The sequence below is a fragment of the Phyllopteryx taeniolatus genome, chromosome 14 (assembly GCF_024500385.1).
Source record: "Phyllopteryx taeniolatus isolate TA_2022b chromosome 14, UOR_Ptae_1.2, whole genome shotgun sequence".
Lineage (NCBI taxonomy): Eukaryota > Metazoa > Chordata > Actinopteri > Syngnathiformes > Syngnathidae > Phyllopteryx > Phyllopteryx taeniolatus.
Genome location: NC_084515.1, coordinates 256387 through 328475, shown reverse-complemented (window position 1 = coordinate 328475; position 72089 = coordinate 256387). Strand labels below are relative to the sequence as shown.

The 72089-nt window shown below is 42.6% G+C and overlaps 2 protein-coding genes across 10 annotated transcripts; both read left to right on the top strand.

Moving 5' to 3' along the window:
• The first annotated feature begins 35392 nt into the window (after positions 1 to 35392).
• On the top strand, positions 35393 to 46564 carry LOC133488918 (gastrula zinc finger protein XlCGF17.1-like). Of its 7 annotated transcripts, none has more exons than XM_061797446.1 (3): positions 35393 to 35556; positions 42427 to 42479; positions 43888 to 46564. In XM_061797446.1, exons 1-3 carry the CDS (start codon positions 35526 to 35528, stop codon positions 45172 to 45174), a joined length of 1371 nt encoding a protein of 456 aa, XP_061653430.1. In that variant the 5' UTR covers positions 35393 to 35525; the 3' UTR covers positions 45175 to 46564. The 7 variants fall into 7 exon arrangements, with proteins under 7 accessions (XP_061653430.1, XP_061653435.1, XP_061653432.1 ...); XM_061797448.1 differs by having other exon boundaries at positions 35466 to 35556; positions 42427 to 42675; XM_061797445.1 differs by lacking the exon at positions 35393 to 35556 and adding an exon at positions 36337 to 40175.
• Positions 46565 to 47997: 1433 nt separating this feature from the next.
• Positions 47998 to 70827, top strand: LOC133489123 (uncharacterized). Of its 3 annotated transcripts, XM_061797893.1 has the most exons (18): positions 48284 to 48420; positions 54379 to 54508; positions 54973 to 55076; positions 55358 to 55435; positions 58969 to 59581; positions 65685 to 65786; positions 66247 to 66327; positions 66445 to 66492; positions 66603 to 66746; positions 66826 to 67162; positions 67250 to 67535; positions 67714 to 67947; positions 68061 to 68146; positions 68277 to 68381; positions 68482 to 68672; positions 69780 to 69944; positions 70136 to 70246; positions 70340 to 70827. In XM_061797893.1, the coding sequence occupies exons 3-18, from the start codon at positions 55049 to 55051 to the stop codon at positions 70410 to 70412; spliced, it is 2682 nt and encodes an 893-aa protein (XP_061653877.1). In that variant the 5' UTR covers positions 48284 to 48420; positions 54379 to 54508; positions 54973 to 55048; the 3' UTR covers positions 70413 to 70827. The 3 variants fall into 3 exon arrangements, with proteins under 3 accessions (XP_061653875.1, XP_061653876.1, XP_061653877.1); XM_061797892.1 differs by lacking the exon at positions 54379 to 54508 and having other exon boundaries at positions 47999 to 48420; XM_061797891.1 differs by lacking the exons at positions 54379 to 54508; positions 54973 to 55076; positions 55358 to 55435 and having other exon boundaries at positions 47998 to 48420.
• The last annotated feature ends 1262 nt before the right edge of the window (positions 70828 to 72089 follow it).

Genomic DNA, 72089 nt, shown 5'->3' with positions numbered 1-72089 from the left:
GACCTAGGGTGGTGTAGTGTCCCCTAGATCTGGACTGGTGTTGCGAGAACTCATAATTTTTTTTTTTATGAATTTTTGAAATCCGTGTTCATGACAGTGAATATATACCAATTTCAGGAGACTTGTATTTTGAAATGCCACATCAGATTTGGATGGGTCCTCTTTCTTTGGAAACCTGGGGAGGTTTAGTGTCCCTCAGACCTGGAATGGTGTTGCGATAACGCATAGATTTTTTTAAATTCAAAACATTCAAACAGATTTAACAGACAAATGTGACCAGAAAGGTAAATATGTATGTATATAAACACATCAACATTAAACAGTCAAATCATATAGACGGTACACAGTCTTTTGTTGTCATGGAAACCTACAGACTCTCAGCTACAATAAATGTTCAGACCAATCTTCTATGTTGCTGAAAAAGAAAACTATTTTATAATTGACTGTTTTTGTGAAATATTGTAATATATATGAATAAGAACAGTTTAGTATGTATGAGCGGTTAAAGAGTTAATTTTGATGGAAAAAAAAAATCATATTTAATGATAAAAGAATCTGTTTTTTTTTTAAAGACTTCAGATATACTCCATCAAATGGCGATGGCAGCAAGTAGTAGCATCCTGGGATTGTCTCCTATATGTATGAGGGGGAAAGGTTTCGGGATACAAAAGGGATTATTTCAAATCATTTCTTAAAACAAGTGGCATTCAGGGTAAATTTACTTTGAAATGCCACACCAGATTTGGATGGGACCTCTTTTGGTGAAGACCTGGGGTGTTCTAGTGTCCCCCAGAACTCGACTGGCGTCGCGATACCCTCATAGATTTTTTTGAATACATTTTTTAAATCAGTGGTAATGACAGTGTAATATGCAGAGTTGAGGGGACTTTTATTTTGAAATGCAACATCAGATTTGGATGGGACCTCTTTTTTTGGAGACCTGGGGTGGTGTATGTCCCCCAGATCTGGACTAGTGTTGCGATACCTCATAGATTTTTTTTTTAAATGAATTTTTTAAATCAGTGGTAATGACAGTGTAATATGCAGAGTTGAGGGGACTTTTATTTTGAAATGCCACATCAGATTTGGATGGGACCTCTTTTGTTGGAGACCTGGCGTGGTGTAGTGTCCCCCAGATCTGGACTGGTGTTGCGATACTTCATAGATTTTTTTCCCAGATTTTTTCAATCAGGGGTAATGACAGCAAAATATAAAACGACTGGTGACCGACTGGTTAGAGCGCCTCACAGTTCTGAGGATCGGGGTTCAATCCCCGGCCCCGCCTGTGTGGAGTTTGCATGTTCTCCCCGTGCTTGCGTGGGTTTTCTCCCGGCACTCCTCCCACATCCCAAAAACATGCGTGGTAGGTTGATTGAAGACTCTAAATTTCCCGTGGATGTGAATGTGAGTACGAATGGTTGTTTGTTTCTATGTGCCCCGTGATTGGCTGTCAACCAGTTCAGGGTGTACCCCGATGATAGCTGGGATAGGCTCCAGCACGCCCGCGACCCTAGTGAGGAGAAGTGGCTCAGAAAATGGATGGATGGATGGATGGATCTTTGTCAAACATCTTTTAGTGGAGTCTTGACGGGCTGTCACACAGATCTGGACTGGTCTTGCAATACCAGTGGGATTATTTTGGGGTGGCTGTGGCTCAGTAGGTAGAGGAGGTCATCCAGTGACTGAAGGGTAACTGGTTTGAGTCCCGGCTTCGACTGTCCGCATGTCTAAGTGTCCTTGGGCAACACACTGAACGCTAATTTGCTCCCAGTGGCCTTGGCAGCGCCTTGTATGGCAGCAGTCGCCCATTGGTGTATGAATGTGAATGTGAGGCTTTGTAAAGCGCTTTGGGCACTGTGATGGAGTAGGTAAAGTGCTATATAAGTACAGTCCATTTATTTTTTATAATTTTTTTGAAAAAAATATATATACTTGCAGTCATGTATGCAGATATAAAATCAACTTTTTTTTTTTAATGCATCTCAAGAATCGAATAAACTTTGCTAGTTGGATTCCTGGTTGCGTTATAACCGAAGCATTGACGTCCCTATTATTTGGTGGGATTTTATTTTGAAGGTGGCTTTCGCCGCTCGTTGGCGATTTATTACTGTAATGCTTCGTATGAACAAAATTAGGGGCAGCTGGCTTGGCCGCAGTCATAGTTCTGTGTACGATAAGGTACCGGACGGACTGAAGCCTCTCCACAGTTCGTTCATCACTACTTTAAAGGACTAAAACGTCATTCAATTAATCCGTCGCGGTGCATGTTGGAGCTAGTTTAGTTCAACTCGCGACGAGCCACGTTTGTTCGCAACACGTTGCCAAGAAGACATCAAGTGCGAACGTGTTGGGATTATCGAGTGAAAATGTGTGCAAGAACGACGGTCGAGTACGTGGGGAAACTTTGTGCAACGACAGAGCAGAAGCAGCGACATCGTCAACTGCTGACAGCGGTCAAGCCATCCTCCACTCGTAAAGTAGCAGTCAAGCCAGCCGCCCCTAATTTTGTTCATACTAGCCATTACGGTAATAGGTCGGCAACTGGCGGCGAAAGCCACCTTCAAAATAAAAGCCTCCCAATAATACGGACGTCAGTACTCTTCGGTTAAGGAATGCAACCAGACAAGTTAATTTGAATCTTGAGATACATAATTTTTTTTTACTTTATTTGATATTTTAGGAAAAATTAATGGTAATGGACTGCACTTATATAGCGCTTTATCTACATCATCATAGTGCCCAAAGCGCTTTACAAATCCTCCCATTCACACACACATTCATAAACCAATGGGCGACTGCTGCCATGCAAGTCACTGCCAGGCCCACTGGGAGCAAATTAGGGTTCAGTGTCTTGCCCAAGGACACTTCGACATGCGGACGGACAGTCGTAGCAGGGATTCGAACCTGTTCTACCTACTGAGCCAAAGGCACCCCAACGTAATCCCATTGGTATCGCAAGACAAGTCCAGATCTGTGTGACAGACCACCAAGGACTCCACGAAAAGCGGTTTGATGAAGATCTGATATTGTATTTCAAAATAAAAATCTTTGAAAACTGCATATTTTGCTGTCATTACCCCTGACTGAAAAAATCAGTTAAATCTTTTTAATGAGATATCGCAACACTGGTTCAGTTCTGGGGGACACTACACCTCCCCAGGTCTCAAACAAAAGAGGTCCCATCCAAATCTGATGTGGCATTTCAAAATAAAAGTCCCCTGAAATTGATATATTTCACTGTCATGAACATGGATTTCAAAAATTCATTTAAAAAAATGTGTGAGTTATTGCAACACCTGTCCAGTTCTGGGGGACACTACACCTCTCCAGGTCTCCAACAATAGAGGTCCCATCCAAATCTGATGTGGCATTTCAAAATAAAAGTCTCTTGAAATTGGTATATTTCACTGTCATGATCATGGATTTCAAAAATGTATGAAAAAAAAATCTGTGAGTTATTGCAACACCTGTCCAGTTCTGGGGGACACTACACCACACCAGTGGTGTTTTAGGTGTCTTGAACCTGACACTGACTTTACTAACCAAAGTGAAGGGAAAAAGTATTGTTTGGTCATCGTTGATGCATTCTCTAAATGGATAGAGCTGTTCCCCACAAAAGATCCCGACGCACTAACAGTAGTGAAGGCGTTATGTAAAGACATTATACCGCATGGCCCTTGACATGATTGTTACTGCTGTTACTTTGTTATTGCTTTTCGGATGCTGTATTATTCCATGTACGAGGACACTGTGTGTCAAGATGGTCACGGGAGTGGTGGGAAAGAATATGATCCAGCCGGAATCACAGATGTTGATGACCTCCGAAGGAGCTCCTACTCCTGAAGTTCTGCTCACACAAGACGACGTCGTGTCCAGATGGATGAATTATTGATGAAGAATATACAGTGTCTTTTCTCATAGCATGTTACGGGACTTGTCTTTTTCCCTCCTCAAATCAATATATGGGGAGGTTTTTGGCCTGTCTCAAGAGTAGTACTGCCCTATGAAGAATGCTTAGCTCATGACTACATTGTTTATATATCCTCTTATAGCATTCCACATAGAGTAGTACTGCTTAGGGTATGTTACATAGTTCCACTATGTAAACAGGGGAATTGTTGGATTGTTCTATTTGTACTCATGAAGCTATGTTCCTTTCTTTAACAATTAAGTTTCATTTCCAAAACATCCAAGGCCAGAGGGGTGCCCACATTTTAGGATGACTCCCTTTTCTTCTTTATAGCACCCAAGGTAGATTACTGAAGAATGATGTTCTTAGGATGACTCCCTTTTCTGATAACACCCAAGGCCAGAGGTACCTTCTGCTAAACATATATCAAAACCTTCTCCCAGGCAGATCCAACTTACATAGATGCAATTGGAATTCCAAGAGGGGTACCTGATGAATACAAATTAGTAGATCAAGTAGCATCAGGGTTTGAATCTACAAACTGTTGGTGGTGTACAACCAATAAAAACGTAGACCGAATAAACTACATCCACGACAATGTACAGCGTTTGGGAAATTGGACACAGGACGGTTTTGAGGCCGTACATGAGCAATTGGCAGCCACATCTTTAATGTCATTTCAGAACAGAATTGCACTAGATATGTTGCTTGCGGAGAGAGGAGATGTGTGTGCCATGTTTGGAGAACTGTGCTGTACGCACCGCAGCAGATGGCAGCCTGACCAGGGCCATTGATGGCCTGCGCACCCTCAACCGCAAGATGAAAGAGCATTCTGGCGTGGACACATCCATGTGGGACGAATGGATGAAAGCGTTTGGCAAGTATAAGATGTTGGTCTCATCAATTTTAATATCAATAGCAGTATTTGCTGCAATACTGACATTGTGTGGATGTTGCTGTATTCCATGTTTGCGAACACTTCTGAATAGATTCATCACCACCGCAATCCAACCTATCGAAAGTAGCGAGCTACGAAGCAAGTGAGAGTAATTTGAGCACAAACCTGCTCTGTGTAGCACAACTCGAGGCTGCATGAAAACAGCGTCCGTCAGTTACTGCGGTCAAGTCAGCCTCCACTCGTAAGATTTCAGACTTACAAGAAGAAACGGACGAGAGTGTACTTAGTTACAATCTCCAACCCGTTCTAAGTTCACTCTGCCGGACCCTCTCTTTTTATTCCCTTAGGGCAGTTCCCTTGTTACATATGAGTTACAACGTCAAAAAGGTGCGGGCATACATGCTTGTTGCAACTCATGTGATCAGCACATAACACTCTTTGTTGTGGTTGAGACAGTAGAAGAATTATATACTTCTTATCAAGACACAGGAAAACTCCTCGGCTCAAGTTTTGTCCTTGCACCTGCAAGGACATGACTCATGCTGTGGGAGAAAGCTTTGCACGCAGTGATAAAACATTTTTCTAATCAGAAGTAAGCAGAAAAGCACAACACATGATAACTTATTTACATTTTTCCATCACTGTGCTTTGTCTGGTCCCTCACCTAGGACCTGTTTGCATAAAGCCCCAGACAAATTAGCTCCTAGGATCATTGGGACACACAAACCCCTCCACCACGATAAGGGGACAGCTCAAGGAGGGGCCAAATCTGATGTGGCATTTCAAAATAAAAGTCTCCTGAAATATTCATATTTCACTGTCACTGATTTAAAACATCCATCCATCCATCCATTTTCTGAGCCGCTTCTCCTCACTAGGGTCGCAGGCATGCTGGAGCCTATCCCAGCTATCATCGGGCAGGAGGCGGGGTACACCCTGAACTGGTTGCCAGCCAATCGCAGGGCACATACAAACAAACAACCATCCGCACTCACATTCACACCGACGGGCAATTTAGAGTCTTCAATTAACCTACCACGCATATTTTTGGGATGTGGGAGGAAACCGGAGTGCCCAGAGAAAACCGGGAAGAACATGCAAACTCCACACAGGCGGGGCCGGGGATTGAACCCTGCTCCTCAGAACTGTGAGGCAGACGCTCCAACCAGTCGTGTACCGTGCTGCCTGATTTGAAACATTCATTAAAAAAAATCTATGTCAATACTACTTCTTTTAAGAAATAACTAGAAATAATCCTGTTCGTATCGCAACACCTTTTACCCTTCATACATGTAGGAGACAATCACAGGATGCTACTACATTACTGCCATCACCATTTGATGTAATATATCTGCAATCTGTAAAAAACCCAGATTGTTTTATCATTAAATATGATTTTTTTGGGTATCAACATTAACGCTTTAACCACTGAAGTAATTTCTCATCCAGGTCTGACACTGGAAGGAAGACATGCATGGATCCATCCATTTCAACAGCACTTATCCTGTTGAGTCGCGGGGTGTTGGAGCCTACCCCTACTGAGTTCGGGCAAAAGACAGAAAAAACCCTGAGCTGGTCGGCAGTCAGTCGCAGGGCACATACACTGTAGAGACCATCACTGAGTGGGAACCAAACCCATGCTGGCTGCATTGAAGTCAGGCAAATGAACCACGACACCATCAGTAACTGGAAGGAAAACAGTATATTTTAAATAGTTACAAGACAGTTTTCTGTTTTATTTTTTTTAAATCTTGATCAAACCTATTTTAGTGGAGACCTGGTGTGGTGTAGTGTCCCCCAGAACTGGACTGGTGTTGTGATAACTCATCGATTTTTTTTTCATACATTTTTGAAATCCATGATCATGACAGTGAAATATACCAATTTCAAGAGACTTTTATTTTGAAATGCCACATCAGATTTGGATGGGACCTCTATTGTTGGAGACCTGGAGAGGTGTAGTGTCCCCCAGAACTGGACAGGTGTTGCAATAACTCACAGATTTTTTTAAATGAATTTTTGAAATCCGTGTTCATGACAGTGAAATATATCAATTTCAGGGGACTTTTATTTTGAAATGCCACATCAGATTTGGATGGGACCTCTTTTGTTTGAGACCTGGGGAGGTGTAGTGTCCCCCAGAACTGAACCAGTGTTGCGATATCTCATTAAAAAGATTTAACTGATTTTTTCAGTCAGGGGTAATGACAGCAAAATATGTAGTTTTCAAAGATTTTTATTTTGAAATACAATATAAGATCTTCATCAAACCTCTTTTCGTGGAGTCCTTGGTGGTCTGTCACACAGATCTGGACTTGTCTTGCGATACCAATGGGATTATGTTGGGGTGGCTTTGGCTCAGTAGGTAGAACAGGTTCGAATCCCTGCTACGACTGTCCGTCCGCATGTCGAAGTGTCCTTGGGCAAGACACTGAACCCTAATTTGCTCCCAGTGGACCTGGCAGTGACTTGCATGGCAGCAGTCGCCCATTGGTTTATGAATGTGTGTGTGAATGTGAGGCTTTGTAAAGCGCTTTGGGAACTATGATGATGTAGATAAAGCGCTATATAAGTGCAGTCCATTACCATTAATATTTCCAAAGATATCAAATAAAGTAAATTTTTTTAATGCATCTCAAGATTCAAATTAACTTGTCTGGTTGCATTCCTTAACCGAAGAGTACTGACGTCCGTGTTATTGGGAGGCTTTTATTTTGAAGGTGGCTTTCGCCGCCAGTTGCCAACCTATTACCGTAATGCCTAGTATGAACAAAATTAGGGGCGGCAGGCTTGACTGCTACTTTACGAGTGGAGGCTGGCTTGACCTCAGTCACGGACTGACGCTGTTTTCATGCAGCCTCGAGTTGTGCTACACAGAGCAGGTTTGTGCTCAAATTACTCTCACTTGCTTCGTAGCTCGCTACTTTCGATTGTTAAAAATATTCCCGACTTTATATTTTGTGGAATCTTAATAACTATGTGTTCCAATCATAGGTGGGTAGAGTAGTCAAATCTTGTACTCAAGTCAAGAGTGCTGATACTTCAGAGTAATATGACTTAAGTCAAAATAAAAAGTAGTCCTCCAAATAATTACTTGGGTAAGAGTAAGAAAGTACTCAGTGAAAAAAATACTCAAGTACTGAGTAACTAGTGAGTAACTTCTAAATCAGCGCATTAACGACAAATAAAATAAAAGTAATTACAATATGAATGTGCAAATTCAGATATTGCTCAACAAATAAAATCTTTATAAAATCAAATCTTTGTAAAATAACAAATGACGGCAAATTCAGCTCCAAGACATGGTCTTATATTATATTGTTTCTACTTGTTAAACAGCACAATAATGTAGGCTCATCAGGCAGATTACAAAAACAGGAACAATGCTGCAGTGGATTTAAAAAAAAAAAACACCCCTATTCAAATGCCAGGTTTTTTGTGTTTTTAAATAATTTTGACCAAGATAACATCCATCCATCCATTTTCTGAGCCGCTTCTCCTCACTAGGGTCGCGGGCGTGCTGGAGCCTATCCCAGGTATCATCGGGCAGGAGGCAGGGTACACCCTGAACTGGTTGCCAGCCAATCGCAGGGCACATACAGACAAACAACCATTCACACTCACATTGCACCTACGGGCAATTTAGAGTCTCCAATTAATGCATGTTTTTTTTGGGATGTGGGAGGAAACCGGAGTGCCCGAAGAAAGCCCACGCAGGCACGGGGAGAACATGCAAACGCCACACAGGTGGGGCCGGGGATTGAACCACGGTCCCCAGAACTGTGAGGCTGACGCTCTAACCAGTCGTCCACCGTGCCGCCCCAAGATAACATTTAAAAAATAATCATTCTACCATTGATGTGACCTAGAATTTGTACCATTTAACTGATTTATTTGTGTATTGTCAGGTTCAAACAACCTAGAACATTTAATAAACAATAAACAAGGAAGGAAGACGAGATGGTTCTTTTCCTCGCGAGGAGAACGGACAGAGTTGTTCGCAGTTACAATCTCCTACCGCTCTGAGCACACTCTGCCGATCCCTCTCTTTTTATTTCCTTAGGGCGGTTTCCAGTTACACAGCTGTTGCTGCTATAAAGTTGGGGGAGCACATAGCAGCAACGTGTAAACCATCTTCACAGACAACTTCAACTTATATGATACAAACAAGGTTATATTGCTGAATAAATGCTTTCCAATACTATAAGAGTAAATATGGGATAACTATCCATCCATCCAGTTTCTGAGCCGCTTCTCCTCACTAGGGTCGCGGGCGTGCTGGAGCCTATCCCAGCTGTCATCGGGCAGGAGGCGGGGTACACCCTGAACTGGTTGCCAGCCAATCGCAGGGCACATCGAAACAAACAACCATTCGAACTCACAGTCATGCCTACGGGCAATTTAGAGTCTCCAATTAATGCATGTTTTTGGGATGTGGGAGGAAACCGGAGTGCCCGGAGAAAACCCACGCAGGCACGGGGAGAACATGCAAACTCCACACAGGGGGGGACGGGGATTGAACCCCGCACCTCAGAACTGTGAGGCTGACGCTCTAACCAGTCGGCCACCGTGCTTGGGATAACTAATGTACATTTATTCTAACATATATCTTTTTGAGAGGGGAGGTGAAAAAAAACTGAAATAAACTTTAATGTGACTTGGACTTGGCAATTAACTCGCTGCCTGTCTTAACAGGTCTTTTACCTGGTTAAATAAAGTTTAAATAAAATAAATCTGGTTGCACAAGGTTGAACTCCCTCTTACATTCCTCGCAGTTTGAACTTCTTATGAAAATGATTAAAGAGAAGGAACCAGTTGGCACAACACCCGATACCACCACGGTACCAACATTTCACTGTGAAGCAGTCACTATGCAGCCACCTGCCACCTCCGCTGCTGTCTGCCCACAGCTCTCTCGACCGGAGAGGTTCTCTGGAGATTCTGGGAACATTAAGCTGTTCATCACGCAGTGCGAACTCCACTTTGAGCTGCAGGCAGCTGCCTTCCCCACCGAGCGGGCAAAAATCGCTTTCGTCATTTCCCACCTGACTGGTCATGCGGAGGCTTGGGCTACTGCCGAATGGAGCCGCAATTCCGCTGCGTGTCATTCATGGGCTTTTTTCGTAAAGACTATGGAGCAAATTTTTCAATTTTCCACACCAGATCGTGAGGCAGCTCGCTCCCTTGTCACCTTACAACAAGGCAAGCGCAGGGTGTCAGATTACGTGATTGAGTTTCGCATTCTAGCAGCTGAGAGTCAGTGGAATAATCGGGCGCCACTCGATGCCTTTTTTCAAGGACTATTCCCCGCCGTCAAGGATCATTTAGTCCCGCTAGACCTGCCGACCGACTTGGACACTCTCATCGCTCTCGCCGTAAAAATCGACAAGAGGCTTTTGGATCGCGAGCTGGATGGAGATCGGCGGAGGGCTGCGTCACCGCGCACTTGGAGGACGAGCCTCGGTGACCAGCCAAACCAAGGCAGATCCCCTGTTTCCGGTATCAACCCACTGGCTAGCGTCCCCACGGATGAACCCATGCAACTGGGCAGGTTCCGTCTCTCCCCTGAGGAACGTCAACGCCGGCTGAGGGAGGGGCGGTGCTTCTACTGCGGTCAGTTGGGTCAATCCGTGAGCAACTGTCACGTCAAAGTTGCCGGTGCCGGTAGCAAGGGCACGGGAGAGGTGAGTCTGAATTTCATTAAGGAAGACCCTACACGGGTTCTTCCTAAAGTGACACGATGCTCTCCTGATCAACAAATTCATACCTGTATTAATTGACTCTGCTTCTGATGCAAACTTACTTAACTCCCTCCTCGTTAGACGTATGCACCTTAGAACCTTTCAAATAAAACTCCACCGCAACACCTATGCTGCAGACGGCAGTTAAGATCACTCACCGCACCCAAACACTCACATTGACATTTCCTGATTCTTACTTGGAACGCATTAGTTTTTGACGCCATGAATCATGACCTTATTTTAGGGAACCCATGGTTGAAATTACATAACCCCTACATTGACTGGTCCTCTGGGCAGGTTATGTCACGGGGCAGCAATTGCGCCCGGAACTGTTTCAATCCGCCATGTGATGTTCTGGGCTATGTTTCTAAGGACAATCCACAGACCCCATCTGGGGATCCTGATTTATCTCAAGTGCCCACCTGTTACCAGGATATTAAAGATGTTTTTTCCAAGTCCAAGGCCAAATCCCTTCTACCCCACAGACCTTATGACTGTGCTGTTGACTTACTGCCTGGAACCACACCCCCACGAGGGAGGTTGTTCTCTCTTTCAGGGCCGGAACACAAGGCCATGAAGGAGTACGTGGAAGAATCACTGGCAGCCGGGATCATTCGCCCATCTCCATCCCCTGCGGGAGCAGGATTTTTCTTTGTGGACAAAAAGGACAAGACCCTGCGACCCTGTATCGTTTACCGGGGTCTCAACGAGATAACTGTAAAAAACAGGTACCCTCTTCCTCTCATCTCCACCGCCTTTGAATTCCTGGAGGGAGCCAAGATTTTCACCAAACTGGACTTAAGAAATGCGTATCATCTAGTCAGGATAAGGGAGGGGGATGAATGGAAAACAGCATTCAACACAGCAACGGAACATTATGAGTATTTGGTAATGCCTTTTGGACTTACTAACGCTCCAGCTGTTTTCCAAAACCTTGTCAATGATGTCCTGCGTGACATGTTGAATGTTTATGTTTTTGTCTATTTGGACGACATTTTGATATTCTCCCCGGATGAGGAGACTCACATTATTCATGTCCACTCTGTATTGCAGCGGTTACTGCAGAATTAACTATATGTCAAGGCTGAAAAATGTGAGTTCCACAAGGCGTCCGTTTCTTTTCTGGGTTTCGTCCTGGCTCAAGGTGAAGTCAAAATGGACCCTTGCAAAGTCAATGCCGTTATTAATTGGCCTACTCCCACGTCATGCAAAGATGTACAAAGGTTCTTAGGGTTCGCAAACTTCTACAGAAAATTCATCAGAAATTCAGTTCTATAGCCTCTCCTTTGCATGATCTTACCTTGCCACACAGACCTTTTGTATGGAACCTGCTTTGTCAGGCAGCTTTTCAGAAACTTAAATCGAGCTTTACCTCCGCTCCCATCCTTACTTTGCCAGATCTCAAACAGGAGTTTGTGGTAGAAGTCGATGCGTCTGATGCCGGAATAGGAGCAGTGCTCTCTCAGGAATCCTCCTCCCGCCTGGTTTGTGGATGGGGGCCCTGTCTTCTCTGTGAAGCGGCTGTTGTCGTCTCGTCGGAGGGGGAGGTGGTTTCAATATCTGGTGGACTGGGAGGGCTACGGGCCTGAGGAATGTTCATGGGTGCCGTCTGCGTTTATCATGGATGACTCGCTCATTCGGGACTTCCACGTTGCGCATGGGTGTGTGTTCCGGTTTTTGTCTTCCCCCTGTTTCACACACACCTGCTCCTGAGAGCATCTTCACCACCTGTGCCTTGTTCACCCTAATTATCCCTTGCATTTAACCTCGTGTCTCATTCTCTCTCGTCGCCAGTTCGTTGTACCTTGTCGTTGCGTTCCAGCATTCCTTGTTTCCACGTCACAGACTCGCAGTAAGATTAGACCCTGTTCCGATTATCAACTTCGCCTTTTTGCCTCATGTTTTGGATACTGTTGCCGCTTTTGGATTGCCTGCCTGTGTACCGACCTATGCCCGTATATTAAACCTCTCTTTTTTGAAACTGTCCATTTGTTTTGGAGTTGTGCATTTTTGGGTCCTATCCTCTGTTCCGTTCATGACAGAAGAAGCTTTTTGCGGATTAAGTCTGTGTGTGTGTCTGTCTGTGTGTGTGTGTGAGAGAGAGAGAGAAATAAAGAACAAGATACACGTTTTACATTTCGTTGTAATAATAAAATAGTGCTAATGTTGCCGTATGCACAGCCAAAACAGCAAAAAAAAACCTGTATCATCAAGGTGTTTTCTCAAGTTAGAGGTGGGCTGAAATATCCTGGTTTGGGCAGTGATGTTAAAGCTGTTGTTTTTCGTAGTTTGTAATGTAAAGACGAGTCGGGCGCGGCTGACAGGACTCACTTTGATTGGCCCCTGAAGCCCAATAGAGGACTTTGTGTGTGGACATGTAACTTTCTTGTGTGATTGGTGAACTTGAGTCAAACAACACTGTGGTAATCGCAGTCAATTGAAGCAACGGCGCCTGATCTGGAAGTCGAAAATAAAAGTGCACGCAATTATTGATAAATGAAAATAGTGAGGGGCATGAAGATTATTGTAGCAGAGTAAAAGTATCGTTTCTTCTTAACATAAATACTCGAGTAAAAGTAGGCTTCATTAACACTACTCTGACAAGTACAATTTAGCCAAAATGTTGCTTGAATAAATGTAAATGTTGCGGAGTAAATGTACCCATCTCTGGTTTTAGTGATGGCCAAGTGGAGCCTCGTGAAGCGTTGCCTTCCATCCACTTGGATCATAAAGAGAGGTTAATTTCTTGAGCATACAAACCATCCAGTTTCTGTAGGGCTTGGCCTTATTAAGAGATGTTTGAAGTACTGGTGTTCAGTAAAAGTACTGATAGTTGTGCAAAAATAACTAAAGTACTGAAGCCACTCCCTTAATTAAAAGTAAAAAAGTCCACATTTATAAAAGTACTTAAGTAAAAAGTAAATGGACATTTTCCAGCTTAATAATAAAATACATATATGTATGTAGTAGGATTTTAGTATCTCTGCAGATGATTGGCATGCTTTCTCTGGGGGTAACAATGGACAAAACATATGTAAAAACAGGTTGGCTTAAATGAAAAGACTAGTGTTTATTTATACTCTAGAAATAAAGTTATACACGACAAAAAAAGAAGCTAGATTTGTTTTAAACGTTTACTTTCCCATTGCCAAACATTATGAAGGAGCGAAGAAGGAAAAGTAAAAAGTCACCAGAAAAATAAAGACTCAAGTACAGATTCCTGAAAAATCTATTTATGTATAGTTACGAAGTTCAAATATTTTGTTACTTCCCACCTCTTTGATATGTTCGTGGGTCTGCTGATGCCTATCCCAGCTGACTTGTGGCGAGGGGTGGGGTACACCCAGGACTGGTCGCCAGCCAATCGCTGGGCACGTATAGACAAACACCCATTCATATTTCCATTCACATCCAATGACAATTTATAGTCTTTGCTTAATCTAATTGCAAATTCTTGGATGTGGAAGGACGGTGGAGTATATGGGGAAAACCCACACAAGCACCCATGACTGTGATCCAGCTAGCATTTTAGAGTTTTGCGACATATGAATACATTAGATTCATGGCTGTGCATTTATGAGCTTAGACCAGCTGACTAGTAGTAGTACAAAGAATGTTTGTCTTATTCCAAGTTTTGGAAGTGTTCTATTTGTTCAAACTAAAATGAAGAAACCTCGAGAGAAAACAAATATTTCCTTTATCCGACTTTACCAAAACCCTCCTCTGTTTGGGTACATGACCCATTTAACTCTTATTCCTCTCTGGCCACATTTGCCACGTTTTTCACCTACTTGACTCAAAGTTTTGCCACTTACAAATCATCAGATGGTAGTTAACCGGCCATATGTCACACAGTAACTACACTGAGCAAAAGCACCTGGAAGAAATGTTATGGTTGCATACTGTTACTTGTCACCTTTGTAATAAACAAAGCCACACACAGTGTTGGGAAAGTTCATTTTCTACGCAAATTTTGTTCAGTTCATAGTTAATAAATCAAAATTTTGAACTTTCACTGTTCCAAAAAGGAACTACGTAGTTCATAGTTCTTTTTTTTCTCTATATGTTGCTGACAGGCTATTACCGTCAAAATACTGGCATTTCGTTTCCCCATTGTTGCCACCTTTTCAGTCCACACTAGTAGCCAGCTGAAGCTTTCACCCTATAATCTCAAAAACATGAGGACAAATTTGTTCCTTGAATGGTCTTTTTAAAAAAGAGGAATTAAATCAAAAACAGGACTTTTGTCCTCAATGTGCAAACAAAAACATGCAACACAGTATGACAGGAACGATGGTGAAAGGACATTGATAACTTTCTGAACAAAGAATATACTCTCCCATTTACAGAGTGTCAGTGAATGCACCTCGCGCATGTAACCATGAATGGCAGCCGCACTGAAATGGTTGCCAAATATGGCTTTGTCCCCCAACAGGCTCGTGTATAGTGTGTTCAGATGGGTTTGCTCCTGGAAGTCGCTAACAAAACCTGGCACTCTTGAATGAAAATTAACTTTTGATTGAAAACTGCTCACAGACACCAGAATGAGCGCATTCTTTACAACATTCATCAGGCAGAAATTAACTATGTTCAGTTCACGTCCGCCCAAAATATGAACTAGTTCATGAACATTCGTTCGACATCTTCTTCTTTTCCTTTCGGCTTGTCGCTTTAGGGGTCGCCACAGCGCGTCATCCTTTTCCATGTAAGCCTATCTCCTGCATCCTCCTCTCGAACACCAACTTCCCTCATGTCTTCCCTCACAACATCCATCAACCTTCTCTTTGGTCTTCCTCTAGCTCTCTTGCCTGGCAGCTCCATCCTCATCATCCTTCTACCAATATACTCACTATTTCTCCTCTTGACGTGTCCAAACCATCAAAGTCTGCTCTCTCTAACTTTGTCTCCAAAAGATCGAACCTTGCCGATCACCTGATGTGCTCATTTCTAACCTCAACATCTTCATTTCCGCCACCTCTAGCTCTGCTTCCTGTTGTCTCTTCAGTGCCACTGTATCTAATTCGTACATCATAGCTGGCCTCGCCACTGTTTTATAAACTTTGCCCTTCATCCTAGCAGAGACTCTTCTGTCACATAACACACCTGGCACCTTCCTCCACCCGTTCCAACCTGCTTGGCCCGTTTCTTCACTTCCTGACCACACTCACCATTGCTCTGGACGGTTGACCTCAAGTAAAGTCCTCCGCCCTTGCTATCTCTTCTCCCTGTAGCCTCACTCTTCCCCCACCACCCCTCTCATTCATGCACATATATTCTGTTTTACTTCGGTTAATCTTCATTCCTCTGCTTTCCAGTGCATGCCTCCATCTTTCTAACTGTTCCTCCACCTGTTCCCTGCTTTCACTGCAGATCACAATGTCATCTGCAAACATCATGGTCCACGGGGATTCCAGTCTAACCTCATCTGAACTTTCGTTCGACGGTACTCATAATTTTAAAAAACGTTGTGTAAATAAATTAGACTAACATTAATCTCACTGATTTGCGTGATGTTAATTTCAATTTATTCTCTCGGGTCCATGACACGAAGTCCATGAAGTCTTAGTCGGCGAGAAAGGTCCATGTTACAACGAGCGGAGGGTCGCCATGCATTTCACTATGAAATGCTCCCAAACTTGAGCCATTTTTGTTTTTTTTTCTCTTCTCAATTTGGCGTCACATCTTCCCACAGTGTTCCCGCTTCTTCAACCGAATACGTCCGCATTCTACTTCCCATCCATCAGTTGACGCGGGGTTAGCAAATGCTAAGGGCACCGCGGCCTCAAGGGGCGCCAGAAATCGGCCCAAAAAATTACATATAAAAAAAAATAATTTTTTGAAACTTTTTTGGGGGGGAGAATTCACCTTAAGTGTAATTATTCAAATTAAATGAGAATTAAATGAATATAAGCAATCAAATAAAAGAAGAGGAACAAGGTCAACTATGTACAATACTTGGAAATCAACTCACCTCGAGGCTCTTTCTGTCTCCCGTTTTCCCCAATGTGCAGAGCGATGCATTCAAAGCCCCTCGGAATTAACAGCGCAAAGCACAACACTTGCTCTCACAACTCCCCCAACAACAACACACAACAACAAACATACATAACAGTTTGTTACAATATTTGAGGGTAATATGAACCTGTCACTACATTCACTATTTCATGTTAAACTAAAAAGTTAAAACAACAGTGACAGCCTCATTTGTCCATCCATCCATCCATTTTCTGAGCCGCTTCTCTTCACTAGGGTCGCGGGCGTACTGGAGCCTATCCCAGCTGTCATCGGGCAGGAGGCGGGGTACGCCCTGAACTGGTTGCCAGCCAATCGCAGGGCACATACAAACAAACAACCATTCGCACTCACATTCACACCTACGGGCAATTTAGAGTCTCCAATTAATGCATGTTTTTGGGATGTGGGAGGAAACCGGAGTGCCCGGAGAAAACCCACGCAGGCACGGGGAGAACATGCAAACTCCACACAGGCGGGGCCGGGGATTGAACCCTGGTCCTCAGAACTGTGAGGCTGACGCTCTAACCAGTCGGCCACCGTGCCGCCTAGCCTCATTTGTTGTGGAGAAAATTAAAAAATGAATAAATCTAAGGCTGGAGCTTGAATTAATAGAAATTACAAATTTGCGAATTATGTTTCTCTCTTTTACTTACATTTACAATAACATTTTCTCCTTATTTTTGTAGTTTTTTCTCAAAATCCTAACTATAATTAAAATGCAGAAGCCAATGCACTTAAAGCACCTCTTTCCATGTCAGGAATGAAACTTCTTGATGAACTGTCAAATTACTGAATGCTAAAATAAAATGAGACAAAAGGAAAATGTGTCTTGTTCATTGAGTAAAAGCAAGATGAAATCTTCCGTCGCTGAATCAATTTCTTTCAAGAGGGGAAGCTGCACATATTTGTAATAACTTGGCAACTAACTTATAGCAAAAAAAGAAAAAAGATTCCAATTTAAAGAAATGCCCAATTAATATGATTACTAATATGAGTAAATACTCCCTCCTCTGCTGAGGATAAATGTATTGAAGCGACCCCAAAGAACTTGTGTTATTGTAAATATGTCAAAACAGCCAAAACTGTCCAGAATACAATAGAGTGAGAGGTCAAGTTATTGCCACTTTTGGTTTGTCCCATTAGGTGTCGCAACAGCAAGTTACTCCCATGATTTGTTTGGCAGTAACGCTACAGTAATGAAATGAAGGAAATGTTCTATTTTAAATCGTGTGGCATGCTATTTTATAAATTAAAAGCAATGCTAAAAACTATTGCTATTCAACTCTTTTGTAAGCCTCACAGTTCTAAGGACCCGGGTTCAATCCCCGGCCCCGCCTGTGTGGAGTTTGCATGTTCTCCCCGTGCCTGCGTGGGTTTTCTCCGGGTACTCCGGTTTCCTCCCACATCCCAAAAACATGCATGAATTGGAGACTTTAAATTGCCCGTAGGCATGACTGTGAGTGTGAATGGTTGTTTGTTCCTATGTGCCCTGCGATTGGCTGGCAACCAGTTCAGGGTGTACCCCGCCTCCTGCCCGATGACAGCTGGGATAGGCTCCAGCACGCCCGCGACCCTAGTGAGGAGAAGCGGCTCAGAAAATGGATGGATGGATAGTAACATCATCGCACAGCCGCCACGTCAATGCCCCACCTTTATATGGCCGCCATGTCGGCACAAGAGGAACGTCTTTTGGAATTGGATCTGACAAGAATAGAGAGTGGCTGGATCCAAGAGCAGTCGGAGGCAGATGTGAAAGGATGAATAGTTTATTGATGAAAGGTAATGGCGGTGGTCCTAGGTGGGTTTGCAGGAGGCAGGCAGTGGTGAGGACAGGCGGCTGGCTTGGCAGCAGGAATTACGTGGATCAGGAACAGGGGGGGTGGAACACACTGGAACAAGGAGACACAGGAGTCAAAAAGGGAACGAGGAATAGGGTGACTTACGGGAGGTAAAAGGGCCGTGGTACCACTGAAAGTAACTGCAATACTTGGGCGAGGATTTCCTGGAACAAGCAGGTGTCGCGTTTGCGGTTTGTCCGAAGGCGAGGAAAGCAAGGCAAGAACATGGAGGACCCAAGTGCAGGGAAGCAGGGAGGCAACGCAGTAGTGCAGAAGTATATACAAAATTATATCCATCCATCCATTTTCTGAGTCGCTTCTCCTCACTAGGGTCGCGGGCGTGCTGGAGCCTATCCCAGCTATCATCGGGCAGGAGGCGGGGTACACCCTGAACTGGTTGCCAGCCAATCGCAGGGCACATACAAACAAACAAACAAACAACCATTCGCACTCACATTCACACCTACGGGCAATTTAGAGTTGTCAATTAACCTACCATGCATGTTTTTGGGATGTGGGAGGAAACCGGAGTGCCCGGAGAAAACCCACGCAGGCACGGGGAAAACGTGCAAACTCCACACAGGCGGGGCTGGTGATTGAACCCCGGTCCTCAAAACTGTGAGGCAGACGCTCTAACCAGTCGTCCACCGTGCCGCCACAAAATTATATTTAATTCCAAAAACAAAGGAAAACATCCATCCATCCATTTTCTGAGCCGCTTCTACTCACTAGGGTCGCGGGCGTGCTGGAGCCTATCCCAGCTGTCATCGGGCAGGAGGCGGGGTACACCCTGAACTGGTTGCCAGCCAATCGCAGGGCACATAGGAACAAACAACCATTCGCACTCACAGTCATGCCTACGGGCATTTTAGAGTCTCCAATTCATGCATGTTTTTGGGATGTGGGAGGAAACCGGAGTACCCGGAGAAAACCCACGCAGGCACGGGGAGAACATGCAAACTCCACACAGGCGGGGCCGGGGATTGAACCCGGGTCCTCAGAACTGTGAGGCTAACGCTCTAACCAGTCGTCCACCGTGCCGCCCAAAGGAAAAAAAGATCATGAAAAAGTCTAAATGCTAAATTAACAAAGTCCAAAATCTAAACACAAAGTAACAAAGAAACACTTGAGTAAACCCAAAACAAGAAACAAGACATGACTGGTGAAATAACTGAGCGACAACTGGCGACTATGACATGGCACAGACAGACACAGACACCTGACAATGACATACTGTAAAGACATGTGGCGACGACAATGAACCGACAAGAACTGAAAGAAACCAGAGAACTAAATACAAACAGATTGACGAGACAACGAGGAACACCTGGACAAGACACGAGCAGCTGGAGAGAGCTGACTGGTCGTCACAAGGTAGACGAGAACAGGTGGACACAACAACCTAATTAGGAAACATAGGAAAACATGGAACAAAACTAAACACAGCCCAAACCAAAACACAGACCGTGACAGCAGGTTTATATACCGGTGGTGATAAGGCTGATTGGAGACAGGGGCTGAAAACAGAGAAGGGAGGGGAGAGAGAGAGAGAGAGAGAGAGAGAGCGAACGCAAAGCGCCTTCTCGGCTACAATAATGAAACTGCAGGCAGTATATGACAGGATATATCCATCCATTTTCCAAACCACTTATCCTCAACCAGTTATTAGGTTTAGAGGGTGAAGGAACCTTAATTTTATAATCACCTATTCCTCTCGAGGTTCCATGCGTGGAGGTTAGTGGAAGAACTACAATTATAACGTGTTAAAAGTCAACCAATTTATTCCTGACAGAGGAGTCTATAGATTTTACCGAGCTCTGGGTCAGCAGCTACGCTTATCCTACCCTGAGCAGAGACAACGCAGACTGAACAAAAGCTATCTGTTCTTGTTCTGTTCAGTTCTGCAGCTTGAGCGGAGGGTTTCATGACATCATTTATGGACCAAAGCGTTTGGAATTCAGAATTTGGGTCTCCGCGATGTCTTCAGCGGGCTCTTGTTTACAGGGATACTACGGCACGATAACAAAAGCGGTCGTGTCTACCTCGAATGTTACCGAAATCACGGATGCACATAGACCCCCATCTGCAGGCCCTTCGGACCACAGTGAGTCCGGCAGCGAGTTCAACAGCTGTGCGGCGTTCTTATGGTCCAAGAGCTCTCTGCCATGGAATCGCGCCAAAGTCACATGCTCCAACATTGCCCGTCTACCGTGACACCCTGAATACAAAAACATTCAGTACTAGGAGAGTACAACACATTGTATTTGACCTTGTTGCCAATCATTTGTCAAATGGCATTTTCTTACCATGGGTCCCATTTCTCAGGCTTCATGACTTAGTGCAAGTGCAAGTGAAATGTGTGGAAAAGATGTCGAACTCATCATAAACCACTCACTCTGCTCTGGCGTCAAGGTGGAGGCAGCTGCCACACCTTGCTTCCCTATGTAAATACCGGATAAAACAGACTGTTGTGACTGAACAGTGTCCAAAAATAGTTTCCATTTGTCACCTAAAATGCTGTTGACAAAGTCTATAGGTTCCAGAATTGGCCACTGTTGTTTAGTGGTGCTGTAGCGCAATGCAGCCAGAGAATGAGAATTGTTTCCGGGTCACGAATATACAATATGACCAGATCCAATTCGGCGGAACGGTGGACGACTGGTTAGCACATCTGCCTCACAGTTCTGAGGACCCGGTTTCAAATCTAGCCTCACCTGTGTGGAGTTCGCATGCCGTGCCTGCGTGGGTTTTCTCCAGGTACTCCAGGTTTCCTCCCCCATCCCAAAAACATGCATGAAAACTAAATTGCCTGTAGGTGTGAATGTGAGTGCGAATGGTTGTTTATATGTGCCATGCGATTGGCTGGCGACCAGTTCAAGGTGGACCCCGCCTCTCACTTAAAGATAGCTGGGTTAGGCTCCAGCACGCCCGCGACCCTAGTAAGGATAAGTGGTTTGGAAAATGGATGGATAGATCCTTTCATATACTGCCTGCAGTTCCATTATTGTAGCCGAGAGGGCGCTTTGCGTTCTCTCTCTCTCTCTCTCCCCTCCCTTCTCTGTTTTCAGCACCTGTCTCCAATCAGCCTTATCACCACCGGTATATAAACCTGCTGTCATGGTCTGTGTTTTGGTTTGGGCTGTGTTTAGTTTTGTTCCATGTTTTCCTGTGTTCCATGTTTGTCGTGTGGTAATTAGGTCGTTGTGTCCACCTGTTCTCGTCGACCTTGTGACGACCAATCAGCTCTCGTGTGTTGTCCAGGTGTTCCTCGTTGTCTCGTCAATCTGTTTGTATTTAGTTCCCTGGTTTCTTTCAGTTCTTGTCGGTTCATTGTCGTTGTCACATGTCTTTGCAGTATGTCATTGTCAGGTGTCTTTGTCTCTGTCTGTGCCATGTCATAGTCGCCAGTTGTCGCTCATTTATTTCACCAGTCATGTCTTGTTTCTTGTTTTGGGTTTACTCAAGTGTTTCTTTGTTACTTTGTGTTTAGGTTTTGGACTTTGTTAATTTAGCACTTTTTCATGATCTTTGTTTTCCTTTGGTTTTGGAATTAAATCTAATTTTGTGGTGGCACGGTGGACGACTGGTTAGAGCGTCTGCCTCACAGTTCTGAGGACCGGGGTTCAATCCCCGACCCCGCCTGTGTGGAGTTTGCATTTTCTCCCCGTGCCTGCATGGATTTTCTCCTGGCACTCCGGTTTCCTCCCACATCCCACAACATGCATGGTTGGTTAATTGACAACTCTAAATTGCCCGTAGGTGTGAATGTGAGTGCGAATGGTTGTTTGTTTGTATTTGCACTGCGAATGGCTGGCAACCAGTTCAGGGTGTACCCTGCCTGATGATAGCTGGGATAGGCCCAAGCACGCCCGCGACCCTAGTGAGGAGAAGCGGCTCAGAAAATGGATGGATGGATGGATGGATGGATGGATGGATATAATTTTGTATATACTCCTGCACTACTGCGTTGCCTCCCTGCTTCCCTGCACTTGGGTCCTCCATGTTCTTGCCTTGCTTTTCCTCGCCTTCGGACAAACCTCACCTGCTTGTTTCAGGAAATCCTCGCCGAAGTATTGCAGTTACTTTCAGTGGTACCACGGCCCTTTTACCTCCCGTAAGTCACCCTATTCCTTGTTCCCTTTTTGACTCCTGTGTCTCCTTGTTCCAGTGTGTTTTCGCCCCCTGTTCCTGATCCATGTAATTCCTGCCGCCAAGCCAGCTGCCTGTCCTCACCACTGCCTGCCGCCTGCCAACCCACCTAGGACCACCGCCATTACCTTGTCAAGATGTCTTCTTGCAAAATTGAGACGAGCCTGAATGTTCTTTATTCTCAGCAGCGGTCTTTGTCTTTGAACTTTCTCTTTCTCATGATGGAGTCATAAACGCTGACCTTAACTGAGGCAAGTGAGGCCTGCAGTTCTTTGGATGTGTTGTGGGGTCTTTTGTGACCTCTTGGATAAGTCCTCGGTGTGCTCTTTCGGGAATTTTGATCGGTCGGCCACTCCTGGGAAGGTTTACCACTGTTCTATATTTTCGCCATTTGAGGATAATGGCTCTCACTGTGGTTCGCTGGAGACCCAAAGCTTTATAAATGGCTTTATAACCTTTTCGACACTGATAGAGCTCAATTACTTTTTCTCATTTGTTCCTGAATGTCTTTAGATCTCAGCATGGTGTGTAGCTTTTGAGGATCTTTTGGTGTACAACCCCAATTCCAATGAAGTTGGGACGTTGTGTTAAACATAAATAAAAAGAGAATACAATGATTTACAAATCATATTAGACCTATATTTAATTGAATACACTACAAAGACAAGATAGTTAATGTTCAAACTGATAAACTTGATTGTTTTTAGCAAATCATTAATTTAGAATTTTATGGCTGCAACACGTTCCAAAAAAGCTGGGACAGGTGGCAAAAAAGACTGAGAAAGTTGAGGAATGCTCATCACACACCTGTTTGGAACATCCCACAGGTGAACAGGCTAATTGGCAACAGGTGGGTGCCATGATTGGGTATAAAAGGAGCTTACCTTAATTGCTCAGTCATTCACAAGCAAAGATGGGGCGAGGTTCACCTCTTTGTGAACAAGTACGTGAGAAACTAGTCGAACAGTTTAAGGACAATGTTCCTCAAGGTACAATTGCAAGGAGTTTATGGATTTCATGATCTACGGTCCATAATATCATCAAAAGGTTTGGATAATCTGGAGAACTCACTGCATGTAAGCGGCAGGGCTGAAAACATTGAATGCCCGTGACCTTCGATCCCTTAGGCGGCACTGCATCAAAAACCGACAATGTGTAAAGGATATCACCACATGGGCTCAGGAACACTTCAGAAAACCAATGTCAGTAAATACAGTTTGGCGCTACATCCGTAAGTGCAACTTGAAACTCTACTATGCAAAGCAAAAGCCATTTATCAACAACACCCAGAAACTCTGCTAGCTTCTTTGAGCCCGAGCTCATCTAAGATGGACTGATGCAAAGTGGAAAAGTGTTCTGTTGTCCGACAAGTCCACATTTCAAATTATTTTTGGAAATTGTGGAAGTCGTGTCCTCCGGGCCAAAGAGGAAAACAACCATCGGACTGTTATGGAAGCAAAGTTCAAAAGCCAGCATCTATGATGGTATGGGGCTGTGTTAGTGCCAATGGCATGGGTAACTTACACGTTTGTGTTACAACAACGTGGCTTCATAGTAAAAAGAGTGTGGGTACTAGTCTGCCTGCAGTCCAGAGCTGTCTCCCATTGAAAATGTGTGGCGCATTATGAAGTGTAAAATACGACAACAGAGACCCGACTGTTGAACAGCTGAAGCTGTACATCAAGCAAGAATGGGAAAGAATTCCACCTACAAAGCTTCAGCAATTAGTGTCCTCAATTCCCAAACGTTTATTGAATGTTGTTCAAAGAAAAGGTGACTTAACACAATGGTAAACATGACCCTGTCCCAGCTTTTTTGGAACGTGTTGCAGCCATAAAATTCTAAGTTAATGATTATTTGTAAAAACAAAGTTGATCAGTTTGAACATTAAATATCTTGTCTTCAATTAAATATAGGTCAAAAATGATTTACAAATAGTTGTATTCTGTTTTTATTTATTTTTAACACAACGGCCCAACTTCATTGGAATTAGTGTTGTACTTCACTTTGTCGGGCAGGTCCTAGTTAAGTGATTTCTTGATGGAGAACAGGTGTGGCAGTATCAGGTCTGGGTGTGGCTAGAGAAATTGAACTCAGGTATGATAAACCGCAGTTATATTTTAACAGGGGGGGCAATCACTTATTCACACAAGTAGGTTTGGATTTTTTTCCTCCCTTAATAATAAAAATATTTAAAAAACTGCATTTTGTGTTTATTTGTGTTGTCTTTTACTGATATTTAAATTTGTTTGATTGTTTGACAATAAATGAAAAAGGTTAAACAACATCAAAGTCACAGCTTGATTCACAAGCTTGATTCTTGTTTGCCTGGGAAAGAATGTCATCCAGAAATGTTATGTAATGTAATGTGACCAAATCATATCTTCTCGTTTGTGCACTCCTGTGCACGCCATAGGGTCACTTGCTTGTACTTCAACCCCTATCCTTGGATATGCAATTTGGGGCTTTGGGGATGCTGGGCCTGTTTTCCCTTCCTCCTCTTGGGTCTGGTTGTGTCCCTGTTGCCCTCCTAGGGGGTGCCGATCCTGGGGCTGCTCTCAGTCCCTGAGTGCCGAGGAGGTGGCCGATGGCCCCACTTTGGGGGCCTCGTCTTGGTCTCCGGTTGGGGTAGCTGGGGGCTGTGCTGCGCACTCCAGGCCTGTGTCCTCCTCTTCTCTCTCCGCTGTGGTCATCACCCCTCTCTCGCTCGGGCTGTGTGGGGTCCCCAGCTGACTTGGGGCTTGTGGTAGGGTGTCGGCGCCTCCTGCCTTAGACGGGCTCGCCTTAAGTGCCCTGTTCTTGTCGCTGGGGGATGGTTGGGGGTGGGAGAGGGTTTAGCTTTAGTGTGGGGAGCGGCTGCCCCCCTTTTCTCTGTGGTCTTCCAGCTGGCCGGGCGGGCCCGCAGGAGTCTATCCTCTTACTTCACACACACTGCAGATTTTTATTACTCATATTGTACATACACTGTACACATTCACTAATAAGTTCCATAGAAACGCTATAGGCTTTAATTTGTCTTGCTGGGACCACTAATAATAACACAGATTATATTAAGATATCAACTCACAGGTTCTTAGAGGTGTCAAGACACTATAGAAAGCATCCCACCGCACCACTCATCAATAGCACTGCCTTGCTCATTTCCCACATCCTGCCCTGGCCTGTCCTGTCCTTTTCTGTCCTCTCTCATCAAGTCCTATTGGTTAGTTGTTGCATGTCCTCACCGGATGTACCCATCCTCAAATAAGAACACGATTTGACTGTAACGTTACTTGTGGTCAAATATCTAAACTATTGTTCTGCTGTGGTTCGCACGCCCTAATCCCCTTGTCCACTTTTCCCTTCTGTTTGTCCCCTAAAACCCTTTTCTGTTAGGCTGCATTTTCAATAAACATCAGAATAATGAAAAAATAAGCAGAGGAAATATTTCAAACCCCCCTGCTGCACAGCAAAACTGTTCCAGCACAAAAGGCATACAGATCCACTATTCTGCATGGCCATACAGCTGAACAGGACAGGTTAACAAAAAAGAAAAGTCACAGCATAAGATTTGATTTTACCAAACCAAATAGCTTTGTCTTCTTGTGTCCTGCAGATGTTAGTGAAAAATATCTTTGTCCTCAGCATCAGAAGCCAGAGTCCCCTTACATTAAAGAGGAGGAGGAAGCACCCCCTTGTTAAAGAGGAACAGGAGCCAGACCCCACCTACATTAAAAAAAGGAAGTGGAAGCAGAAACCACCCACATCAAAGAAGAAGAAGAGGAGGATGATATCACAAACATTGTCCCTTTGAAGAGTGACGACAAAGACAATGGTCAGAGTGAAGAGAACAGAGGAGCGGAGCCTCCAAGCAGCAGCTTAAGTCAACACATGACAACAGAAGGTGATGGAGAGCACTGTGGATGATCCCAAGCAGATAGTGACAACATAATGTCACATTCTCATGATGATGATGATGATGATATGACATTTCATGCTGACAACAAATCCTGGGAATGTTCTCAGTGTTCGAAAAAATTTTTTCAAAGAGGTATTTGTCATGGTCTGTGTTTTGGTTTGGGTTGTGTTTAGTTTTGTTCCATGTTTTCCTGTGTTCCATGTTTGTCGTGTGTTCATTCGGTTGTCGTGTCCACCTGTTCTCGTCTACTTTGTGTCGACCAATCAGCTCTCTCCAGCCACTCGTGTCTTGTCCAGGTGTTCCTCGTTGTTTCGTCAATTTGTTTGTATTTAGTTCCCTGGTTTCTTTCAGTTCTTGTCGGTTCATTGTCGTTGTCTTATGTCTTTGCCATGTCATAGTCGCCAGTTGTCTTTATCATTGTGGTATGTCATTGTCAGGTGTCATTTTCCCTATCTATTCCATGTCTTACTCACAGGTCATAGTTTGTTTCCAGTTTTAGATATTCAAGTGTTTCTTTGTTACTTTGGTTTGGTTGTTATCTGTTGTGGGACTTTGTTCAGTTTTACTTTTTCCAATATCCTTGTTTTCCTTTTTTTTGAAGATTAAATATTATTATTTTGAGACTCCCGCACTCCTGCCTTGCCTCCCTGCTTCCCTGCAATTGGGTCTACCATGTTCTTGCCTTGCGTTCCTCGCCTTCGCCCTAACCACGTATGTGACAGAATGAACTGACCAGAACAGGACCCAGCGGGAAGAACATGGTGTCACCCTGGACACCACCAAACTGCCTCCCACCGTCCTCAGCCTGCCATCCATACCTACCCTCCTCCAGTAAGCCCTATCGTTTAGTCTTTTCTGTCCTTTTCATCGGGTCCCCCCACTTGTCCTAGTTATTCACCATGCCCTACTATTTTACATCCACATGTTTCTTTAGATTCAGATTTTTCTGATTGTGAAGATGGCCCCGATTTAGTTAACCTCCTGTCTGATTCTGACTCTGACACAGACTTAGATTTTTCTGGTTCCTTCCCTAGTTTATCCCGTCCTTGTCATTTATTGTCATGTCTCCCCGTTTCCAACCCCAGTGAGTACAAATCCTTTCCCTCGGACTTTTTCTTGGGCACCCGTTTGGCCATATACCCGGGACCACCGCGTGGTGGGCAACGGAGGCGCCCAAGTAAAGGTCAAATTTTGCCCCCTCATTTTTTTCCCCCTGTTCACAAGTCACTTCATTTTTCACCTGTTCCCACATGTTGTTCCACGGCTCCAATTAAGTCACGTCTAGTCAAACCTGCCACCATGTTCAGTACCAGCCATTTTTCCTAGTTCACCTTCCCGAGACCTTGTGCACTCTGCCACTCCCGTACCCTCTACTCCCAAACCTCAATGGCGGCAGGCTGAGGAAGCGACTGCAGGCCCTGCTCCTGCTCCTAGGGAGCTGCGGCAGGCTCATGTTCCTGCTTCTCTGCAGCTGTGGCAGGCTCCCGTTCCGGCTCCTCGGCAGCTGCGGCAGGCTCCCGTTCCGGCTCCTCGGCAGCTGCGGCAGGCTCCCGTTCCGGCTCCTCGCCAGCTGCGCCAGGCTCCCGTTCCGGCTCCTCGGTAGCTGCGGCAGGCTCCCGTTCCGGCTCCTCGGCAGCTGCGGCAGGCTCCCGTTCCGGCTCCTCGGCAGCTGCGCCAGGCTCCCGTTCCGGCTCCTCGCCAGCTGCGCCAGGCTCCCGTTCCGGCTCCTCGCCAGCTGCGCCAGGCTCCCGTTCCAGCTCCTCGGCGGCACTCGTCCAACGGCCACCACTCGTCCCCGCTCCGGTGGTGCTCGTCCAGCGGCCGCCACCCGTCCCCGCTCCGGCGGCGCTCGTCCAGCGGCCGCCACCCAACCCTATTGGCCGGCCCCTGCATTACCATTGGGTTCGGCACCGTGGCCGTCCACCTGAATGGCCCTGTAAAGACCCTGGTGCTTGGCGTCCTGGACGAACTCCTGAACCACTCAGCCAAGCACCTCACCTGGATGGCCACAAGACTGACCTGAGGGGTGGACTCTGTAGCCTCATCCAGGCCCCCTTCCGCCCACCCTGGGTTGGTGACTTTTTGGTTGTTATTTGGGGAATGTCTGGGATCCGTTCCTTTGGGGGGGGGGGGTACTGTCATGGTCTGTGTTTTGGTTTGGGTTGTTTAGTTTTGTTCCATGTTTTCCTGTGTTCCATGTTTGTCATGTGCTCATTAGGTTGTCGTGTCCACCTGTTCTCGTCTACTTTGTGTCGACCAATCAGCTCTCTCCAGCCACTCATGTCTTGTCCAGGTGTTCCTCGTCTCGTCAATTTGTTTGTATTTAGTTCCCTGGTTTCTTTCATTTCATGTCGGTTCATTGTCGTTGTTTCATGTCTTTGCCATGTCATAGTCGCCAGTTGTCTTTATCATTGTCAGGTGTCATTTTCCCTATCTATTCCACGTCTTACTCAGAGGTCATAGTTTGTTTCCAGTTTTAGATATTAGTGTTTCTTTGTTACTTTGGTTTGGTTATCTGTTGTGGGACTTCGTTCAGTTTTGCTTTATCCAATATCCTTGTTTTCCTTTTTTTTTTTTAAGATTAAATATTATTTTGAGACACCCGCACTCCTGCTTTGCCTCCCTGCTTCCCTGCAATTCGGTCCACCATGTTCTTGCCTTGGGTTCCTCATCTTCGCCCTAACCACGTACGTGACAGTATTTGAAAGTTCACATGAGAATGCACACTGGAGGGAAACCTTTTACCTGCTCAATTTGTGCTAGAAGTTTTGCTGTAAAGTCAGCTTTAACAACACACACACTGGAAAGAAGCCTTTTGCCTGCTCAGTTTGTGGTAAAAAATTCTCTGTTAAAGCAGGTTTAACAGTGCACACAAAACACACTGGAGAAAGGCCTTATGCTTGCTCCGTTTGTGGTAAAGGATTCTCTGCAAAAGGTAATTTGACAGTACACACAATGGGGAGAAGCCGTTTGCCTGCTCAGGTTGTGGGCAAAGATTTTCTGAAAAGTCACAATTAGCAAGACATAAAATATTCTAAAGAAAAACCTTTTGCCTGCTCAGTTTGTGGTAAGAAATTCTATTTTAAGGCCAATTTAACAACCCACTCAAGAACACATACTGGTGAGAAACCATTCAGTTGCAGTGTGTGTTTTAAAAGATTCAGTGTTAAGCACCTAATTAAGAGCCGTAAGTGTGCTGGTGAGGAGAGCGGCGGTCAATGAAGCTGCAGCATAAACGTAAGAAACAGGCTGTGTTGGGAATCATTGACACATTCCCTTAGACCTGGTACAAGCATATGGATTTTTCACATTTTAAGTTTTTTTTTTTTTTTTTTTTTTTTTTTAAATCTGTGACAGGCCCCACACATGAAGATTAAACAAAAAATCAGGCATTTAACAGTTTTGGTCGTATTGTGTCAAAAAAGACTGGAAAATATTACTGGGGAACCTACTTGTATACAAAATACAACATCGGGTAGGGCATATTTGTTTTTTGTTTTGTTTTACGTTTAATTTGTTTTGTTAGGTGCTCTTGATTGACTACATTATGTTCCATGTCACCATCCTCGGCCCTGACCTGTTTCGGACTCTAAAATGGGGATAAATATACTCTTAACACAGGACAACCTTATAGGGTAATCTTATAAAACATAAGATTATCTCGCGTTTGATGTGCTTGGTCGGGAAGGGGCAGAATCAGCGTAAAAACAGGTCGATTGTCTTCGTGTGTGGCTTAAGTCCCTTCCCTTAAAGCGCTTTGAGTACAAAAGTGAAAGCCCATTCATGTCACTATATGAGAATTTGAATATTATGGATGATGTACTAAAAGAGGGAAAGTAACTATTGTGTAGTTTTATTGTAACAATTTATCAAAACGTGTATTGTACTGTATGTAATTGTTTATAAAAATTACTTTTCTACCTAAGTACATTTCAGGGTCTCTACTACTTGCTTTTACTCAAGTACAGGAGTCGTCAGTATTCTACTTTTACAATGAGTCTAATTTTACACAAGGGAATGCATGGGGATTTTGTAACTATTTTTATCACTGCATGGATATTTTTATATAATGGACTATGTAGTTTTACACCTCTGAAAGATTAGCCTGTGGTCTAACGTGCGTTGTAATTCTTGGGTTATTTAGACCAAAGGTGCGTAAAAGGAGAAAATGTTTGTCATTGAGTGTAGATATAATACATATTAAATAATAATAAAGTATCAGCTAAATACATCTGTCCATCGATTCATCCATCTATCCTATGGACTAATGTAGTGATGGGTGGTTATGTGCCTTGCTCAAGGGTACACTGACAGCGTTTAGGATGAATGGGTTACTACTATTTGTTTACTAAGGTGGGGTAAACACAATCGGGCAAGTTTCCTAATACCCTTCCCTGCGATGAAAGTCAGGGAAGGGTAGGCGCCATCTTGGCGCCTCGGTGTGGTCGCCTCGGTAACGCGCTCTCTAGTATTGTTTTTGTTTTTGTGTTTTTCGTCCGTCTTTGGAGACCTTACACGACTCACTTACACAGGGGGAGACCTGCTAACCATCAAGGAGACTACTCCGGACTTTCTGTCACCAACTTTCGCAAATCCGCTCAGTTTTTTCCCCGAGTTACTCACCGGAGCGGCATCCGCGGTTTTCGGCGCATGGAGACGGAAGCGGCGCCACAGAGGGAAACGGGCCGGCATTCAGGTGAAACTCCGCAAGAGAGGACACAGATTGGCGTTCCCGTCGATCCACCTCGCGAATGTACGCTCCCTACCCAACAAAATGGACGAGCTTCATCTTCTGTTAAAGACCAGTAAAGACTTCGGACGTTCCGCGGCCATGTGCTTCACGGAGACGCTGTACCCGATGGCGCCGTTATGCTTCCCGGTTTCCACATTCATCGAGCGGACCGTGACATGGAATCATCGGGGAAAACAAAGGGCGGCGGGATATGCCTCTCTATCAACGAAAAATGGTGTACGGACGTCACGGTGCTCAGCACACACTGCAGCCCGCATTTGGAGTCGCTATTTTTAAACTGTAAACCATTCTACTCGCCACGTGAGTTCGCATCATTCATCCTGACTGCAGCCTACATCCCGCCTCAAGCTAACACGAACGCCGCACTGCTAACGCTCGCCGAACAAGTCAACGAAATTGAAAAAAAACACCCGGACTCACCCCTCATTATTCTCGGGGACTTTAACAAAGCTAAACTCAACCACGAACTCCCTAAATACAAGCAGCACATCGACTGTCCTACCAGGGAAAATAATACTTTAGACCACTGCTACACTACGGTAAAAAGCGCATACCATGCTATTCCTCGTGCAGCCCTGGGCTCGTCTGATCACTGCTTAATTCACTTAATACCGATGGACAGGCAAGAACTTAAATGCGCGAAGCCTACAGTGAAAACAGTGAAAAAGTGGACAAATGAAGCCAAGATGGAACTTCAAAGCTGTTTAGACTGCACAGACTGGAGTGTCTTTGAAAATTCAGCTGGCAGCCTGGATGAATATACGGACACTGTCACATCCTATATCAGTTTCTGTGAAGAGGTTATTGTACCAACAAAATCTTTTCGCACATTCAACAACAACAAGCCGTGGTTCACTGCTAAACTTAAGCAGCTTCGCCAAGATAAGGAAGACGCATATCAGAGCGGGGACAGGGCCCTGTATAATCGAGCTAGAAACCAACTGACTAAAGAAATTAACATTGCAAAAATAAACTATGCAGCAAAGTTGGAAAAACAGTTTAGCGCAAACGACTCTAAATCAGTCTGGCATGCATTCCAATCGCTGACTAATTACAAGCGACGATCCCCCCAAGCTGAGAACAATAGCACACTAGCCAACGACTTGAATACCTTGTACTGCAGATTTGAAAAGGACACTTTCACACCACACACCCACCCGGCCGCACCCGCGACCACAATCACACCTCTGACTTCTGCGTTAACCATTCATGAACAGGATGTGAGACGCATCTTCAAACAACAAAAGATTAACAAAGCGGCAGGCCCGGACCATGCGTCCCCATCCTGCCTCAAAGTCTGCGCGGACCAGCTCGCTCCAATCTTCACTCAGATCTTCAATAGATCTCTGGAACTGTGCGAAGTTCCATCCTGTTTCAAACGCTCCACCATCATTCCAGTCCCCAAGAAACCTGCAATCTCGGGTCTGAATGACTACAGGCCTGTTGCTTTGACATCTGTGGTCATGAAGTCCTTTGAACGTCTCATGCTGGACCACCTCAAGAGTGTCACAGGTCCCCTGCTGGACCCCTGCAGTTTGCCTACCAAGCAAACAGGTCTCTGGATGATGCAGTCAACATGGGACTGCACTTCATCCTAGAACACCTCGACAGTGCAGGGACCTACGCGAAGATCCTGTTCGTGGACTTCAGCTCAGCGTTCAACACCATCATCCTTGAACTCCTTTCATCCAAGGTTCTCCAGCTCAGCATCTCACCTGCCATCTGCCAGTGGATTTACAGCTTTCTGACGGGCAGGACACAGCAGGTCAGGCTGGGGGAGGCCACCACATCCACACGCAGCATCAGCACTGGGGCGCCCCAAGGTTGTGTCCTCTCTCCGCTGCTCTTCTCTTTCTACACGAACGACTGCACCTCAGCGAACCCGACTGTCAAACTCCTGAAGTTTGCAGATGACACCACTGTCATCGGCCTCATCAAGGACGGTTGACGAGTCTGCATATCGACAGGAAGTGGAGCGGCTGGAGCTGTGGCGCGGCCGACACAACCTGGAGCTGAACACGCTCAAGACTGTAGAGATGATCGTGGACTTCAGGAGGCATCCTTCGCCACAGCTGCCCCTCACGTTGTCCAGCCGCCTTGTGTCAACCGTCGAGACCTTCAAGTTCCTGGGAATTACAATCTCTCAGGACCTGAAGTGGGCGACTAACATCAACTTCGTCCTCAAAAAGGCCTAGCAGAGGATGTACTTCCTGCGGCTTCTGAGAAAGCACGGCCTGCCACCGGAGCTGCTGAGACAGTTCTACACAGCGGTAGTCAAATCAGTCCTGTGTTCTTCCATCACAGTCTGGTTTGGTGCTGCTACAAAAAAGGACAAACTCCGACTGCAACGGACAATCAAAACTGCTGAAAGGATTGTCGGTACCCCCCTACCCACCATTGAGGACTTGCACGCTGCCAGAACTAAAACAAGGGCGTGCAAAATCCTCTCGGACCTTCCGCACCCCGGTCACCAGCTCTTCCAGCTCCTTCCCTCAGGTAGGCGCTACCGATCAATGCAAACTAGAACTAGTAGACATTCCAACAGCTTTTTCCCTATTGCGATCAACTTCTTAAACACCTAACCTATAATTCCATTACAACAAGCTGGCAATTTTTTTGACTTGAGTTCGTTGTCACATTTCTGTGGGGCCAATTATGTATTACTCGTGCACTCACTGTAGTTGTCTCGCCATGCTCCACTATTTGCATATACTGGCCACTCATGCCAGAGTAGCATCTGCACCACTTGCACACTGATTGAAGAGTATCTGTAACATTTGCACAACCAACATTGTCCCAGATTATCGCACTACTCGTCACTTTAAACCGCATACACTCCTTGAAGTCTCAGCGCCCCTTGCACAATGGTCATTGCACCGGTCTATTGCAATATTAGTCATTCGAACTGCTCTAAGTGCTAGAGGACTCTGCATCTTTTTGCACAATTGTTTTTTGTCAATGTCTCTGTCTCCAAAGTGTTCTGTACATTGACTGTCTGTTGTACTAGAGTGGCTCCAACTACCGGAGACAAATTCCTTGTGTGTTTTGGACATACTTGGCAAATAAAGATGATTCTGATTCTTATTCTGATTCTGAAAGACCCGATTCTTGGATTTGTCAGAAAGATTCTTATTCTTTTTCGTTCAGCTTGTCCCATTAGGGGTCACCACAGCGTGTTATCCTTTTATACCTGAGCCTATCATCTCTAACTCCAACTCCCCTCATATTTTCCCCTCACTACATCTATAAACCCTCTCGTTTGTCCACTTGCTGTCTTGCCAGGCAGCTCCATCCTCATCCTTCTCCCAATATACTCACTATCTCTCCTCTGGATATGTCCAAACCATTGAAGTCTGCTCTCTCTAACTACTCCATTCATCTTCCCATCTACACCATGGCGAAATAATTTGAATGCTGCCCTTAAGCCTTACTGCCTTTCCACTTGCTCTCCTGTACATACAATGTCATGAATGGAACAGAGGATAGGACCCAAAAATGCACGACTCCAACACAAATGGACAGTTTCAAAAGGAGAGGTTCAATATACGGGCAGAGGTTGGTACACAGGTCGGCAATCCAAAAAAGGCAACAGTATCCAAAAACGTGAGGCAAAAAGGCGAGGTCGATAATCGGGCCCTGGGCATAGGCGACATAGGCGGTCACCTCGTGCGCCATCTATTGGAGGGGTGCACTGCCAGTGCCCTCCTCGGGAAAAATATTTAAATAAAATCATAAAATAATTTGTGACGCCCACTGGTGCCCCCTTTACGTTTCTGTCTTGAAAATAGCTAATAAAATTACAAAATAAACTAAAGTAACTGTTTGTTTGTTGTTTGTGTTTGCAAGTCACGTCACATGAAGTCAGCCAACTAGCGATCAGTCAGAACAGGACAGATGATTTTATTTACATTTTTTTTTCCATCATGAAAAGGACAGCTAAGCTCTTGGGTGCACAGTGTTAGAATAAAAGTACATTTGTTATCCCATATTTACTCTTATAGTATTTTCAAAGCATGCATTTAGCAGTATGTTGATTGTATCATGTGTATTGAAGTTGTCTGTGAGTCTGTTCACACGTTGCTGCTATGTGCTTCCCCAACTGTATAGCAGCAACAGCTGTGTAACTAGGAACCGCCCTAAGAAAATAAAAAGAGAGGAAGCGACAGAGTTTGTTCAGAGCGGTAGGAGATTGTAAACTGCGAACAACTCTTAATCGCTCTCCTCGCGAGTATAAAAAAACATCTCTTGTCTTCCTTCCTTGTTTATTGTTTATTAAATGTTCTAGGTTGTTTGAACTGGCAACAGTTCCGCAAAAGAAGAAAAATGGAGGAGGAAAAGAAGTCAAAATATAAAGGTAACGTTATGTCAACATATTTGGAAATATCGTTCTCTGTAAAGAAAATTTTTTAGCTAGAAAGATGTGTTTAGGACCTTTTATTGTAAAAATGGGAGTTATAATGAAATGTTAGATATTTGATGAAAGAAGTGATTTTAATGATGTTGATGATGAAGTAAGGAATGATTTGAATGATGCTTTGTTACCAGTTTGATCAGATGAGAACTTTTACTTTAATCAAAGACATAGTGTATGAAGACATTATCATGAGAGGAACTGAATAGAGGACCTTATGTTTATCTGTAAGTAACACAAGGCGACCTTTTACCGGAAATAGGAGACCATTGATGAGAAATCTCAACCCATTCAGGGAAGGTTGCATCATAGGACTTGTTTCTAGACAAAAGGGCGCACAACTAACAAAGGACTTATGCAGATGGGAAAGAGTCATCCTTAAAATTACTCCAAATGTAATAAGCCTTACAGCCATAAGCCTTACAGCCAGATAAAGGGTGACGTAAAGACCCCTGGCAAGGCGCACCTCAACTATATAAGTTCAAAAACTGACAGAATCGAGGTTCTTGCTCTTACAAAGGTTAGTTATTGAGGTCTTCACAATTGGCTGTGAGAACCTAGGTAAATCTCTCGACACCGGCTTAAGCAAGCTCCTGTCGCCAGTGACGGCTCACTGTGTAATACACAGGAATAACGGGGAGCTTTAACCCTTTAAACGGCGAGCCGGTCAGGACTCCCTTCGTTCTCAGGAGCAGGGGAGCCTGGGGTGAACGAGGTCTGACTCTCTCGCTCTCTCTCTCTCTGTATATATATATATATACACACACAGGTGCTGGTCATATAATTAGAATATCATGAAAAAGTTGATTTACTTCAGTAATTCCATTCAAAAAGTGAAACTTCTATAATGTATACATTCACACAGACTGACATATTTGAAGTGTTTATTTATTTTACAGTTTATGATTATAACTAACAGCTAATGAAAACCCCAAATTGAGTATCTCAGAAAATAAGAATATTGTGGAGACACCTCTAATCAGCTGCTTAACTCAAAACACATGTTAAGGCCTTTAAATGGTCTCTCAGTCTAGTTCTTGTTATGAACGGAACAGAGGATAGGACCCAAAAATGCACGACTCCAAAACAAAAAAGGGAGGTTTAATATACGGGCAGAGGTCGGTACACAGGCAGGCAATCCAAAAAAGGCAACAGTGTCCAAAAACATGAGGCAAAAAGGCGAGGTCGATAATCGGAACAGGGTCTAATCTTACTGTGAGTCTGTGACGTGGAAACAAGGAATGCTGGAACGCAACGACAAGGTACAACGAACTGGCGACGAGAGAGAATGAGACACGAGGTTAAATGCAAGGGGTAATCAGGGTGAACGAGGCACAGGTGGTGAAGATGCTCTCCGGAGCAGGTGTGTGTGAAACAGGGGGAAGACAAAAACCGGAACACACACCCATGACAATTCTGCAGGCTCATGACTGCTGACCTGACACTTGTCCAAACGAACACCATTGACACCTTGCACAAGGAGGGCAAGACACAAAAAGTCATTGCTAAAGAGGCTGGCTGTTCACAGAGGTCAGTGTCCAAGCACATTAATTGAGAGTGCTGGTGTTGGTCCACAGTGTTTCCTTTGGTCCAAGGTCAATGCAACCGTCTACCAGGAAGTTTTAGAGCACATTTTCCAACTGGACTTGGCACTGCACACAGTGCCAAAGCTACCAGTACCTGGTTTAAGGACCATGGTATCCCTGTTCTTGATTGGCCAGCAAACTCGCCTGACCTCAACCCCATAAAAAATCGATGGGGTATTGTGAAGGGGAAGATGCGATACGCCAGACCTATGCAGAAGAGCTGAAGGCCACTATCAGAGCAACCTGAGCTCTTATAACACCTGAGCAGTGGCACAGACTGATCGACTCCATGCCATGCCACATTGCTGCAGTCATTCAGGCAAAAGGAGGTCCAACTAAGTACCTCAACGCACCCGGCTGTCAAACTCCTGATGTTTGCAGATGACACCACTGTCATCGGCCTCATCATGGATCGTGACGAGTCTGCATATCGACAGGAAGTGGAGCAGCTGGAGCTGTGGTGCAGCTGACACAACCTGGAACGGAACACGCTCAAGACTGTAGAGATGATCGTGGACTTCAGGAGGCTCCTTTGCCACAGCTGCCCCGCACGCTGTCCAGCTGCCTTGTGTCAACCGTCAAGACCTTCAAATTCCTGGGAATTACAGTCTCTCAGGACCTGAAGTGTGGGCGATCAACATCAACTCTGTCCTCAAAAAGGCCCAGCAGAGGATGCACTTCCTGCGGCTTCTGAGAAAGCACGGCCTGCCACAGGACCTGCTGAGGCAGTTCGACAAAGCGGTCATCGAGTCACTCCTGTGTTCTTCCATCACAGTCTGGTTTGGTGCTGCTACAAAAAAGGCAAACTCCAAATGCAACGGACAATCAAAACTGCTGGAAAGAATGTCTGTACCCCCCTACCCACCCTTGAGCACTTGCACGCTGCCAGAACTAAAACAAGAGCGTGCAAAATCCTCTCGGACCATCCACATCCCGGTCACTGGCTCTTCCAGCTCCTTCCCTCAGGTCGGCGGTACCGATCAATGCAAACTAGAACAAGCTGACATTCCAACAGCTTCTTCCCTCTTGCAATCAAACTTCTTAAACAGCTAACCTACAATTCCATTGCAACATGCTGCCAATTTTTTTGTCGAGTTTGTTGTCACATTTCTGTCGGGCCAATTATATATTACTCATGCACTCACTGTAGTAGTGCACTGCACTATTTGCAGATCTGTTGTTGACTAATAATGGCCCCTCATGCCAGAGTAGCATCTGCACCACTTGCACACTGACTGAAGAGTTTATGCAACATTTGCACAGTCAACATTGTCCCAGATTATCGCACTACTCGTCCCCTTAAACTGCTTACATTCCTTGAGGTCTCGGCGCTCTTTGCACAATGGTTATTGCACCGGACTATTGCGAGATTAGTCATTCGAACTGCTCTAAGTGCTAGAGGACTCTGCATCTTTCTGCACAATTGTCAAAAAAACAAAATAATTTGTACCGACATTACCAGATAACTAGGAACCCTTTATTGCTCAGGGAGCTGGAGGTGGCAGAAATGAAGATGTTGAGGTTCGCTCTCGGAGTGACCAGGTTGGATAAAATTAGAAATGAGCTCATCAGAGGGACAGCCAAGGTTCGATGTTTTGGAGACAAAGTTAGAGAGAGCAGACTTCGATGGTTTGGACACGTCCAGAGGAGAAATAGTGAGTATATTGGTAGAAGGATGATGAGGATGGAGCTGCCAGGCAAGAGAGCTAGAGGAAGACCAAAGAGAAGGTTGATGGATGTCGTGAGGGAAGACATGATGGCAGTTGGTGTTCGAGAGGAGGATGCAGGAGTTTGGCTTACATGGAAAAGGATGACGCGCTGTGGCGACCCCTAACGGGACAAGCCGAAAGGAAAAGAAGAAGTTGAAATTTTTGCAGATTTATTGAAAAAGAAAAAATGATATATCACACAACCATAAGTATTCAGACCCTTTGCTGTGACACTCATATTTAACTCTGGTGCTGTCCTTTTCATCTGATCATCCTTGAGATGGTTCTACACCTTCATTGGATTCCAGCTCTGTTTAATTATAATGATTGGACTTGATTAGGAAAGCCACACACGTGTCTATATAAGACCTTACAGCTCACAGTACATGTAAGAGCAAATGAGAATCATGAGGTCAAAGGAACTGCTTGAAGAGTTTGGAGACAGAATTGTGGCAAGGCACAAATCTGGCCAAGGTTACAAAAACATTTCTGCTGCACTTAAGGCTCCTAAGAGCACAGTATGAATATTCTCAACTTCTGTGTGAATATCTTGAAAACTGCGTTACGTTTGTCTAAAAAACAAATGCGCGTGCCCGCTGATCCACATACGCACTTCCAACAATTCCCAAGCCGAATTCAATATTTACAAATGATAATTCATGATAAATGCACACACAACATAAAAAAAACACGTGTAAATCGCGGATATATTTATGGATTTGAAAAGCACGTGTAAATCGCGGATATATTTGTGCAAATAATTTTGAGAGAAATCTCTCCCCATCTTCCGAACGTTCCGGAGGGTCGAGAGCGCGCTTGGAGCCGAATTCTGAACGTACCCTCAATAACGCCTCCGCCGCAGCTTTTGTTCCGTGCACGTTTTCTCTTTATGTAACCATACGCGTTTCACTCAATAATTCTTCTCGAGCGATGACCGAACGGACTGACGCCATACAGTACGCCCACCGCGACTTTAAATGATGGAAATATCATTCGTTAAATCCTTTTGTCCCAATAAACTCATCTCTGTGCGCGTTGAAGCGTCCCCGCCTAGCTTAGCTTTAGCTTACTTTAGTTCGCTAGCCGCTAACGGAGAGACCCGTTTGTTAGCAATTTTTCGCTAAAGAGAGACCGTGTTTGAAAATGTGTGCAAGTACAACAGCAAAGTACGTGAAAGAACTTTGTGGAATAAAAGAAGAGAACGAGCGACAACGTCAAGTCGTGGAAGCTGTTTGGAAGCAGCTTCGTGTTGTGTTACACAGAGCAGGTTTGTACGCTTCGTACTCTCTCTTACTACTTTCTACTTTTAACAGTGGTGCCTTGACTTGTGTATTTCATTTGTGACCGAGTTCCTAACTTAATTTACTGGTTTATTAAATCCGTGGCCTCTCATTCAAACAAATTAAAACGCCACGAATGCGTTCCAGGCCACTAAAACACGCGCACACAAAGTTGTCGTTTACATAGGCTTGTCCACTATTTACTCTCATGTGTTTGACTCTTTTAGTAGAGGTGGGAGTAATTCACTTATGTTTAAGTCATAACAAAGTCCTAAGACACTGGCGAAAATTAAGGAAGTCTCGTCCCCAATAAATTGCAAGCAAATCCAGACAAGCCATTAGTCTACGTGGTGTAAGCACGTCTTCATTGTGTGGTGGGGGAGCACCACGCCGCTCGACTTCATTGGTTCAAAAATGTCATTTGAGTGTTGGGAAGTAATGAAGTGAAAAATTTGGCTTTACAAGATCAGGATTTTTTAGGCCAATCACCAATTTATTAAGTTGAAATAAACCAATCACTGATCCAAACACAAGATGGAGCAATAGATTATTAAGTAACTTATTTATTGTATAAACGTGTACTGTTTACTGAGTATCAACAAATGTATTTTCAAACAATTTTGCCAATGTTTCCCCCAAAATGACCAAATCTCTGTGGTGAAACCTATCGAAGATCTGTCTTTCAGGAGTGTATCTAGACTGTCCCTGCAAACGCAGTGTGGTTTATTACGAACAGTCCCACCACAGTGCGTGTGCCCTGGGAGGAGGTAGCATGGGTCAAAGTATGCTTGCAAACGTTGAAATGTAGGGTTCTCCACAATATTAAGTGGGTTGTCGGCCTGCATGATAAATTCCATAAATTTCCACGTCCTATCTCTTCCCTTCTTACTCTCACAGCTATGCGGACGGTTACTGTTTGCTTTAGTGTCCGTTTTGGTGTGTGCTTTTCTGTTTCCATGCTTCGTTTGATCAACTCTGTATGCAAGCCTTAAAACCCTGCTTAATCTGCAGACATGATGTGAGGTGATGAAAACCTAGAAAGGACTGCACCCGGGGATTTTAGTGTACATAAATGCATATTTATTACAATTCTATAGCATTCACAATTCCTGGTGCATGTTAACGTCCTTCATGTCCAATCAAAAGTCCAACTGTCATTCCTTCCTTTATGACGTTGAGTGTTTTGCAAGGGCTTACAGTTAGCTGACTGTGTGGGAATTGAGAGAAGTCTAACCAATAGGCTATTAGTTTAAGTTTCTCCATATATTAATGTTAGTATTTTGTTATTTTCAGGACTGCTGCAGTACCGTTACGTAAACCTCCTACATATCAAAGGAATACAAGATTTCTTGCCCCAATTTCTGTAAAATTTAGTGTGAGCTTTTCTATGATAATACCTCACCTTTCAACTTTAAACAAATGAGTGTAGTATGAAATGCGTTTTAAAAAAACAAACAAAAAACAAAACTGTCTTACATCACACTAGTGGGCCCCCACAAATAGATTAAAACTATTCTGATAGTTCAGATGAAATACCAACATTGGTTCAATGTCCGCTTCCTGTCTGGGACCTCACAAGACAAAAGATAACTAGCTTTCGGACTCAAACATAAACCCCAGCAGGCCGGAACGTCCCTGGAGCAAATGAGAGCGTGTCAGCTGTAAATTCTTTATTCGTGATTCCGATCAATGACGTCATTGATAAGATCCGCGGATAGAGCTGCTAACAAAATTTGCATAAAATGCATAATATCAGACGATCAGCAAATCAAAAAGGTGAAAAAACAAAGGACTGACCGACACGCTCCCCAATGCCACATGTCCGAGTTGCTCAGAGTCCTCGGCGGTGCGGTGCAAAAACTGGGTTTAAAAAAAAAAAAAAGAAAACATGTCACGAGGAATGTATTAATTAGTTTTAGCAAAAGTATCTGCCAATAGAACAGGACAGTTGACCATCTAGTTTGGGCACTGGCCTTTCCTGGGCCCTTCTCACTGCCAACTGTTTTTCAGCGTCCTAACACTGTGCCTCATCCAATATTTCAGCCACTCTGCCAATTCAGGTAAGGTGTGTTTTCGGGTGACCCGATGAAACGTGTAGTGTGAAATATCAGCGCTCTACTCAGGTGGTAACTTACTTAGCAGGCGGGCAACGTGAGCCACGCTGTAGTGTGGAAAATACCCTTAAAAATATAGCTGAAAGTCTGCAGTTAAAGCACATCTTGTTTGTTTCATTTTCAGTCCAGGTCCTGCAGGAGCAAGCAGCCCAAGACCATCAAAATAGCACCACCATGGTTGAGTGTTTGTATGATGTTCTTTTTTTGAAATACTGTGCTACATTAATGCTAGATATACCAAGACACACACCTTCCAAAAAGATGAACTTTTATCTCGTCAGTCCATATAATATTCACCCAAAAGTCTTTAGTTTACATGCCGATGTTGAGAAGCTGTCCAGTGATGTCCGAAAACAGAAGTCACATTAAACTGGTAAGAACATTTAGCAGCAAAGTATCTGTTTTTATGAAGTGTTTTCTAATTTTTCAATATATATTTGGAATGACACATTAGGGATATTATTGTGTTTTGTTGCTCAGGTCTGAGGATGGCTGAGTTGTATTGTGTGTGTCAAAAGAGAAGAGGATGCTGCTTTTTACCTTGCACTGACTTACTTAGTATTTGTAGAAAACTAAAGAGGATAATGCACGGAAATCTAATTGAAACTATATTATTTAAATTTTATATACTTTACCTTTTCAAAACGCCGCTGTTTTATTATTTAAGCAGGCTGCGTTTTAATCGCAGGCTGTGATTTATCACACTCGTACAATTATAGCCTATTCATTTGTGTCTGTTTCCGCCATTAGGGAGGAAAGAGAAGAGGATTGTGCATTATTTTATTTTATTAATCAAAATGAAACTGGCTTATTTTCGTAGGATTTACCTTATCAAAAGGCTGCTGTTTTATTGCAGATTAAGGGGGTAAAGAGAAGAGGATTGTTTGTATTATTGAGGATTGAATAGGACTGCCTTTTATTTCCATGGGGAGGTCTGAAATTACAGGAGCCATGTTCCATTTAGTTGTTTTGAATCATCAAAATAAAAATGACATAAAAAAATCTGTTTTATTATATTACTATAATTTCATCAATGCAACGAAACTTACAACACCATCGTACAGCAGAGTAGTCACGTGGTGCGTCATTCTTTCCAGGATGCACTGCAGGAAAAATAAACAATCATGAATGCTCATTATGGCATTTGGATAGTAGGCTAATATAGACATTTACAGCATGTGTTGCCTTCATTATAAGGCTTTTATTTTTTTGCGGCTCCAGACAGATTATTATTATTATTATTTTTTTTCCTCTTTCCGTCCAATATGGCTCTTTCCACATTTTGGGTTGCTGACCCCTGTACTAACCGAACCGTGGATTTTGTGAATCGTTCCACCCCGAGAGGATACTGCAATGAACTCTGGCACATTCATCATATCACTACATGCACGGGACTCTGACAGTTTGGGATGAATACATATACCGTTCCGGCCCTAATTAATGGTATTTTTAATTATTTCAATGAGGATTTTTTTTTTAAACATAAGTCAAGATACTACTGTAGAAACAATAATACTCAACATCAAAGTCACAGCATGAGATTTGACTTTCCCAAACCAAATGTTTGTCTTCTTGTGTCCTGCAGACATCAGTAAAAAACATTTTCATCTTGAGCAACAGAAGCCAGAGTCCCCTCACATTAAAAAGGAGGAGGAAGAGCACCTTCTCATTAAAGAAGAGGAGCCAGAGCCCACCTACATTAAAGAGGAAAAGAAGGATGATATCACCAAATTGCCATCGTACTTTGTCCCTTTTGAAGAATGAAGATGAAGACAACAGTCGGAGTGAGGAGAACAAAGGGGCGGAGCCTCCAAGCAGCAGCTCAAGTCGACATATGACAACAGAAGGTGATGGAGAACACTGTGGAGGATCGCAAGTAGACAACCTCATAGCTCCACTTTCAGATAGTGACGACACCACCTCACACTTTGGTGATGATGATGATGATGACGACTACTCTATTGGTGATATGGCATGTCAGACTGACAACAAATGCTGGGAATGTTCTCAGTGTGGGAAAACATTTAGTTTAAAAGGGAATCTGAACACTCACATGAGAATACACACTGAAAAAAAAAAATGTGTCTGCTCAGTTTGTGGTAAAAGATTCTCTTATAAGGACTGTTTGACAGTACACATTAGAACACACACTGGAGAAAAACCTTTTGTCTGCTCTGTTTGTGGAAAAGGCTTCTCTCATAAGGGAAATTTAACAGTGCATACAAGAACACACACTGGAGAAAAACCTTTTGCCTGCTCAGTTTGTGGTGAAAGATTCTCTCAAAAGATAAGTTTAACAATGCACAATAGAACACACTCTAATGGTGGTATAGAATATCACACTGACAACAAATGCTGGGAATGTTCTCACTGTGGGAAAACATTTGGTTTAAAAGGGAATCTGAACGTTCACATGAGGATACACACTGGAAAGAAACCTTTTGCCTGCTCCGTTTGTGGTAAAAGATTCTCTTATAAGGACTCTTTAACAGTACACATACGGACACACACTGGAGAAAAACCTTTTGTCTGCTCAGTTTGTGGTAAAAGCTTCTCTCATAAGGGAAATTTAACAATGCATACAAGAACACACACTGGAGAAAAACCTTTTACCTGCTCAGTTTGTGGCGAAAGATTTTGTCAAAAGATAAGTTTAACAGCACACACTAGAACACACACAGGGGAGAGACCGTTTACCTGCTCAGTTTGTGGTGAAAGCTTCTCTGTAAAGTCAAATTTAACAATCCACACAAGAACACACACTGGGGAGAAACCTTATGCCTGCTCAGTTTGTGGGAAAAGATTCTCACAAAAGATAGGTTTAACAATGCACACAAGAACACACACTGGGGAGAAAACTTTTGTCTGCTAAGTGTGGCATAATAATGTTTATTGGCCGGCACGGTAATCGACTGGTTAGCACATCTGCCTCACAGTTCTGGGGACCGGTATTCAAATCCCGCCCCACCTGTGTGGAGTTTACATGTTCTCCCCGTGCCTGGGTGGGTCTTCTCGGGCACTCCGGTTTCCTCCCACATCCCAAAAACATGTGTGGTAGGTTAATTGAAGACTCTAAATTGCCCGTAGGTGTGAATGCGAATGGTTGTTTGCTTCTATCTGCCCTGCGATTGGCTGGCGACCGGTTCAGAGTGTACCCCGCCTCCTGCCCAAAGATGGCTGGATTAGGCTCTGGCAGCCTGCGACCCTAGTGAGGATAAGCGGTAAAGAAAATGGATGGATGATGTTTATTGAAAATGCAGCCGGACAGAAAAAGGGTTTTAGGGGACTTGCAGAGTAGACAAGGGGAATAGGGGTGCAAATCAATAGTAAGTCTAAATATTTGACCACAAATAACATTACAACAGTCAAATCGTGTTCTTATTTGTGGGGGACACCTGGTGAGGACATGCAACAACTAACCAACAGAAAGATGAGAGAGGACAGAAAAGGGCAGTACAGGACAGGATGTGGGAAATGAGCAAGGCAGTGCTACTGATGAGTGGTGGTATTATTTTTTTTTAGTGTCTCAACACCTGTAAGAACCTGTGAGTTGATATCTTAATATAACCCATGTTATTATTAGTGGTCCCAGCACAAGAAATTAAAGCCTATAGCGTGCCTATGGAATTTACGAGTGAATGAACACCATATCACATGCATGTTAGTCAACTGGTGTAGGAAGTTGCTGAGCCGGCAAATTGAGGAAGGGTGGGCTCAGTCCCCTCACCCGCAAGGGGGGGCCAACCCAGCGAGCCCATCCCGCGGGGGACCCAGGGCGGTCCCCAAGCACAACTGAAGCGCCCCGATCAGTCCCAAAGTGAGGGGCATGGGTACTTGCTGTGCACGTCTTGAACACTGAGGGGCAGTGTGGTGCAAGCAATGAGATACTTGCAGTAACAAAGAAAGAAGTCACGATCGAATAGTGTTAATATAAATCGCTTTTTTTTTAACAGAGTTTGAACAACATATGCCTGAGAGTATTCTTATATTCCCTTTTTGTATGTGTCCATACAGCGTTTGTGTACCATCATTCCTTGTTTTGAGAGATGCATGTGCTGTGAGTTTGATGCAAATTTTTGTTTGCTCGTCACTGGTGTTTTTCTTTCATTGTGTATTCGGGTTGAGCTAGCAATTTTTATGAACAAAAACGAGACGGTTTGTGATGTATTTGAATATTCAATAGGTGCAATTATTTTGTTAAGTGAGTTTAGTTTTATAGTGAGCTTCAACTAGTGTCAATAAACGACTTTAAGCAAGCAACATTCACTCTTACAACTTGCTACTATGTTAGCACCTAAGCATCCTGTTGTAATCACGTCGAATCTGCATGTTTTCCGAGCGCTGCTTGATAGAAGTGCGGGAGCGGAGCAAGGAATGGACTGCCTGTGGTAAAAGGGGAGATTTTACATCCAGTCCAATCCGATATGGTACTAATTTTTTTTGCTGACATCAGACCGATATCCGATCTCAAAGTTCGAATTGTGACACCCGTTATTGTTGTATATATATATGTATAAAAATGTGTATATATGTATGTGTGTGGCGGCACGGTGGACGACTGGTTAGAGCGTCAGCCTCACAGTTCTGAGGACCCGGGTTCAATCCCCGAGTTTGCATGTTCTCCCCGTGCCTGCGTGGGTTTTCTCCGGGCACTCCGGTTTCCTCCCACATCCCAAAAACATGCGTTAATTGAAGACTCTAAATTGGCCATAGGTGTGAGTGCGAATGGTTGTTTGTTTGTGCCCTGTGATTGGCTGGCAACCAGTTCAGTGTGTACCCCGCCTCCTTCCCGATGATAGCTGGGATAGGCTCCAGCATGCCCGCGACCCTAGTGAGGAGAAGCGGCTCAGATGGATGGATGAGTGTGTGTGTGTGTGTGTGTGTGTGTGTATATATATGTGTGTGTGTGTCTGTGTATAGAGAGGAAGAAGAGGAATTGTCTGCAGGTTTTGATGATCTGGGTAGAGTCAGGTATTTAGTTGGAATCCCAATTTTCTTTTCTGTAGAATTATCATTTCAATTCTTTTCATCCCGGCGGCACGGTGGCCGACTGGTTAGAGCGTCAGCCTCACAGTTCTGAGGACCCGGGTTCAATCCCGGGCCTTGCCTGTGTGGAGTTTGCATGTTCTCCCCGTGCCTGCGTGGGTTTTCTCCGGGTACTCCGGTTTCCTCCCACATCCCAAAAACATGCATGAATTGGAGACTCTAAATTGCCCGTAGGCATGACTGTGAGTGCGAATGGTTGTTTGTTCCTATGTTCCCTGCGATTGGCTGGCAACCAGTTCAGGGTGTACCCCGCCTCCTGCCCGATGACAGCTGGGATAGGCTCCAGCACGCCCGCGACCCTAGTGAGGAGAAGTGGCTCAGAAAATGGATGGATGGATGGATTCTTTTCATCCCCGCGTTCGTCCCAAACCGGTCGCGCGTTTGACGTCACACATCAGGTTTCCTGTCACGTGACATGGACCCACGCAATACACCGCCACGTTCGGGGTGTATCGGCACATACTTACTGAAATAAGCCATCATAAACTGTTGAAAGTGATGTATGCGCCCCATAATCATGTTTGTTAATTAATATTGCGGTTTGTCAAAGGAAATCTATGCCAAACGAGTAACGTGTGAGTGTCTTTATAACACTATCCCAGTCTCTATACACCCGCCCCTCGTTGCCAACGGCTTCCGCTGCAGATCTACTTAAGTGCAGGTTTTTTTTTTTTTCTTCTTCCCATAACTCCATACGCGGTCGCCCACACTGGTAAATCATTCGTCCCGATTTAATACCGAACGGATTGAAGCCTCCACCGAGTACGTCCATCATTACTTTATTGTTCTAAGGCATCGTTCATTTTCTTTTTGGACACTTTCCTGTCCGGATAAACTCGTCTCGGTGCGCTTTGAAACTTCTCGGCCTAGCTTAACTCTTTAGCCGCAAACGGAGAGACGCGTTTGGTAGCAACACATCGCTAAGCTAAGTGGGAGAGTGGGGGGAAAATGTGTGCAAACCGTGTGAAAGATGAAGAGTACGAGCAGGAACTTTGTGGAATAAAAGAGGAGAACCAACGTCAACCACTGGACGCGGTTTGCAAGAAGCCTCGACTTGTGTTAAACAGAGCAGGTTTGTACACTTTTTACTCACACTGGTTTAGTAATCACCTGGGCCCAGTTGTTCAAAACGCGGTTATTTTATTTTTGTTTTTCAACCACTAGTTAAGTAGACTTAACCGACCGTTAACTTTAACGGCACCGTTATCTTGTTGTCCAAAACTCTGTTAACTTTAAGCGGCTGTTCACTTGCCTTAATCCCGGTCACCAGCTCTTCCAGCTACCTGAGGGACCTGGGAAGGCCCTCAGGTAGGCGCTGCCGATCAATGCAAACTAGAACTAGCAGACATTCCAACAGCTTCTTCCCTCTTGCAATCAACTTCTTAAACACCTAACCTACAATTCCATTGCAACATCCTGGCAATTTTTTGTCTTGAGTTTGTTGTCACATTTCTGTAGGGCCAATTATATATTACTCGTGCACTCACTGTAGTCTCACCACGCTGCACTATTTGCATATCTGTTGTTGACCAATACTGGCCACTCATGCCAGAGTAGCATCTGCTCCATTTGCACACTGACTGAGGAGTATCTGCAACATTTGCACAATCAACATTGTCCCAGACTATCGTACTACTCGCTTGAAGTCTCGGCGCCCTTTGCACTATGGTCATTGCACCGGACTATTGCAATATTAGTCATTTGAACTGCTCTAAGTGCTAGAGGACTCTGCATCTTTTTGCACAGTTGTCAAAAAAAATAAAAAAATGTACCGGCATTATCAGATAACTAGCAACCCTTTCTTACTCAGTGACTGTTTTTCTCAATGTCTTCATGTCTCAAAAGTGTTCTCTGTCAACTGACTGTCTGTTGTCGTACTAGAGCGGCTCCAATTACCGGAGACAAATTCCTTTTTATTTTTTGGACATACTTGGCAAATAAAGATGATTCTGATTAAAGTTAACACACCTGAGGACCTCTGCTAACATTATAACACTGTGGTCAACTCTCGAGGTGAACGATCTTGCATAATGAAGTCAAAAACAAATATTGGAAATAGATAAACATTGCGTCTGTATGAAGCACCCATAAAATGTCTATATTTTCCTTGTCCACGGTAACTTGAATAACAGTCAAAAATTTGATTCGACTAGATATAATATAGGTTAAAATAGATATAACAAGCCAAAAGAATTAGCTCATGGATTTATTAAGAATAGTTGATTATGTACAATGAAGTCAGCTTTTCCTTAAGAGACATTGACAGAATCATATTACATCATGTGAAGCACCCGCAAAATATCTGCTGTAAAGTTTTTACTGGTTTTCTCTGTTCACTGGATCATTGAATATCATATATAGGTCGTTCAGAGACATGGCAATGATGATGCATTTTATATAAATATTTGTAAAAGTCATTAGTGTTTATATTGATTGTTATATTTCAAATTATTATAACGATAGAAAGTACAATGTAACCAAAACTGGCATTCAGTATAATAATGATAAGAGATTAGTAAAAAAAAAATTTCTTCAAAACCATCATTATCAAAGTTAAACATGGGGTATGATAATTATTGCTTGATATGAAGCATAAAATCAATGAATCGTCTATAAAATCTCGACTAATTGTAGGTGATGCCCCTTTTCTGTATTCAATTTTAAGTACAAAACGGAGAGCTCTATGTGTTCGGAACATTAATATTACTGATAAATTCAGTGAATTAAATTTCAATATGATACCTATTATCATGATAGACACACCATAATTGTTCCTGTAGACTATGTTACAGTGTACAAAACAATAATAAGTTTAGGGTTGTTTAATCTTACAGGAAACTTCACCAACATTTGTGCGAAATGGCCCCTGGTCTGCTCACGACAGTTTTTTTTGTTAAACCGGAAGTCAACAAAATGAGAAATTGTGCGATATATTGGCGCTGACCAGTGACGTCAACCACATGGTTAACTTTGATGATGCTGTTAACTAACGACGTGACTAACGATGTTTTGATCAACGCATATTTAACAGTCCGTTAGCTAATGGCGGGTTAAGAATTTAACCGGTGTTTAGGGCTTAACCAGTAGTTAATATAACTGAGTTTTGAACAACCGGGCCCTGCTTGCTAATGTTAAAAAATTAACTCTGTTTTGAATGGAATCCGCATTATCAGCGCACATGGCTGGCGCGAACCTTGATTGTCACTGGAACAATTTGGAATGACCTTTTGTCGTCTTGCAACACTGCATGGGAATAATCACTGAAATAATAACACCGTATTTCGGACTTGAGTGGATCATACCCCGTTTCTGATTGTTTGGTCATGGTATGCTATGAATATTTTATTTTTATTTTTTTTTTTTTACTATATCCAGAAAAACACTGTGGTTAAGCCAGCCTCCACTCGAAAGCAAGAAGTCAAGCCAGCCGCCCCTAATTTTGTGTATACTAGGCCAGTGATTCCCAACCAGTGTGCCGTGGCACATTAGTGTGCTGTGAGCGCTTTTCAGGTGTGCTGTGGGAAATTATCAAATTTGACTTAATTGCTCAAAAAGTGAGGCATAGTGACTGACAGAACAAATAAATGATCTTCTATTAGATGGCAGGAGGTACATACAGTAATTAATCTATCCACTTTTTGGGACATTTTTGTTTGTTGGATAAGCGGTAGAAGATGGATGAATGGATGATGTGCTGTGATTTTTTTCATTTGTAAAATATGTGCCTTGGCTCCATACAGGTTGGAAATCACTGTACTAGGCATTACTAGTGTTGTTTGAGAACATTTCGTTCAGAAGAAAAAATCTTTTTAGTGAACGAACTGAACTGAAACAGTTTATGAAATGATTTGTTCTTTGAGCTTGGTCGCCGCCGTGAGGCAAGCGAGTCGGCTGGGAGCGGAAACGGAACTGCTGAAGCGTTCGGTCCCTCACTTCTGAATCTTCGGAGAATGACCAATGAGCAGCCAGGTGCAGGCAGGGGTGGGACTTAAGTGAACGGAGTGATTTGTTCAGTGAACTGGTGTACTGAGTAACTGAAGAGTGATTCGTTCGTTGAACTTATCGTTTGCGATCCGTTAGACATGAGTGATTCGTTCGTTGAACTTCTTCGTTTGTCATCCGCTAAGGAGCGATGTACTAGTAAGATGAGTGATTCGTTTGTGCAAGGAACGACGTACTACGCAGTGAACGTACTCATGAGTGATTTTAACCGCAAGTCCTGACGTCCTCGTGGGGATAGCTTTCACTAGCACCCGTTTCTTTAAGCTTACGGCTAATGTTGAGTCAGTCAAGCACCTGAATTCAAGCACACATTTAAAATACATTAAATTAATAATAAATGTTTATACGTATACATACACACTATTCTCTCTGTGTCTCTAATGTGATTATTAAAGCTTTTAATTTCATAATAATAATAATAATAATAATGGGGTTTACACGATCAGGATTCTTGGGGCCGATCACCGAGTTTAAAAAAAAACAATCACCGATCCGATCACAAGATGGAGCAATGTGTCTATTTAAATGACTTGTTCATTTACTGTATTGTGTACTTAATTGCTTAATAATAATATTTACAATAAATAATGTATCTTTGTTCATCTATTTATGCCAGTGAGGCATAGTGACAGACAGAACAAATGAATGGTCTACTATTAGATGGCAGGAAATACATGCGGTAATTAATGTATCCACTTTTTGTGACTTTTTTTTTCTTTGGTGTGCCGTGAGATTTTTCAATTGTAAAATATGTGCCTTGGCGCCATAAAGGTTGGAAATCACTGCTCTCGTCAGATCATGTATTCTAATCAGTCAGGTCAAACCAACATTACATGACAGAAATAATGTGTGGTAACTTACTGTAATGAAATTACTTTATTGTAATTAAATTACTTCACACACACCAAAACGTTAGTGCATCATTCGACAGAACACCTGCATGTTCGCTTACAACTGTTAGTGCTAGCACTAGCTTGCTAGGCTACATAACGTTTTGTTGCCTGGTTGTGAGTGGTATCATATTAAAAGTGAACATACCTCAAGCAAGCCTTAAACGAACGTCATCTCCTGAGTACCGGTGACCACAAACACGTTTTACCCCATTTTGTTCTTATAAAGACACGGCACGATCCATTGTTGTTTTCGTCGCCATGGTAACGGATGTATCCGGTCGCGTTTGAGTTGACAAGATCGTAAAGTCCAGTGATCGTAAAAAGTGGGATGCGGTGGTATCGGAATACAAGATTTCATTGCAGTAGTCTGACATAGCGCAATCATGAAAGACCAAATTTGTCTGATCTGGGCATTACATGTTGTCTGTCCCACATCGCTGACGTTTTTTAATTTATTTTTAAAAATAACTTTATTGGTCGTCAGGTATTTACAGTAGTACGTCAAAAGACATGCGACAAGGCTAAAAATCAAGTAGCTTTTGGATTCAAAAATACTCGACACGATGGATAATTTTGTGAAAAAGAACTGAACGATTCGGTGAACGAATCTTTTGATCAAATCTTTTTAAAGAACTGATTCGAATGATTCAGTACACCAAAAAACTGCCTTGCCCATCACGAGGCATTTCGATAATAAGCCGCCAACTAGCGACGATAGCCACCTTCAAAATAAAAGCCTCCAAATAATACGTGGATATCAATGCATACTGATTTTTTAAAAAGGATAAAAACTAATCCTTTCGGTGTCGCAACATCAGTCCAGTTCTGGGGGACACTACAGCACCCCATGTCTTCACGGAAAGACGTCCCACCCAAATCTGATGTGGCATATCAAAATAAACTTCCCCTCTGCATATTTCACTGTCTTTAACACTGATTTAAAAAAATTATTTACAAAATCTATTGGGTATCGCAACACCATTCCATTTCTGGGGGACACAACACCACCCCAGGTCTCCAACAAAAGAGGTCCCATCCAAATCTGATCATTTCAAAATAAACTTCCCCTGAAATATGCATATTTCAAGTCAATGCCACTTTTAAGAAATGATTAGAAATAATCCCTTTTGTAACACAAAAACTTTCCCCTTCATACATGTAGGAAACAATCCCAGGATGCTACAACATTGCTGCCATCGCAATTTGATGTAGTATATCTGAAGTCTTTAAAAACCCCAGATTGTTTTATCAGATTTTTATCATTACATGATTTTTTTTGCTATCAAAATTAAAACTTTAACCGCTAATACATACTACACTGTTCTTATTCATATATATTACAATATTTCACAAAAACAGTAAATTATAAAATTGTGTTCTGTTTCTGCAACACAGAAGATTGGTCTGAACATTTATTGTAGCTGAGAGTCTGTGGGTTTCCATGACAACAGAAGACCGTACTCTCTGTTTGATTTGACTGTTTGTTGATTTATTTATATACATACATATTTACCTTTGTGGTCACATTTGTCTGTTAAATCTGTTAGAATGTTTTCATGGAAAATATTTTAAGAACAACTTCCTTTTGGGTAAAATCTGCCCGATGCCACGAGAAAGTCTGATGGATGCGAGAGTATGATCTTGTGGATTACTTCTATAATCTGTCATTTATCTATTGCCGCTTTTCAAAGTGCACGTTAGATGAATCATATTTTTGTTTTCTGGTTTTCATATGGTGTTCCTTATCTAAATAGCAATTAAGCTATAGCAGACATCTGTAAGACAGTTGGTTTCTTTACTGAAGTAAATACATTTACAAATGCAAAAAATGTACTGTACATCCATCCATTTTCAGTAACGCTAATCCAGTTTAGGGTTGCAGGGAAAATATACATTTTCAGTTACATTATTGATTGTTACATTAATTATGATTACGTTATTACATTGTTCACATATCATGCAACACCATTTCTCTTTTCGGGCCTTTGTCATTTGCTCCAAGTCCATCTCAAGGCAATGCTCATACCATCTTTCGCAGTCGTAAACAGTGGATCTATTCAAAGTAAACATTCAAACACAAGAATAATTGCAGCGTGTGAAAGTTGCTATACTTGTTACCCCTTAATCTAAAACAGTGCGTACCTCAAAATGAGGAGAACCTGCAACCATGGGAAGTCAGAGTGGGTGGACTGAGAGTGGAGAGGAGGACATCGGTCCCATCCCACCCAGCAGGATGGCAGTTGCTGTGGGGTTATTTTTACCTTGGTAAGTGAAAGCTACTTTCAGATTAAATAGGGCAGGGTTATTGGTAGTGTATTGGTATCTGTGGCTATTTTGCATGTTTTAGTTTTTAAAAAATCCAGTTATACGGTTGATAGGGATAGTGGTTAGCTGGCCCAAGAATAGTATAAATCCATGTATAATGGACGCCCATTGGAATGCATTGGGAAAAGGGGGGGATTTTTGTTTTAAAAAAAATGCTGATAATCATTCAATACGTGTTTTCCAAGAAAAAAAAGGGGGAGGGGGGTAAATAAAAACGTAAAGTATTGGAGAAAAAAAGGAATAAAAAAAAAAAACACGAATATGCAACTCCTTGGTTGCTGAACCGTGAGTATGCAGGGGTCCACTGTGCTTTGTGGTTCTTTATATAAAAGGGATTTGGTATTTTTTTTTGTCAGTACAATATTGTCATTCCCACAAGTAAAGAAAAGCTCTTTGTTTTTCAGATGGCAGTGGAACTCATGAAGGCCTTTCCACAAATTCCCATCATATATTTTGGGAACCCACAGATGGAGATAGCAAATGAAAGGAAAATTACTCATAGCATCAGGTTTGTTGATTTATATTGATGACCCTTGCAATAATTTATTAATTTTTATTTCATTTTCTGACCGTTAAAGGACTGCAGAGAATGTATTATAAATAAGTACTTTATCAAATATAAATGTTCAAGACCAGGGAATCTTTCCGGATGAGATTGTACACAGACTTATTCATACATGGGGCTTTAATAGGACGAAATCTTTATTACTTTTTAAAACTGCTATAATGACAAATGTTTAAAGAAAAATTAAGTAGATGCAGAGTAAGTTATATTCCTTTATTTTGTAGGATTTGATTTCTCCATGCACTGTGGCATGTGCTCAATGGTGAAGCCACCAGGAAACAGGTCCTTCCATGACCAACTGGGTGAGTTTTACTCTGCATGACTAACTGATGTTTTTTTGTTTGTCATATCAATGTTAACTCCAAAGAAACGACGGTTAGATTTTGAAGATTTTTTTTTCTAAATAATAGTATTTTAATAACAATAATCAAGCAAGTTATCGTTGTTAAAAGTTCTCACACGCCAAATATTGCTTTACATTGTTGTTCTTGAAATATTTTCCATGAAAACGTTCAAACAGATTTAACAGACAAATGTGACCATAAATGCAAATATGTAGATAATACATAAACATTAAACAGTCAAATCACACAGAGAATACACAGTCTTCTGTTGTCATGGAAACCCACAGACTCTCAGCTACAATAAATGTTCAGACCAATCTTCTTTGTGTTGCAGAAAAGGAAAACAATTGTATAATTGTTTTTGTGAAATATAGTAATATATATATGAAAAGAACAGTGTAGTATGTATGAGTGGTTAAAATGTTAATTTTGATAGCCAAAAAAATCATATTTAATTATAAAACAATCTTTTATTTTTTTAAAGACTTCAGATATACTACATCAAATTGCAGTAATGTAGTAGCATCCTGGGATTGTCTCCATGTATGATGGGGAAAGGTTTTGCAATACGAACAGGATTATTTCTAATAATTTCTTCAAAGAAGTGGCATTGACTAGAAATATGCAGAGTTCAGGGGATTGTTTTTTTTTTTTTGTGATAAATCAGTGGTAGTGACAGTGAAATATGCATATTTAACCGGAATTTTATTTTGAAATGCCACATCAGATTTGGATGGGACCTGTTTTTTGGTGGAGACCTGGCGTGGTGCAGTATCACCCAGAACTGGACTGGTGCTGCTATACCGAATAGATTTAAAAAAATATATTTATGTATTTTCTTTTTTTTTTAATTTAAAAAAAAAAAATATTTTTTACAGATTCTTTTAAATCAGGGGTAAAGACAGCAAAATATGTAGATTTCAGGGACTTTTATATTGAAATACAATATCAGATCTTTATCAAACCTCTTTTAGTGGAGTCTTTGGTCGTCTAATTTCCCACAAATCTGGACTGCCTTGTGATACCAATGGGATTATTTTTTATATTTTTTTTGAAAAAAGGTATACTTGCAGTTATCAAACTATTTTTGAATGCACCTCAAGTTTCGAATTAACCTTGCTGTGGTTGCATTCCTGTTTGCGTTATAGCAGAGATCTTATTTAATATTATAATTTAAATCTGAAGCATTGACGTCCCTGTAGGCCTATTATTGGTAGGCTTTTATTTTGAAGGTGGATTTTGCCGCTAGTTGGCAATTTATTACAGTAATGCCTAGTATTAACAAAATTAGGGGCGGCTGGCTTGATTTCTTCACGAGTGGAGGCTGGCTTGAGCGCAGTAGAAAAGCAGCCGCCATTTTCTTTCCATTTAACTGTGCTGGATTTCGGGCACTTGATTTAGCAGAGGTCCACCAAAATCGCACAAGGTAATCCTTCTTGTGACATTGTTGGGAAATTCCTTTACCACCTTGTTTAAAAAAAAAAAAAAAAAAAAAAAAAAAAGGACATTGAAGACATGCTTATTTTTATTTACAGTGGTTTAATTTTCTTGAGTCAGCGTGCTTCTTGTTTGGCTATATTCTGTTTCATGTCACAATTCACGGCGTCATGACTCAGGAGAGGTTCGCGCTCCCCCAGACACACATGAAGACTTTTTGTCGTAAATACACGTTCATTTTTTTAAGATTGTCAGGCTGTTTCGGACCCTAAAATCATGATGAATCCACTCTTAACACACATCAGACCTCTCTTTACATGCTCATACACCAATAAAATTTTTTCACTGAGTTTAGACTCATAATCGTGCAGCTAGGAGTGCACAGTATAAACGGTAGAAGGTAGTTTTGGGTGAAGGTATAGATTTGGACTCGACTGACCGGGCGGACCAGTCGCTATGTTTCTTAATGGCGTCATCATATCTGCCGCAGTATACAAATGCATAAGCATCATGAGCTGCACCAGCTAACTGCTGCGGCCATAGTAATTAACAATGGGAAGCTACGACACGCCTCTTGGAGCTGCGTTCCTATGGTAGCGCTGATCTCGAGAGAGCTGCGAGGGAAAAGAAGTTGGGCGGGAAAAAAAAAAAAAAAAAAAAGCCTCCGCAAAGTCTTACACCGTCTCGGCCGAGAAAGGCGCCTTCGATGGTGACATTCTCGACTGTGAGTCTGTACGTCGCAGAGGAAAGACGAGTGGTGACGGAGAGGGGGAAAACTCCACTGAGGGACAAGCATTTCGTGCTTGCGCAGTCACCAGTCTTCATCTCCATTGCAGTAAATAAGCAATAATAATAATTTTTCATCATGTTCTACACTGAAGTATCTGTGACTTTGGATGTGTGTGGCTTTAAAAGGTGGGGCCTGGACTGGTGAGTGATGTGGGAGTCAGCAAATTAAAGTAGAGAATGTTGTTGTGAACTCAATTTAACTAACTGGCAAGTCGATATAGCCAGTCTGTCTCTCGAGTTCCTGGGCGTCAGTTGTTGCCAGGCAGCTTGTGCATGAATGTGCTTATTACACTTTTATTGTATTACCGTTGGTTCAATAAGACGATTCACCGGTTCACCAGCACACTTAATAAAATCAGTTTATTATCTTGTAATATATTAGACTTCGATAAGTTCAACGAACGATCTGATCGGCTTGATCGGTATCGGACGATAATTAGAATTTTTATGCTGCTCGACATTGTCATCATTCGCCGATCCGATCAATGACGGCATTGATCGACTCCGCAAAATACTCCGCGTCGTCGTAGTATATTGTATATTTGAATCCAAAAGCTAGTTTATTTTTAGTTTTCTTGTGTTTTTTGACGTCATTTACGATCACTGGGCTTTGTCATATCAAACACGACCGGATACACTCGTTACCATGGCCACGACGACAATGGATCGCTCGTGTATTGTGTTGGTCAAAAAAAGAACAAAATGGGGAAAATCGTGTGGTGTGGTCACCGGTGCTTGGGAGATGATGTTCGTTCAAGGATTGCTTGAGGTATGTTCACCAGCTTTTAATACAATATGTCTCACAAGCAGCCAACAAAACATTATGTAGCCTAGCAAGCTTGTGCTAGCACGAACGGTTGGACGTAAAGAAGCCGGCATTATATTGAATCATGATCTAAAGTTTCGGTGTGTGTGAAGTAATTTATTTACAATAAAGTAATTTAATTACAGTAAATTAGCACCCAGTATTTTTGTCATATTGTAATATTGGTTTGACCTGACTGATTAGAATACATGATCTGAATAGAGAATATTTTTGACGGTACTCTTACACAGTACACAAGTATATACAGAAATTAACAAGTCATTTAAATAGACACATTGCTCCATCTTGTAATCTATTATTTATTTATTTTTTAAACTTGCTGGCCCCAAAAATCCTGATCGTGTAAAGCCTAGCAGAAACAATAATAGACGACATCAAAGTAATAGCATGACATTTTACTTTAACAAACCAGATGTCTTTGTTTTCTTGTGCCCTATAGATGTCAGTGAAAAATATCTCTTCCTTGAGCAACAGGGGCCAAAGCCCCCCAACATTAAAGTGAAAGATGAGCCGGAACCCCCCCACATTACAAAGGAAGAGGCGCCAGTGTCCCTCCAAATTAAATTGGAAGAGAAGCCAGATAACCCCCAGATTAAAAAGGACGCGGAGGATGATATCACCAAGTTTCAATTGACCTTTGTCCCGTTAAAGAGTGGAGAAGATGTAGACAAAATTAAAAGTGGGGAGAACAGAAGGGTGGAGACTCCAAGCTGCAGCTCAAGTCAAAACAGGACATCAGAAGGTAATGGTGACCACTGTGGCCGATCCCACACAGATAGTGACAACACAGCGTCACACTCTGTGAGAACCATGGCAGAACAAACACTTCCGGGAAATACAAAAATGCCCATCCCTCGTTTGCCAACAACTGGGCGTACTACTAAAAAACAGAAACAGAGCGAAGAAACCAGAAAGGCAAAAAAAAGGGAATTGGGGAGATCCAGAGGCAAAACAAGGATAAATATAGGAAATGCCTTTCAGAGGTGGCGGCAACTCAGAGACCTGATGGAACTCAAAAGCGACACGGACTTTGCAAATTTTCTGCTCGACATGTAAGTGTATCACCTCTTTTCATTTTTAATTGACAGTAAACTCTAAAAAATATATCTGTAACTTCAAACTGACAACATTGAGTAATATAGTAACACTACATTATGAAGTAGTAATAACTGTGGCCAACACTTAGGCCATTGCACAGTTTTAACTAAAGCATTCTGATACAAATAATAATTTCGATCTTTGTCCCACTTTTACGTCAACCTTCCTGCAATACCGTGAGCTTTCCCACAATACCGCAGTAATTATCGTACGGTGAGACTAATACCGTGTTAAAACCCAACTGTGACATATAGCAAACATTTAAGTGCACTTGAATGAGCAGTGCAAGCTCAAATTTGCCATGGGCAAGCAAATATTTGCCCTAAAAGTTAACTTTGAGCCCCGCTGCAGGGAAAAATAAGTCCTTATCCTTCAAAGTGAAGGTCACGGATGAGGATAAAGCGTAAAAACACTTGCGTGAGCGGTGTATTGAAAGGATGAAAATCTGAATTAACGAATCTATGTTGTTGATTAATATTGTTCTCAGTGGGCCTCATTCACTAACCATGCATACGCATGTTTGACGCACATAACAGATTCATCATGTTGGTACTTATTTTTGTTCATACTGTACGAACAAATTTAGAACCTTTTCAGAACATGCGTTGGCACAAATAATGCAGGATCAGCGTCGGAAAAAGTCACCCACACCTTTTACCCAAGATGCACAATGTATTGGAACTAGTCATTCATAAAAGCAATAATAATACCATGAACAATAACTCAAGCCAGGAATTTGCTAAAGGGTTGAATGTCCTAAATAACAATGAAAAGGACACTTCTCATCACTTTTACCCCCTTTCTGTTCAAGGTCTTGTACAGTATGTGCATTTATCAGTGTGTCCCCAGCTGCAACAAGTAGGAAGTGCGATCACACTGCTCACATTTCCAAATTTTCCCAAGGCTTCAGCATTTTCTAATCCCCCCAATAATCTGAGTTATATATTTTTCTGTGATTCTCCATGTGCAAATCTGATGTAACGATCGATTCACACGCACAGTCACTGGTGTGGTTGAATTGTGACGTACTCTGGTCGGCATATGGTTCATAAATGTATTTATTTGTTTGGTTGCTTCTAGTGCTAATTTCATTAACTTAAAGGTCAGATGACAAATGTTGTGGGGTCAGTGAAATTCATATTTGAATTGTTTATATCAGGGGTGTCAAACTCATTTTTGTCACGGCCCACATCGTAGTTATGACTTCCCTCGGAGGCCCGCTACGACTGTGAACCCATATAAATGAAAGATTACCTCATATACTGTAATTACATACAAATACACAACACATTGATGAATAACCAGTTTTGAAATCAGAAGCCTATAAAAACATGTTTTTCGACCATTACATTTCTTTTCAAAGTGGGATTGGTAACAAAAAAAAATGCTTTCAAATATCTCAATGGTATTATACCAGAACACAATGAGCAATTTTGATTTGCTTTGGTGGGCCACATAAAATGATGTGGTGGGCCGGATCTGGCCCCCGGGCCACCAGTTTGACACCTGTGGTTTATATTAGGCTTTATACGACCGGGATTTTTGGGGCTGATGACCGATCAGCTAGTTGAAAAATACGATAACCGATCACTGATCCGATCACAAGATGGAGGAATGTGTCTATTTAAATGACCTGTTCATTTACTGTATATACTTGTGTACTTAATTGAACAAATTATATTTACAATAAATAATGTGGCACGGTGGCCGACTGGAGCGTCAGCCTCACAGTTCTGAGGAGCGTGGTTCAATCCCCGGCCCCACCTGTGTGGAGTTTGCATGTTCTCCCCGTGCCTGCGTGGGATTTCTCCGGGCATTCCTCCCACATCCCAAAAACATGCATGCTAGGTCAATTGACGACTCTGAATTGGCCGCAGGTGTGAATGTGAGTGCGAATGGTTGTTTGTTTGTATGTGCCCTTCGATTGGCTGGCAACCAGTTCACGGTGTTCCCCGCCTCCTGCCTGATGATAGCTGGGATAGGCTCCAGCACGCCCGCGACCCTAGTGAGAAGCGGTTCAGAAAATGGATGGATGGATGGATGGATGGATAAATAATGTATCTTTGTTCCTCTATTTATGCCAGTGAGGCATAGTGACAGACACAACAAATGAATGGTCTTCTATTACAACCCCAATTCCAATGAAGTTGGGACGTTGTGTTAAACATAAATAAAAACAGAATACAATGATTTGCAAATTATGTTCAACCTACATTTAATTGAATACACTACAAAGACAAGATATTTAATGTTGAAACTGATAAACTTTGTTTTTAGCAAATGATCATTAACTTAGAATTTTATGGCTGCGACACGTTCCAAAAAAGATAGGTGGCAAAAAAGACTGAGAAAGTTGAGGAATGCTCATCAAACACCTGTTTGGAACATCCCACAGGTGAACAGGCTAATTGGGAACAGGTGGGTGCCATGATTGGGTATAAAAGGAGCTTCCCTGAATTGCTCAGTCATTCACAAGCGAAGATGGGGCGAGGTTCCCTCTTTGTAAACAAGCGCGTGAGAAAATAGTCAAACAGTTTAAGGGCAATGTTTCTCAACGTACAATTACAAGGAATTTAGGGATTTCATCATCTACGGTCCATAATATCATCAAAAGGTTCAGAGAATCTGGAGAAATCACTGCATGTAAGCGGCAAGGCCGAAAACCAACATTGAATGCCCGTGACCTTCGATCCCTCAGGCGGCACGACATCAAAAACCAAATCAATCTGTAAAGGATATCAACACATGGGCTCAGGAACACTTCAGAAAACCAATGTCAGTAAATACAGTTCGGAGCTAGAGCCGTAAATGCAACTTGAAACTCTACTATGGAAAGCAAAAGCCATTTATCAACAACACCCAGAAACGCTGCTGGCTTCTCTGGGCCCGAGCTCATCTAAGATGGACTGATGCAAAGTGGAAAAGTGTTCTGTGGTCCAACGAGTCCACATTTCAAATTGTTTTGGGAAATTGTGGACGTCGTGTCATCCGGGACAAAGAGGAAAAGAACCATCCGGACTGTTATGGACGCAAAGTTCAAAAGCCAGCATCTGTGATGGTATGGGGCTGTGTTTGTGCCAATGGCATGGGTAACTTACACATCTGTGAAGGCACCATTAATGCTGAAAGGTACATACAGGTTTTGGAGAAACATATGCTGCCATCCAAGCAACATCGTTTTCATGGACCCACCTGCTTGTTTCAGCAAGACAATGCCAAACCACATTCTGCACTTGTTACAACAGCGTGGCTTTGTAGTAAAAGAGTGTGAGTACTGGACTGGCCTACCTGCAGTCCAGACCTGTCTCCCATTGAAAATGTGTGGCACATTATGAAGCGTAAAATACGACAACGGAGACCCCCGACTCTTGAACAGCTGAAGCTGTACATCAAGCAAGAATGGGAAAGAATTCCACCTACAAAGCTTCAACAATTAGTGTCTTCAGTTCCCAAACATTTATTGACTGTTGTTAAAAGAAAAGGTGATGTAACACTGGTAAATTTGACCCTGTCCCAGCTTGTTTGGAAGTGCTTGTGAGCCGTATTGTATTAAAAGTACATGAACATACCTCAAGCAAGCCTTAAACGAACGTCCTCTCCTCTCCTGAGCACCGGTGACCACCAACACACGTTTCCCCCCATTTTGTCCTTATAATACACACTCTGCGATGTCGTCGCAATGGTAACGAGTGTATCCGGTCCCGTTTGAGTTGATCGTAAAAGACAGGATACCGTCGGCGCGCTCCACTCTTGTTGTCTGCGCCACGGTAACGAGTGTATCCGGTCGCATTTGAGTTGACAAGATAAAGCCCATTGATCGTAAAAACCGGGATGCAGTGGTCTCGGAATACAAGGTTTTATTGCAGTAGTCTGACAGTGCAATCGTGAAAGAGCAAATTTGTCTTGTTGTTTGATTACGTGTTGCCTGTCTCAGATGTGTTGTCTGTCCCACACCGCCGACACTTTTAAAAAAAATTATAAATAACTTCATTGGCCGTCAGATATTTACAGTACGAAGTCAAAAGACACACGACAAGGCTAAAAATAAACTAGCTTTTGGATTCAAATATACTGTGCACGTGGCGATGTGGAGTAAATGTCTTTTGCGACGCCATTGATCGGATCGGCGAAGTATGACATTAAAGCCGATCAGCATAAAATCCTAAATATCGGCCGATACCAATCAGCCCGATAAAATCTGTGTAAAGTCTAGTTTATATGTTATGTAATACATGCATGTAATTTCCAGCAAGTTGTCAACTATAGTTTATCTAAAAATGAGGTTTTTATGACGCATATTGAGTCCACCCCAAACATCTCCGAAGCGCAAGACACCGGGGTGTGGTTACTCTAGCCACCGCAAGGGCTACCAGAAATGACGTTGCAATTGACAAACACAGCGCGCTACACACTATACGCAATGGGAGCAACGTGTTGGAATATGTGGAAGAGGAGGATTTCGACGTACTATATATACATATATATATATATATATATATATAGTATTCCTATATATTTTGTGCCCCTCGGTCGAGTAGCGTTATATATATATATATATATATATAGTATTCCTATATATTTTGTGCCCCTCGGTCGAGTAGCGTTATAACACGCCGCACACATTCTTTGCCGTGTGTCTGTTGGCTTGTAAAGTACAGACGACAGTACTGAAAAGTACTACGTGGGTCTTTTTTTCCCCATACTCCCCAGTGCATAGTAACCATAATAGTCGTAGGTATATACAAGGAAATCCTCACCTCTTGGCTGCGCCGCTACGCTGCTGCGAGATTTAGTTCTGTTGCTGCCGGTTGAGGTCCCGATGGCTGTAGGAAAAAACTTTGGTATCGTAGCTGGTTTCAGCTTCTGCCTCTGTATCCAATGCTTTCTGCTCAGCCTTTCTCAAAACACACCGGTTCGAAGTTTGGAATGCTTGCTTAGGCACCCATAGCTGACCATGGTTTTTTTTTCTTTTTTTTTTTTTTTTTTTTTTTTTTTTTTTTTTTTTTTTTACCCCTGTCAATTGACTTTCCTTATCCACTGGTCATGTATTGCTTTTTCACTTGGAAAGCCAAAAAAAAAAAAAAAAAACATTTGCCGCTGCCTGAACCATTTGTACAACCAAATGCCACACAATAAACCAATATACAAGGACGGGAACAACAGCATGGAACAATAGCACACAACACCGAATGAACAGGATGTTTGGCTTGTGTGATGTCACAGGTCCGGAAAGAGACGGAGACCGGAAGGTGCAGGATGCAAAAAGCAGAAGGCGCATTCTGCATCATATTTGTCGATTTAACTGCTGTATATCTGCTATATAATCATATATACAGCATAATGGCAGTGGTGGTTTGTAAAGAGGTTCTAGAGTTATCAATAAAAAAATTTAACTCTTTACCCTCTGACCTTTAATCAGCTGCAAATGCTTAATTGCTGTGCTTTTTTTATTTATTTTTTTATTTCCCTTGACGTATTTAAACAACATATACACTGTTCATTCTCGGCTCTTAATTTTTTTTGTATAGGTATATGTATGTTTTGTGCAACCTTGTCTAATTTAACTTCGGAAGTAATTAACATGATAACTTGGCTAGATGTTGGTTTCTGTGTTTAGCAAGCTTTCCGATGATACCGACTTTTTGAAAATAGGATAAACATTAAGAAAGTTATTAAAGTTTTGTATCAGCTATCCCTTGTGACTTCCGTGTAGTGGCTGAGGTGCGCAAGACAGACGTCTTTTTTTCGGGGAATAAGGGCGCAGTTTATGCAGATTGCAGCTCTTGGACCACGAGCTCATCATTTAGAATGAATTCTGATTCACTTGCGTACAGTGGTGTGAAGAAAATTGACCGGTACGCATGTGTCATGAATGTTATGGTGATTTTACGTATACGCTCAACTTGCATGCAGAGTGAGAACATTTCAACACATTTATTAGTGAATGAGACCCATTATTTTTTTTCCTGATAAATATTTGTTTATATTGTATGATAAACAGAGATTATTATTTTTTTCCTTCTGTGAATATATTGTGGATTTATGTGGGTTTTGTAGGTATGAAAAGGATCCATCAAGTTTGACGCCTTTGAAACAGAGGTCCCTGAAAACACTCCCTGCCCCCGTTTCAACAATGGTTACAGGTTCGCTTTCTGAGCAGTGAGTATGATTTATTTTGTCCTGCATTGATGCATGCATGTAGAGAGTTGTTATACCCTTATTCTCCTGCCTCTCACCCAAAAAGATTTTTCCAAACATAGTCCTTTCACCATAGTATTGAGAAGTAATTCATTTGTGTAGTAATGTGCCAACATTAACCCTTTACTATAAAAAAACATCCTTATGATGAATGAAGAGGGAGAAAAATACATCTTATGATTATTGTGTTAACTCAAATTTATGCTGCCAAGCAGGGGAGGAGAAGTGCAAATGTTTTCTTTCGAATAACATAAATGTTTTAATATTCCAGACAGGAGCCTTTCACATAATCACTGAAAGAAAAAGGGGAGAATGGATTGGGCTTTGGAGTCCTTTCTATTTTAAATGACTCTTTTATAATTTCAAATGAAAATGTTCCATGTTCCCACAGCTGCTTCTGACATTCTGTTGATATTTTCAGAGATGAGGATTCCTCAGAAGGTCGTGGAGTTGAGATGGACATCAGCTCAGAGGAGACCGAGCTCCAGGAGTTGGACCCAAGGTATAATTTGTAGCGTTACTTTCATTGCAGTGTTTTACACAAGCGCTACATAAATGTTGCTCCTTATATCATTTCAGTAACATGTTATAGAACATAGTTTTTTGTTTTTGTGTTCAGTTTGTCATCGGTGGACATAAAGGAATTCAACGACATGCAAAACTCCATGTAAGTACTTTTCTGCAATACTATTAAGTTTTTCTTTACTCTGTTTCCAAAATTTGTCCCATGTCGACTTTACTATACAGTACTGTACGTACCTATTATTATTTCACTAGCATTGACTGGGAAGATAAAGACCATGACACGTGGCGTAATGAAAAAGATGCATCAAATGACTCATCTCTGGAAGATAATGGAACTTTAGATGCTACCTCAGATGACAGCGATAATGAGGATTTTAGGCCTCGTATTTGCGTAAGGTAATGTTAAACACCCTTCCACATTTTGTTTGCTCATTGCTTTGGCATTTCAGTCTTTCAAAGTTATCGTCTTCATCAGAACTGGGGCTGCTCTGAAAAGTCTGATGCGTTTGGATGCCCTTCAAACAGTCGGCATGGAGGATATGGTCCATGATGATCCTGAATCCATGCCAGACCCAACAACAGCAGAGAGACAAACATTCCCTGGTGCAGTAAAAGTAACGGTTGATGATGACATAGTGGGAAAACCTGCATCCATCGTATATCATAACAGTCTGATGCAGCTTATCCAGTATCTCTATCTACCAGTCAACATTTGTACAGCTAAGGATCCCCAAAAAAAGACAGAATGCCAAGCACCTGGACCATTTGAGATCCATATCACGTGCAGAGGAACTGCTTCTGTAGTTCATTGGGTGCGTCAGAATTTATCATGAAAAAAATAGCTTTTGTGTGTGTTGTTTTGTGATATGCTTTTACTCAATTCTTTTTTTCTGTTTTAGATGTGTTCTCGTGGCCATATAGTTTGGAAATGGGCCTCCCAGCCCATGATGAATTACGGAATGTTGGCAGGGGACTTCATGTTGGCCACCAATATCTTACTGTCTGGAAACAACTATGAAAAGATCTGTCTGCTTTTCAAATTCATGCAAATGGGGACAGTGGATAGATCAACATTTTTCAGAATACAGAACAGCTACTGTGTGGACACTGTGAAGACGTTCTGGAATTATAACAGAGCCGCGATCATCACTGATCTTAAATCTAAAGGACCTGTTGTGGCACTTGGTGAGTTTGAGTGACCCACAAACAAATTAATACCTCTCCAAATTGTGGTTATTTGTAGTTAGGGTTGAACTTAAACTATCTAGCCACACATTGGAATTGTCATAAAAATAAAATACATCTGTATTGAACTTTTGATTCCACATTTTCTCCCTTGATTTTTCATTTCTCATATTTAAAGGAGGTGCCTGGACAGACAGACCTGGTTTCTGTGCCCAATACTGTACTTACACTGCCATAGACAATGACTCCAAAAAAATTATAAGTATGTGCAACATTGACAAGGGTGAGACTTTGAGAAATTCTGTTGTCATGGAGAAGGAGGGCTTTATGAGAACATTTGAGACTCTCCTAGAAGAGGTTCACCTCAAGGAAATCTGCACAGACACTCGCACACAAATTTCACCCCTCTTCAGTAAGTGGAAAAATTACACTGACTTGATTGACTTTTTGCTACAATGCCACACTACAATAAACACATTATTATGACGAGACATTTAGATTATGGTATCATTTTCTATGTAACAGACAATGGGAAATACAAAGACAGTGGCGTCGTACATTCTCTGGATGTGTGGCATGGAGCCAAAACCTTGTGGAAGAAAATTCATGCAGTAAGTAACTGATCTCTTTCTTTAAAATGTGATTTGAAGGCTGCTTTATTTATTTATTTTACTAACTTTTAAAAGTAAATAAACCCTGCGCGGGAACCAAAAGCTTACATCCCACAAACTTGACATCAAGGCAGGAAAGCAAAAAGGCTGCAGCATTCTCCATGCGTGGAATAAAGATATTTGCAACCACTTCTGGTTTTGTTGCAAGACTGCAGGTGACACAGAGGAGTTCTTTGTAAGTACTGTAAAACAAATTGATTTTCCCACAGTCAGTATTGCACTAGATTTTTATTTATTCCTACTGCATTAATTGTAACATGTTTTCCCCCCCGAAGTACCTGTGGAGTGGAGTCCTCAACCACGTGCAAGGAATACATAAATGGGATTTAGGTTCCTGTCAGCACGGGCCGTTGGAGGATGACCGAGAGAAATTGATCTGGAGACACACTGAGGCCCACAAAAGACTGACTGACATTGTTATGGCTCCAAGATGGCTAAAGCAAATCCCCAAATATCTGTCTTTCAGGTAAATTATGATAGGTTCACATTATACAATCAAATAGTTCATTACTTTTGACAAGACTTTTTTTTATTTTTTTTTATTTTAAAAATTGATTAAATGTAGCCCGCGACCCTAGTGAGGATAAGCTGTAAAGAAAATGGATGGATGGATTTGATGTGGTTAGATATTTAATACAAGCAAGCCAGCAACCTTATTTACTGGCCAAAAGTGTTTTTAAAATAAATTTTAGTCCTTAGCTTTTTTAAAATTTATTTATGTACATGTAGTCATTGTTGTAGCTTCATCACTCGATTATTTGCATAAGTGTTGTTGATCAGTATTACCACACTACTGGCCACTGTAAACTGCTTGACGACACTGCATCTTTTTTGCCCCTTTGTCATTGTATCAGTAGTTCCGCATTTCTGGTCCCTTTACATTCCTCAGTGACTCTGTACTTGTTTGTCCAAAATGTAAATTTTGTTACAATGGCTAGTTTGCTGTACTACTACAGTGGCTCCAACTACTGGAGACGAATTTCTTGTTTTAAAGGTACCATATTTGACCAAACCAACCTTTTTCCTAGTATTGGGGATGTTATATTGGCTCTGTGGGGCCTCAATAAACATGTGAAATATGAATTTACTTTGTCCACACATTCCTGAGTTCCAGACTTTTTTATGCCGAGAGGCCTGAAATCAGTCCATTCGAATTTTTCAAGCTTATCCACATCACTAGCGAAAATCTCCGCCTGCCTTCCCGCTCCTGAGCCAGCGCTGTCAATATAATAAAACATGTGAGCTCTCACCAGTAGTGAGGCTTGGGTCTTCTATGTGGAGGTAATCAATCAGAGGAAAGGGGGCAGTCTCAGCCAAATATGGACAAACCGAATACAAACTTGCGTCAAACAGAAGTAGGTGTCAGAGGGGCCTTTTATGGACACTAGTATGACAAAATCAAGTTTTGTTTTTTTTTTTCCCCCATGTTAGAGAGTCACTCTCTGGAGGTCTAAATAGCCAAAATATGGGAACTTTAATCAAATAGTTGGCCAATAAAGATGATTCTGACATTGAATTTATAGTATATCCACAGTATAATGCAAAGTTGTATTGTTTCCATTGTGTTCTCCAGGTCCACTGCAGAGCTGGAGTCATTTCATAACCATATCTTGATTTATGCCAGCAAACGTTTCAACTTTAGACCACCTGTGTATGCTGCTCGCACAATGCTGGCCGCCCTCGACTACAACCATCATATTGATAGACCAGCTAAAAGGAGGCATGATGGCTCTATACAGTATGTATTTGTTGTATTTTCAGGCTTTTCTCAGTAAAGGCAGAAAATACATCGTAATTGATACACTTGACCAATAGTCTTGTTTATTATAATCACAATAGTTAGGAGGAAAATCTTTATTCTATCCTCACTTCTCTTCTCCCCACTGCTATACTCATCTCTCCCCTTGTCTTTTGTCTTGTCTTTGCCAGGTATGGCAAAGTGTACAACAAGAAGTCCAGTAGGTGGAGTCTTTACGCATTGCAGGTGGAAAAAGACTATAGTTATATCTCACAAATTCAGAGTGCCATTGTGAGCAAAAGGTACAGTACAACTCATGCTGCCTCTGCGACTGTCAAGTTCCCTCTCTTCTTGTCACTTACAAATAAAACAATAAAATTCAAATGGAATTACAGGTTGTCTGCCAGCCGTGGCCTGCCGCAGACCACCGCGCTAAGGCCTGATGATCATCGGCCTATTGTCAGCTAAACTTCAGCCAACTCCTCAGAGGCCAAGATGTGTTTTACTGTAATCTATTGGCTGTTTGTGAAATAATAACTTACAGCCATGTTTAATGTACAGTAGTTAAAATACTATAACCGCTTTCAGGACATTACTGACTAAAGACATTCTTTAAATTTCTCCAATAATGCCATCTAGTGTATTGGTGGTAATTTTGATTTCTTGTCCAGTTTCATCCAAAATTTGAAGAAAAAAGTGTTATTAGTATTTTGAGTTGTGTGAAATAGTTATTGTTATCGAAATGTGAGATTCTTTTTGAAGGATAATCACTGATACGAGATTGAACTCACACATGAGCCAGTGCTGGAATACTGGACAAACCTGTTTAAATTACTGTAATTAAACCATGTCTATATCATGTAAATAAAATGTTTGAATATTTTTTGTTTCATCTCTTTTAAATATATGATCTATGAAGAAATCTGGGACACTATTTATGAACTGTTAAATTAGCTTACCTGTCTTTTGTGAGTTTTGTAGTGACAGATGAAGTTCCTAGTTGCAAAACATGCGGGTTAGATAAAAAGACAGAGGAGTTGACAGGGATTCAATTGGACTGATTGCCAGCTGAAGTTAGGACTGAACTTTTAAAGACCCTGACCTCATGAAAGGGGGAGATAGCTACTTTAATTGTCATGTGTCACACCATTTAAAACTTTTTGTCGACAGACAACACAAATCATCAGATGAGGTAAAGGATATGCAGGAACAACTTTTGAAATTACAATTGGCCCAGGCCCGTAAAGTGGCCATTAAAAAAATAAATAAATAAAAAATAGAAGCAGATGTGGATGGCGCAGGGGTCAACGAGGAGACGAGGCGGGAGTCGTGACGGGATACACCAACGGAAGCAGGGGAAGCACTCGCCGACCTCCAACGGACCAAGCGTGCTTCAATTGTGGTCAGTATGGACACTGGTATTGTCAATATAATGCTCATCCACTGATGCAACAGAGACCTCCAGTGGGACCCGGAGAGGCCCCACCTCAAAGAGGAGGCTACAGAGCTCCACACGGCAGAGGTGGACGCAGCCCGGCACCCTGGCAACAGCACCCGCAGCAGGCTCCACAGCAACAACAGCCATCTCGCCAGAACTACTGCGATGAGGACTGGTCCGAATGCCCAATGAGCCAGGTCCCAGCGGACGGAGGAAAGGCAGAGCCTCTTAACCCCGCTAAGGGAAGACGACCACCTGCTTTGCAGGAGTGCCCATGAGTCTGCCGATTATGACACCATTAAAGACTGAAATTGCTGGACAGACACATGAACATCAGTTTGTCCTGATGAAAGGGGGTGCTCCAGTGAGTCTGATGGGCAGAGATCTGTTTATCAAAACCAGGGCTACCATCCTTTGTAGCCCGGACGGACTGACGATACGGTTGCCCGATGGGACTGTGATGAACTGAGAGTGGAAAATTGTCCACCGCATGGAACATTGTACAACATGAACTTCCGGAAGCAAGGTCAAATACAAGGTGTTGTACTTTCCTAGTACTGAATGTTTTTGTATTCAGGGTGCCACGGTAGACGGGGAATGTTTGAGCATGTGACTTTGGCGCGATTCCATGGCGGAGAGCTCTCGGACCATGAGGATGCCGCACAGCTGTTAAAATTCACTGCTGGACTCACTGTGGTCCGAGGGGC

Bases quoted from the DNA above. Each gene is read 5' to 3' on its own strand.
- LOC133488918 (XM_061797445.1), top strand. From the start codon at position 40,052: ATGTGTGCAAGTACAACAGCAAAGTACGTGAAAGAACTTTGTGGAATA. The intron at 40,176-42,426 runs GTTTGTACGCTT...TTTCATTTTCAG, and splicing joins TGTTGTGTTACACAGAGCAG to TCCAGGTCCTGCAGGAGCAA. The intron at 42,480-43,887 runs GTTGAGTGTTTG...TGTGTCCTGCAG, and splicing joins ATCAAAATAGCACCACCATG to ACATCAGTAAAAAACATTTT.
- LOC133489123 (XM_061797891.1), top strand. From the start codon at position 48,297: ATGTGTGCAAACCGTGTGAAAGATGAAGAGTACGAGCAGGAACTTTGT. The intron at 66,328-66,444 runs GTATAATTTGTA...TTTTGTGTTCAG, and splicing joins CTCCAGGAGTTGGACCCAAG to TTTGTCATCGGTGGACATAA. The intron at 67,163-67,249 runs GTGCGTCAGAAT...TTTCTGTTTTAG, and splicing joins CTGCTTCTGTAGTTCATTGG to ATGTGTTCTCGTGGCCATAT.